The 58808-nt window shown below is 26.8% G+C and overlaps 5 protein-coding genes across 14 annotated transcripts; 3 read left to right on the plus strand and 2 right to left on the minus strand.

The window, feature by feature from the left end:
* Positions 1–1746: 1746 nt before the first annotated feature.
* Positions 1747–17524, plus strand: LOC129609633 (laminin subunit beta-1). 4 transcript variants are annotated; one of them, XM_055521684.1, is made up of 15 exons: positions 1747–2026; positions 8221–8323; positions 8879–8950; positions 10460–10703; positions 10775–12176; positions 12236–12646; positions 12716–12908; positions 12991–13134; positions 13201–13821; positions 13880–14079; positions 14143–14239; positions 14302–15776; positions 15832–16020; positions 16851–16995; positions 17060–17524. In XM_055521684.1, exons 2-15 carry the CDS (start codon positions 8260–8262, stop codon positions 17197–17199), a joined length of 5397 nt encoding a protein of 1798 aa, XP_055377659.1. In that variant the 5' UTR covers positions 1747–2026; positions 8221–8259; the 3' UTR covers positions 17200–17524. The 4 variants fall into 4 exon arrangements, with proteins under 4 accessions (XP_055377659.1, XP_055377660.1, XP_055377656.1 ...); XM_055521685.1 differs by having other exon boundaries at positions 8888–8950; XM_055521681.1 differs by lacking the exon at positions 1747–2026 and adding an exon at positions 2437–2475.
* Positions 17525–19784: 2260 nt separating this feature from the next.
* LOC129609728 (eukaryotic translation initiation factor 6) lies at positions 19785–20773 on the plus strand. The gene is made up of 3 exons (XM_055521838.1): positions 19785–20004; positions 20092–20353; positions 20411–20773. The coding sequence occupies exons 1-3, from the start codon at positions 19898–19900 to the stop codon at positions 20771–20773; spliced, it is 732 nt and encodes a 243-aa protein (XP_055377813.1). The 5' UTR covers positions 19785–19897.
* Positions 20774–21783: 1010 nt separating this feature from the next.
* LOC129609691 (phospholipase A2 inhibitor) lies at positions 21784–33665 on the minus strand. Of its 5 annotated transcripts, XM_055521794.1 has the most exons (4): positions 32782–33665; positions 23215–23376; positions 22322–23149; positions 21784–22267 (listed from the first exon to the last, which is right to left on the minus strand). In XM_055521794.1, the coding sequence occupies exons 2-4, from the start codon at positions 23357–23359 to the stop codon at positions 22113–22115; spliced, it is 1128 nt and encodes a 375-aa protein (XP_055377769.1). In that variant the 5' UTR covers positions 23360–23376; positions 32782–33665; the 3' UTR covers positions 21784–22112. The 5 variants fall into 5 exon arrangements, with proteins under 5 accessions (XP_055377769.1, XP_055377766.1, XP_055377764.1 ...); XM_055521791.1 differs by having other exon boundaries at positions 21784–23149; positions 33482–33661; XM_055521789.1 differs by having other exon boundaries at positions 21784–23149; positions 32782–33660.
* A 9920-nt stretch (positions 33666–43585) lies between these two features.
* On the minus strand, positions 43586–53758 carry LOC129609677 (polycomb protein Scm). Of its 2 annotated transcripts, none has more exons than XM_055521770.1 (5): positions 52994–53758; positions 51906–52799; positions 51578–51851; positions 51123–51520; positions 43586–44802 (listed from the first exon to the last, which is right to left on the minus strand). In XM_055521770.1, exons 1-5 carry the CDS (start codon positions 53459–53461, stop codon positions 44665–44667), a joined length of 2172 nt encoding a protein of 723 aa, XP_055377745.1. In that variant the 5' UTR covers positions 53462–53758; the 3' UTR covers positions 43586–44664. The 2 variants fall into 2 exon arrangements, with proteins under 2 accessions (XP_055377745.1, XP_055377744.1); XM_055521769.1 differs by having other exon boundaries at positions 51123–51523.
* LOC129609678 (alkyldihydroxyacetonephosphate synthase) lies at positions 46449–50987 on the plus strand. 2 transcript variants are annotated; one of them, XM_055521772.1, is made up of 5 exons: positions 46449–46539; positions 48830–48916; positions 49023–50208; positions 50269–50373; positions 50429–50987. In XM_055521772.1, exons 1-5 carry the CDS (start codon positions 46532–46534, stop codon positions 50786–50788), a joined length of 1746 nt encoding a protein of 581 aa, XP_055377747.1. In that variant the 5' UTR covers positions 46449–46531; the 3' UTR covers positions 50789–50987. The 2 variants fall into 2 exon arrangements, with proteins under 2 accessions (XP_055377747.1, XP_055377746.1); XM_055521771.1 differs by lacking the exon at positions 46449–46539 and adding an exon at positions 47119–47819.
* Positions 53759–58808: the final 5050 nt, after the last annotated feature.

Genomic DNA, 58808 nt, shown 5'->3' on the forward strand with positions numbered 1-58808 from the left:
GTACGTTTACTAAAAGCTTTTCAGCGTTCTTAAAATTTAAAAGAAGTGTTTAAAAGACGTTTTCATAATCTTCTGTAATACTTTCGTTAAACTAGACATAAGACATTGCTGTTTGTTATGTACTGATCACATCAGATTTTTTCGAAAGGAAATTCAAGATTCACATTATATTGACAATGTGTACATAATTCACTTTAAGGTAATTTTTCATTTTTTTTAAAACAAATGTGCTCAACAATATTCACATATACATATGTAATCATAATGACATCATAGAAAATTTGTTCAATTTGTTCTACCAGAGTATTTTTAATTTTTTATGTCTAATAACTGTTTTCTTGCTACCACATTTGATACACTATACATTATGCAATTATGGTGAAAATTTCACTCATACTCTCTTATATAAAATTTATCGTAAACCATTTATATGTATGTCCTAAACTATTTTACGATATTGTAATATTTTTATTAATTTGTCTGTACTTGTAGAATTCTTTTAACTAATTTTTTTTCAAAAACAAAAAAGTGTACATAGCCGGTATGAATAATATTGTTTGATTTGTTAATTTAAATTGAAATGCTCAACTATTTTCGGTTTTTTTAATAATTTTTCATTAAACTACAGATTTAACCGATTTTGTAAATGTGGCATTATTTTTCAATAAAAGCATTTTTTATATTTTTTTATAAATGTAAATTTTTTTCCTACTAGGAAGATCATCTAGTTTCCTACAAAAGCCAAAAATTTCACAATTTAGATTTAGTTATTTCAGTGAATTCAATTTCTTGAACGTGCCTTTATTATCATTATTATCAGTATCTTAATAGAAAAACACTTTTTTACGCTCATCTTTTAGTCTCAATTGTTATACGTATATATAATATACACACATATATAAAGTAAGTATCCGCGAGAGAAAACAATCTATGAATTTATGAACATTTTTATGTTTTTCTTACAATACTACTTAAGATTTCAGTTATATACATACATACATGCACATTGATTTTATTATATTTTGTTACTGAAAAGCATTAAAATCACTCAGTTAAAACGTAAATTTTTGAGAACTACAGATACCACTACAGAAAATTGAGCATAATGTGATATCTTTTCTTTATCATTATTTTTCAATTAACTCATAAAAATTGTTCTACTCTTTCGTAGTTGTATATTGCATGCTGTTTGCTGTGTATAAATTAAAAAAATCTCTTCAGAAATACTTAAAATCAAAAATTACAAAAACTAATAGTACAAGGCATATAATATTGGTAAAGCACAATAGTTATTCTACTAATATTTTCAATAATAGTAATGCGATCCGTTCTAATCTGTATCGTAAATGTATCGTAAATGTACTTTTTACTTTCGTAACAGGACAGGATTTTACAACTTTCTATGAAGAGTGTTATAGATGAGAGATATTGAGTGAATAGCAAATAATATTGCACATTTTTTAAAAACATATGTACATATGTATATTTCCTTATCATCGGTACTTTATGAGTGAAACTGATGCATGATAATACGAGTATGTAAAGATTGATATACATTGCAAACATAATCATAGATTTTAGAGTGCAATGCTCAGTTTTTCTCCACATATACATACAAAAATTAAACTACTACATGCAAATTTTGAGTGAAAACTGAAAAAGGAAAGGAGTTCTTTTTTAAACTTCTTCTCAAATACTTGTTCGCCCTACGTACGATCGATGAGTGATCAGTAGAGTGGAAGATCTTGGAGCTGTTGAGAGTTACTTTCGGATAATCAAAACGGGACTTGATTTTAAAAGAATTATCAAATTAATTTTTTTTTTTTGTGCTTCTTTTTAAATTTTATATAAAACATAATATAGTGTAAATAAGTTTATATATGTATGTAACTATATTAATATACAGATAGATAATATTTATATATAAGCATATTTATACATGGGTGGTACATTTCCCTGTGGAAGAAATTTATATGTAAAATAATATATATAGTTTGAATTATTAAAACAAGAAAGCAATTATTTGGTATGAAATATTGGAAATTTTTTTTATATCCATTAATAAGTTTATTAATAAAAAGAAATTAAATCATTTTGAGTGAAATTCTTAATTTAATATGTTTTAAAGAATAATTGTATGTAATTATAAATATATGTATGTATATATAAATATTTAACATATATATGCAATAAAAAAGTGCCTGCATAAATCAACCAAAAATTTAAAATTATTGACGAAAGTTATTGAGTTGAAATAAATTGCCTATTAAATGCAAAACAATAATTTTTGAAAATGAAAAGTAGTTGAAGAATACTCAAGATAAATTTAGTTTTGACAAATAAGAAAAGTGCGGAAATTGTTCAGAATTTTAAAGGTTTTGTATGTATATACGTACATACATACATTAATTTTATCTCTAAACATAAGATGGTGTTTAATAGAATCCAAAAATGTTTTTTTTTCTGTGCTCGAAAGTCTGTTTTTCATTAAGATTTTGTTTTTTAAGTTTATATTTTACTAAATATGAAAAATTCAGTTTTGCTTTGAAATTATTTTTAGTTTTATAATGGCGTACAGAAGAAAGAAATACATATGGTTATATTTGTACATATGTATGTGCATGTTCATGTACCAACTCAAATTTGTTGTTTTTTATAATTTTTATAATAAAATATATAAAGGAAATAACAAGAGAAAAATGTGATAAAGAATAAAAGAATCGGAAATTTATATAGAATAATGTGTTTATTGTAAAGTGTCTTAATTACAAAGAAATGATCTCATAATTAAGAATATTTTCATGGGTCTCCAATATGTGCGATTGATATAATAAATGTATAAGAATATCAGGACATCTTTAATTCAAACACTACTTGTGGATTATATTTGTCTATACATACTTTATATTTTGGGATTATATTTTGCAGAATAAAGATAATTTTCCTTAGTGGATTAATTTATATATTTAAAATACAACAAGACTTGTGAGTAAAATTTGTTCAAATTATTTTTATTCAAGAAGAGCGTGGACAAAACCATTAACTTTATACGTGTATATTTATAAAGATATTTAGTTTTGAAACGAGGAAATTCGTTCCAACCTACTTTGTTAATATTAAGAAATCTTTTCAATTTTATTGATTAGATCCAATTTCCATTAAAAATAGAAAAATTGCATACTGCTCTTACGTAGGTACCTACGTTGGATCAAAACAAAATTTCTAATTTATAACATTATTATCGCTATAACATCTCAACTTTTAAATATCTAAACTGATATTATTACTATAAATCAGTATAAGTAATCAGCGTTTAAAAATGTCTATTTTATTTGATGTAATTGTATATTATGAACTAATATCTTGAGGTGCTGCAGAGCAACAAAAGTATTACGTTTACCGAATGATGTTTTCAAATATTTTTTCAATATAAGTTTAAAACTAAAATGAAATATTGTTGGAAACGAATTGTCTACCATTTCTGAAATTTTTCAGGCTTTTGCAATACGAGAGTACTGGCAGATAATCAATTAATAAAGACATTGAGAATTTTCTTTCCTAGCGTCTTTAACGACGCATACTACATGAAGGATGAAAAGGCAGTTTTAAACTAAAAATCTCTAATTTTTAAAAACTTATTCAGATTTCTCAAAAACTTAAAGCTATGTTAACTATAGATGGAAGGAAGGATTTTGCTGTTAGCAAGCTTTAATACGAATTGTTGTACAGTTCTCCTTATTACGAAAATCAAAAATCTTAAACGCTGTTATTTTCGTATTATAGTAGCGAATTAAGAAAGAAAAAACGAACATTCTTTTGATTTCATTAATAAAAATTTTAAACACGTGTTTCTAGTTTAAGAAAGACAAAAATTAATCGCCCATTTTTGTATTTTTTTTCATTCGTAATATAAATAAAATACATTCGAATACTATACATTTGAACATAAGTATGTATAGAGTTGGATTCGGTCTATATATGATCCATAAAAATGTATTTAGTTTTCAAAAAGTTTATGAAAAATAAAAAGAAATCGGATACTTACGTATGAAATTGAATTTGTAAGGTCGTTTCTGAAGATTTTTCATTCTAATTTTCTTTTGAATTTTGTTTTTTGTTGAACTCAGTTTTTTTAAACATATGCATGAGAACTGCTTAAACTGCAATTGAGAAATATGAACCGTTCTTTTAAAACCCACCATACATTAAAAAAAAACTAATTTAAATACGAAAATACACAGCAACACATTTTGTACAGCAAAAAAAACTAATGTTTATATGTACATACAAATTTACTTACTTATATACAATACTTACTTCAAAAAACAATAAAACAAAAAAACAATTATCAAAAAGGAAGGGAATATCAAAAGAAATAATTTTTGTGAAATCATTCATAAGAATTCAATTGCAAAAAATTTTCATTCGTGATTACAAAAACTACCCAAAGCTAAATTTTCTAAAATTATGTTGAATTTTAAATTATGAAAATCTGACGTGGTCAGCACATAACCGATCGCAACGGATACTTTTTGGGTAACGTTATAAGAAATCCCTATTGATTGATCCTTATTCATTGGACGAATTCTTAAGAGTTGCATAAGATTGTGCAAATGCCCTTTGAACACTTATTTTAAATTTTACACAAATTAATGTTTTTCCAAAAAGGCAAATTCAGTTTTTAGTAGAGGCTCACTTTCTCTGATTCAGTTACCATTAAAATTTTTTCATTTAATTTTACTAATTAACACAACTCAAATATTAATATTAAAGGATAATGCTAATTTATTCCGTAGATATGGTCAAAACTGCAAAGTCGGCTCATACTAAAAGTACCAACTACTTTTTGTTTTACTTTAAACAAAGATTTTGAAGAATTTTTAACGTGTTTGCTTTAAATCAACTAATTAATTACTTTGCAAAGTTTCTGTTGCACCAGGGATCAAAACACAAGAAAGCTATATAAGCTTAATAAAAATAAAAAAAAATACTTCTTCAAAAAGTTACTCAATGTGTTTAATACTTGCTAATATTTTGGTTTGTTCTGAGTCAATGATATTTTCGTGGATAAATCATTATTAAGCTTCAAAATTAAGCTGACAAAAAAAATTGCAAAAAAAAATTTTTATTTTAAAAAATGAATGCGTTTTTGATTTATTAACACTTATTAAACACACTTGGTAATTTAACTTAAATTTCAATCCATTCCTGACATGTGATAAAACATGTAAGATCACCCTTTATTAGCATTGTTGCTTCCGAGCACTGATGTTCCCAAAAATAATACTGGCTCATTGCTTTAACCAGATAAGTGAAGCTTCAAGAAAATTGGTTGATTATTGCTCGGTGCATGAGCAAAAGTATAATGTTTTATTTCTCTGTGTAAGTCTGACTCAATGACCTGATTTTCTTAAAAATTTAGATGACTTGTTGTATTATTGTCTGTTAGAGTTGATCAGACTGTCCCATTTTTAAGATAAATTCAGATAAGTATGAATTTTCATGAAAATCGGTTTGGCGGAACTTGAGATTCAGAAGTGCAGAGACAAACTGACATACATCTCTCTAAATATGGTATTTTTACACTTCCTCGCAAGGGGCAGAATCTTTTCAAAAACTTTTCCAATTTATTTAAGATCTTAACTATAAACGCCACTGTGTTGATTACTGTTAAAAGCCACAATAGTTAATTCAATTAATCAAAACGCATTCAAGCGTTGATTAATCTCAAAACTTTTTAACATTTAAAAGCTTTGTTTCTTTAAACTTATCAAATACTCAAAAATTGCTAGATTATTTATGATTCCTCTGTAACAGTCAAGGAGTTCTCAATATACTAGTGAAGTAAAAAATATTATACTAGTATGTACTAATATAGTATTGTACTTCAGTATTATTTTTACGAAAGTTTTATATCTTATTGTGTGATATAAAAATACAAAATAGAAAAGTCCGGAAATATTCGCACTCCAAAAGTTAATATGAGAAAATAGAGAATTAAGCGTTTGCTTCACGACATAAAAAAACAGAAGATTAACATTATAAAGATTATAAGATATAAGCAGAAGATTTACATTATTAGGAAATACAATTGCCTGGGGTCCTCTACTTCTGGTTTCAATTGTACACTAAAAACCCATTCTTAAAATTTTGTTTTTGATTTTTTTTTTATAAGTAATAGAAAATGTTTGGAAAATTTTATTAATAAAAAATTTTTTCGTGCCTGTAATGTTTTAAGGTTTTAAAACTATAAGTTCTTTGGATTTAACATGTGGGAGAAAGATTGCGCCAAAAATTTTCTATAAAAAGGTTAATTCCGTAATTAAAGACCTTGAAATTTTTTTTAATACGCAGGAGACGTTTCTCCACACTCAGGCATTTCCCAGACTCCCAAATTAGAGGAAAAAGTTCTCCAATCTTCAAAAGTTATGCTCCAAAAATAAAGTAATATTTTGTGATAGAAAAATAATTTTTTAATTATAAGACCTATTTGCAAGAAAAGTGAAATTATAAGGGATATCAGATCCTCAAAAAGTAATGAAGAGATTAAAATTTATCTTGAAAAGCAAGAGTGGAAATTGATCTTGAAAACAAAACAAATGAATAAACAAAAACAACACTTTAGGAGGAATAAAATAAAATTTTCCATTAAAAATTAAAAAATTCAGTGTTAAACAAAGTGTCCTTTATACGTAAAGGCTGAAATTTTTTTATCTTAAATATTTGTCCATAATAAATTCCTACAACTTGTTCAGACGGTAACGAATAAGACAATGATAAAGGCGATATTATTTGGAAACGCATGCTGTAATAAAATTTCTTAAGAATACGAAAATGTATAATTAATATAAACTTACACATGAAGTTACTTACTCATTCAGTGAATTGTTCGATATCCAGTCGCAATTGGTTTCATAACAGTGTTTAGTATTTTACAAGATAATTTAGTCTATTTAAAAGTCCTTGTATATTGTTGACTTGGCTGTTTAACTAATCCGAAGTAATTGATATTCGATGGATGATCGAAAGATAATCATAAAATATAACTTATTAAGATCAATCTTATCAACGCAATTTAAATAACAACAAATTAAGCCAATACTGCTAAAAAAAAATTACCAATTTTCAATGGCAAGAAAAGTAAGAAAAAAAATTCTAATTTTTGTTGTTCTTTTTTTTTTTGTTTTTGTAAGACCAAGACCGATTTTTTTTTATTATTTTGTAATTAATATTTCAGAAATTCAAAATTTTCCTTCCTTAAAAGTGAAAAATCCATATTGAGCCTAGACTAAAAAAAACTATATATATGTACATATATAAGTACATTATGTAGTGACTATACACACACATAGACACTAAAATTTTACAAAAATTTTGGGTTTTGATTTTGAATTGTTTGAAATGAGATTTACGAATTTTAATCTTTTTTAGCGACTTAAAAAATTTTTAATATAATCACTGCTGCTTAAATGCAATTTTGACCGACAAATTGAAATTTTTGTAGTTAATTAATGTTCAATTTTAGTAGTACAACAAACTAGAGGGTATAAATACGTAGAAAGTGTACTAAAATAAACGCGGTCTAATGCATATGAAATTTTAAAAGTTATCATTAGGTTTCTTTAAATATTTGCATATGACTAGGACGGCTCTGAAATTTTTGTTCACTATATTTAGACTAACGAGATGATAAATTGTGAGAGTTGTTTAGTTTGAATAAAATTAGGATCAGTACAGCAATGTTTGGTTTTTAAGTCAAAAACTATATGGAGAAGTTTAAAAAATTTGTATTGTTTGTTGTTAAGAGACAGCAAATATGTTAAGAGACAGTTCTGTGCTCCGACAAAACCTTAAAACTTAAATATATGTTAACTGGAATTGCATATGGATATATAAATTTGGGAAGGTTCTGAGAATTCTAGGGAAGGCTTTCAGAAATTTATAAAGCCGATTTGTTAAAAAGTAAATTATTTTCTTCATTAGCATAGGATAAATTGTGATAAATATTCTGTCATCTAACTTTAAAACCATTAGCATAGATTCTCAACTCATCTTATAGTTTAAATAATTAAACAAAACTAGAAAACAACAAATTTATACAATTAAAGCATTTTATAAAAGTGAATGCTAAAGTTTTCACTCAAAATTTGATTTAATAATATGAACCTGTAGAACCATACCAATTTATATTTTTTTTTACTCTTGTTTACATTTTTGCAGGTGTGCGGACGTTTTTATATAACGTCCATAAAACACACAATGTTTAGCTTACGAATATCAGTATATGGCATTTCAATATGCGTTTTAGTTTTTCTGCTTGCAGGTAAGATAAGTTTTTTGTAAATAATTTAAAAAAAATAAAAAAGATGTTATTTAACAAGTGAAAGCTAAATGTGAACTTTTATTGAAATATTTTTAAAGTACTACAATTTTTTTTTTTTGTATCGCCTACCGAAAGAAAAGTGCTCTTTACTTTTTACATGACTGAACGAAAGGGTTAGAATAATACAGGTACATTTACATACATATACATTTTTTGAAATAAAATATTAACATAGAACATTTGACATAACAATTAACGTAGAATTAAATCTGATTTACGGTTCCAGTTTCACATTTCATTAGTTGAAGTGTAATCGCGCTTTAGGTTTTTGTATAAGATAATTTCAATTACCAGACCAAATGTTGTTTGCTAGTTAAAACTGTCTATTTTTAAGAATTTAATTTTGAATACTTTTTACTTGAGTTTTAGGTGAGTTTAAAGTACGATATATTAAAAAATAACATTGACATGTTAAATAACAACTTTATGTTCATCAATACTAAATAGCTTTTGCAAACGTAAAATATATTATATTTTCTAAATAAAAATTCTAAGTTTTTACAGAAATTAACTTAACGTATGCACAGAATAGACGACGTCCACCTCCACAGCGGCCTCTTGCTAGAAGTAAGTTTTTTATTATGTTATAGAAATAAGTTAATTTTAAATAAAAACTGTATAAATGATATTATATACGAATAGCTAGTAAGTGAATACGTTATAGTATATTTACAGTACGCACATACATGATAACACAATAACAATTATTTTTGCATTTTCGTAATATATCACTTTTATTTTACTTTTTTTCTGATTTTAAAGCTTTTAAATATGGTAAAAGTTTGTTAATGCCCACTATTAAGTCAAGTAGTAATATGAGCACTAATATCAAATATTATTCTCCTAAAAATTATTATCATCACCATCATTATAATAATAATGACAATATTTATGATGACTTTCAACAATTATACATTCAAACTACTGATGTACAACGAGGCGATCAAACCCCGCCGGCTGACGAAGATGAATATGATTATGATTTTTACGAAATTCAAAATCGTAAAAGTATTTTCGAACAAAATAAATTAAGCTCTCATGAAGAGCCACATTATGATAAAATGTTTGCTTTCAAACGGCAAAATAATTTATATTTTCATCATCCATCATTCAAAAAGAAGTCTGAGTTTAGGATAGTAAAAGAACGTCGTAAGAAAATTTATTGAATAAAAAAATTCAAATGTGGACATAAAATTCTTCAACTTTGATTTTAAACCCTTCCTTTTTATGTATTAAAAAACAGATCTTGCTCTTTGTACTTAACTTTGAAATTTTTCAGTTTTCATAACTAATAAGTCTTTAAAAAAAGGTCAAAAATTTTCTAAATGTTCCATGTATTACCACATCTTAGTTTCATAAGAAATATATCTCATCAAAAAGATAACTTTTTGAATACTGTGTGTTGTGAGTCTTATTCCTTTTAACATTAACAAAATCAATTAATTGAAATTTACCTAATAATTGTAAGGGTGATAATGATCTTGAAAAAAACATCTAAAAATCTTTTGGAGTTACATGAAACTTTTTTGCAATAACTGAATTGTAAAACTAGGGTGTATCGTCATGTATTCAAGGATGGACTTTGAATAATTAATTTCGGTATTTTTATTTTGAGATTTGATTTTTGAAATCTTAACATTAAAAAAAAATTAAGTTTATAATTATTTTATTAAAAACAGCTTGCCACACTGTCTACAAGTTTTTAGCTTTTACCACTAATACTCTCCTTTCCTGTAAGATTTTTCATAAATTACCTTAACAAATCCCTTATATTTCATTGTATGCTTCAAATATTTTTTTTACTGACACTGTTTTATATTTAATGTTCAATATAATAATTTATATTGAATATTTTGTAAAATTGTACTAATAATCAATTATTTGAAATTATTTATTAACATACGTCAATCAAATTATTTTAGAAAAATTAAAGAAAAATTAAAACTGCTGCAAGAAATTTTCGTATGTGTTAAAATAACATTATTCCTAAAACCCCTAAAAATTTACAATATTCAAAATAAATATTACAATATTTTTGCTTTCAAATTTAGAATTAATTATTTTTTTATGATTTAGCGTATCCTAGAGTGCATCCCTGTGAGCATAGTTCATGTTATCCAGCTACTGGAAATTTATTAATTGGTAGGGAAAATCGCTTGTATGCCTCATCAACGTGTGGTCTGCGAGGAGCTGAAAGATTCTGTATTGTGTCACATTTGGAAGAAAAAAAATGTTTTCTGTGTGATACACGTGAAGAAACTAAAGATAATCCATTAAGAAATCATCGTATTGGCAATATTATTTACGCAACGAAAGCAGGGTAAGATTAATTTACAAGTGTTTATAAATTAAAGTGTAATTGTCTATTTATATTGTATTGTATGATTCAAGAACTCTGAACAATACATGGTGGCAATCAGAAAATGGAAAAGAAAATGTCACAATCCAATTGGATCTTGAAGCTGAATTTCACTTTACGCATGTTATTATCGTTTTTGCCACTTTTCGTCCAGCAGCAATGTTAATAGAACGTTCATACGATTTTGGAAAAACATGGCATGTCTATCGTTATTTTGCACATAATTGTGAAACGTCGTTTCCAGGAGTACCAACAGTTTTAAGAAACATTACAGATGTAATATGTGAGGAACGTTATTCCAACGTCGAACCATCAAGAGACGGTGAAGTAATTTTCCGAGTATTACCACCTAATGTAAAAGTAGAAAATCCATATGCTTTACACGTACAAAATATGCTTAAAATGACAAATTTCCGTATTAATTTCACAAAATTACATAATCTTGGTGATACTTTATTAGACGATCGTCAAGAAATACAAGAAAAATATTATTATGCCATTAGAAATATGGTGGTTCGTGGATCATGTTCTTGTTATGGACATGCATCTCGGTGTCTACCCCTAGATGGTAGTACAAGTGATGTTTATGATATGGTACATGGTCGATGTGAATGTACACATAACACTACAGGATTAAATTGTGAACAATGCAAAGATTTTTATAATGATTTACCATGGAAGCCAGCTTTAGGAAAACAGAAAAATGCTTGTAAACAATGTAATTGTAATAACCATGCGACCAGTTGTCATTTTGATGAAGCAGTATATGAACACTCCGGTCGAGTTAGTGGAGGTGTATGTGACAACTGCCAACATAATACCCAGGGCCAACATTGTGAAGAATGTATTCCATTCTTTTACAAAGATCCAAATGTACCACTAACCAGTGAGCACGTGTGTAAGCAATGCAACTGCAATCCAGATGGTTCAAAAGATGAAGGAATTTGTGATTCGACTAGTGATCCTGAAAATGGTATAGAGGCCGGAGCGTGTCACTGTAAGGAAAACGTGAAAGGACGTCGTTGCGACATCTGTAAGGAGGGTACTTGGAATCTTAATGCTGATAACATATTGGGTTGCCAAAACTGCACATGCAACACCGATGGTACTGTCGATAATACTGGCTGCAATATGTATACGGGTGAATGTACTTGCAAACGTTTTGTTACCGGAAGGGATTGCAACCAATGTTTATTGGAAACATACGGATTATCTGCACAAAATACTGATGGATGTAAACCGTGCAACTGCGATCCAGGTGGCTCTTATGACAATTATTGTGATGTTATATCGGGTCAATGTCGTTGCAGACCACATATGACGGGATTAACTTGTGATACACCCATACAGTTACATTATGTTCCATCACTACATGTTGTTTATGATGCAGAAATTAAGGAAATAACTGAATGTATTTCTTATTCGCCTTATGGTGTAAGTTTCATTGAATTACTTAAAAAATATTTACTAATACTTTTAAATAAACATTGTAGAACTGTACCTTAGTGCCTTACCAAAAGCCTGATGACAGAGAACCAGAGTGGACAGGACCTGGTTATCAAAGATTGCCTGAAAAAAGTGAATTGGAAATAACTGCTGATAACATCCCAAGAACAATGACATACGATGTAGTCGTTCGATATATGACAACTTCAAGAAACGATTGGGAAGATGCTAAAATTACCATTGTAAGACCTGACGAATATGATCCAAATAACGAATGTGCCAACTCCCACCCATCATTAGAACAAGACGTACCATTTTATCTTCCTGAAGATCAAAGATATGTTGTATCACTTAAAGATATTTGTTTAGAAAAAGGAAAAGTTTACAAATTTAGACTTTATTTTGAACGACAGCGCCGTGGAGAAGATAATCCAGCTGCGCAAATTATGATTGATTCAGTAATATTAAATTTAATGAATAATTTAAAAGAAACATGATTCTAATAAATTTTTATACAAAACCTGCAGCTCACACTCGTCCCTCGTATTGAAGTAACGCCCGTATTTCATGGTGATGCTCCAGCAGAAAATAGGAGAAGAGAATACGACCATTACAATTGCAACCAAACTTACTACGACGTTAACTTTGAAGGTCATAGCTACGAGCAATGCAAGGATTTATTCAACACCGTTAGTACATACGTTTACGATGGTGCAACATGTAAGCTAAATGCAAATTCAATACGATATTCATAGAAAATATACATGTATACATAATATTCATAAAAATTATAATTTTGAAGCATGCGAATGTCACCCAACGGGATCAAAAAGTAAGCATTGTGAACTTTTCGGGGGCCATTGTCCATGTAAACCAAATGTGGTTGGAAGAAAATGTGATATGTGCGCGCCATCCACGTACGGTTTTGGGCCCGAAGGTTGTACAGGTAACCTTTACAAGTTCTTTTCTTGTTTACCACATTTATAATTATAATTTTTGATTTCTCTTAAAGCTTGCGATTGCAATAGCATTGGATCTAAAGATAATGCATGTGATTTAATAACTGGTCAATGCAAATGTCATCCCAACACATATGGCCGAGAGTGTGACCAATGTCAACCAGGATTTTGGAATTTCCCTAATTGTCAAATGTGCCAATGTAATGGACATGCCCAACTGTGTGATTCTAAAACAGGACAATGCTTGAATTGCATGGACTTCACAACAGGCTATAACTGTGAGCTTTGTCTCAAAGGTTATTATGGGAATCCACTGCTTGGAAACGAAATTGGTTGTCGGCCATGTAGATGTCCAGATACTGTTATGTCTGGTCACTCTCATGCTGAAATATGTGAATTAGATCGGAGAAACAATGATATGATATGTCACTGCAAGCAAGGATATTCTGGGGCACGATGTGATGTTTGTGATGATAACTATTTTGGTAATCCAGAAACACCTGGAGGTTCATGTGAAGAATGTAACTGCAACAACAACGTCAATCCTAGCGACACTGGAAATTGTGATGGCAAAACTGGTAAATGTTTGAAATGTTTATATGATACTACTGGAGATAATTGCGAACATTGCCGCGATGGATATTATGGAGATGCTTTGTTGCAAAACTGTCGAAGTAAACCCTTATTTATTTATCTAAACTCTATATTTTAACTGTATGTTAATTTTTTCAGTTTGTGAATGTAATATTTTGGGAACAAATGGAACAATCCAACACTGCGACCGAGTTACTGGTCAATGCCCTTGTTTAATGAATGTTCGTGGAATTCGTTGCGATGAATGTATTCCCAACCACTGGAAAATAGCAAGTGGTGAAGGCTGTGAACCTTGTGATTGTGATCCTATAGGTTCAGAATCCGAACAATGCCATCCAGTAATTTGTGGAAAATTGAAAATTCAGTATTTAAAATTTTGTTTCAAATATTTAATTTTATAGTATGAAGGTCAATGTCAATGTAAACCTGGTTTTGGTGGTAGAAAATGTGATCAATGTCAAGCCTTTTATTGGGGTGATCCAAATATTAAATGCCATGGTGAAATTTTATTTTTAGGTTTTTATTCTAATTGTCTTAAACTACTATTTGTTGTTATACAGAATGTAACTGCGATGTATATGGCTCTGCAAATGCACAATGTAATCGTGAAACAGGAGAATGTGTTTGTCATCCAGGAATAGGAGGATATAAATGCGACGTCTGTGCACGCGGCTACTTAGGAGAAGCACCGTATTGTAAACCTTGTGGAGAATGTTTTGACAATTGGGATGACATCCTAAGATCATTGGAAGATGAAACAAAAACAACAATAGAAAGGGCTAAACAAATAAAAACAATTGGTGCAACAGGCGCTTATTCTGCTGATTTTACTTCAATGGACAATAAACTGAAAACTGTTCAACAACTTCTCGACAATACAACTGTCAGTCTAACAGACATTGAGAAATTAGATAACAGAATAACTACACTTCGAGATCGATTACAAAAGTCAAAGGAAGAACTCCAGGAAAGTGAACAAAATTTAAGCCGTGTTTATGTTGAATTGCCACAACAAATTGAATTAAAATTGGAAAAATTACGTAATCAAAGAGAAGAAATCAAAGCAAAATCGAGTGAGCTCAAAGAAAATGGTATTCAATTACAGGAAACTAATATTGAAGGCGCACTTAATTTAACACAAAATGCGATGCGTAGAGTAACAGAATTAGGCCCAATACGAGTTCAAGCGCAAGAAGAAAGTGAAAATGCTGAGCGCCAATGTAAACGTACAGAGACTTGGGTCAATCGCAACAAAGATGAGTTTGAAGCAATGTTACAAAAAAATAATGATGCCATTGATGAATATCAAGTTCAGTTGGTTGGACTTAATGAAGCCATTCCAGATTTAAATAGTAATGTGTGTGATAAACGCGGCAACCCTTGTGATTCTGTTTGTGGTGGAGCAGGTTGTAATCAGTGTGGTGGAATATCGTGTGAAAATGGTGCCCTAACTCGCGCAGATAAAGCTTTAAAAATTGCTAAAGATGTTGAGCAGAACATAATGAAAAAAAAAGAGGATGCCGAAATCATAATTCGTTCTCTAGCGCAAGCTAAACAAAATGCATCCGAAGCTTATATAAAAGCCAGTGAAGCTTTTGAAGAAGCTGAACGTTATTTAAATCGAACAAATAAAATGATAGCTACTGGAGATGAATTAGTCAACGATTTAAATAACATTATAAATAATCAAACAGCATCACCGGAATCAATTGAAGAATTAGCGGAAAAAACAATTAATCTTGATTTACAACTAGAACCTGAAGAAATTAGTAAATTAGGGAAAAAAATTAATGAAGCTGTAGCATCTTTAAAAGATGTTGAAACAATAATCGAAAATACTCGTCATGATTTATATAAAGTTGAACGTTTAAAAGAGAAAGCCAATAATACAAAGACCAAAGCAGATGAAATTTTGAATACAGCAAATTCAGTTGTTAAAGCACTTGAAGATGCAGATACAGCGCAAGAAAAAGCTCAGGCTGCCATAAAAAAGGCGAATAGCGATATTCTTTCAGCTAAAGAAGATTTGGAAAAGGTAATTGCAACTAAGTATAAAAAAAATTATAATACTAAAGTGTTGATGCTTTTAGATCGATAGCGAAACGAATGCTGCTCATGAACCTGCTCGAATAACCGCAGAAAAAGTGGAGAGCCTTGCAGACTTAGTCGATCGATTAAGAAAACGTGCCACTGAAAATGAAATTCTTGCATTGGAGATTAAAAGACAAGCTGATAAAGTAAAACAATTAGCGACTGATGCACATGAATCCGCATCTCAAGTAAGTGTTAAAATATGAAACAAAACTATAAAATAAAATACGAGTATTAAACAAAAATTATAAATAATAATTTCATTGGTATATAAGTTATTTACTTCAATATATAAATAGCTTATATATAGTAATTTGCTTGTATAGAAATTAAAAATTTTTAATCTTACAATCTTTATAGATTGTAAGATTAAAAATTTTTCTTAGTAAATTTTCAATTTACATACATATTTAAGTAAATTTTCTTATTTGTATTCCCAAAAAATATTGTACTGTAAAATATTGGAAAATTTATTACTACGTTAAAACTTTTAAATTTGTTATTTAAAAAAAATGTTTCCAAATCCATATTGGTATTTACGTAGATATATTGAAATTCATCAAACCATGAGATACCACAGAAAAAGTGGAACGCGCGACGATAAAAATTAAAAAAAAACTTAATTATCTTTTAAGTTGACTATATAAGTGCAAATAATTTAAAAATCCGATACATTTTTTAGCCTAGCATTAATTTGGCTTAGGAAATCTTTATTCTTTCGTTTTATTACATTATTTCACTACAATAATTTTCAATGTCTAGTTAATAAAAAAAATTCGAAGATTGCATAATATCTTAATTTTTAAATTTTATTTTTTTTTCTTTTATAGTACTTATTTTCAAAAATACTAAACCTACATTACTAAAACTATAATAGCTCTCGCGTTATACAATAATTCACTCAATTTTTAAGGATATAGCTAGCTATAAGTTTATTTAAATTTTATATGATGTTATAACTTTTGCTTACCAATGTATTATTTTTTAATCAAATTTAAACATTAAAAATTGTTTTTAGTTAAAAAACAAATTTCAATCAGCAAGCTCTTCTCTATCGGAAAGAGCTAATTCCTCAGAAGTGGCCCGAGAACGAGCGCAAAATTTACTCCAGCGTGCGTCAAAATTGACTGTTGATACAAATGAAAAAATCAAAGAATTAGAAGGTAATATGAAAGATTATAAGTACATAAACCACAAAAATAAATAAATGTAATTACTAATATTCAGGAATGAACAGCACATATGTAAATAAGGAGAAACAATTACAATTACTCAAAGAGGCAATTCAGATTCTCAATGAACAGATGAAAGGATATTTTGAAACTGTTAGTAGAAGAGCTGAAAAATATCGAACATGTACTGCTTAGTTGTCTTCTTTAGTTTAACTATTATAGTTTTGAATATAGTATATAAAAATTATTTTAATATTAAAATAACATTAAATTTAAGAAAACGCTCTAATCTACATTATTAAAATAACAATATTTGTTCATTTTTTAATTATATTATTAATGATGTTGTAATATTATTCCAGTGCCAAATCTGTTGTATTTATACAATTAATTAATTTTTTATGTGTTTTCCTATTGAATATAAATAATTTTTATTTGCAACAACTTTTATATATAAAATTAAGGATTTTTGTAACGAAAGAATGCAATAAATTTCTACTTTCTCTGATCAACCTGTATTACATAACATGTATGTTTAATTTACTAAAATTATTTACAAATACACATATCATGAATTCAACTCATAGAATTCTACGAATTAAGAACCTAGCATAGCTATTTTTGAATATTTTTGAAAAGTGAAAAAATTTTTTTCGCAAATATAAAATTACTTCTTAGTTGCTGTGTTAGAGGAACACTAACTCAAAAAAAAATTCAAAACTTAAAAATTTAAAATTACCGTCCTCTTTATATTGCCTGTTACGTTTGATAACTGTATTTGTGTGATTAATACTGATTATTCATGATTACTCTATTAGGAACATTCGGAGCTAAATTTTAGTAATTCGGAACTGATAATATGACATTTGAGATTTTCCAAATTTCGGCACTACGAACGGAACTCATGGTAGGACTCATAGTTAGGAAGTTATAAGAATTAATAATATTTAAATACATATCTGATAAATTAAAAATTGATAATATTTAAAACTCCACTGTAAAATACAATACCAAGTCTAGAAGAAAATAAAAATTTGAAAAGAAGGGATTGTAACAAAAAGGTTTATTCAAATATTGGCTTTCTATTTTGTAACGTCATAGACTGTGGTAAGGTAAGACACTTTTCTTTTCTCACTTTTAAGGAAGCTGATGCATTAAACCGCTTAATTTTTTTATTTTATTTTATTTTTATTTTATTTTAGGTGTATACAAATGTTTTGCAACAGTCAACAAAATTTTTTACGCCAAACAAGATTACTGAAAATTATAGATTATTGCCATATTCAAATATTAATATATTTTCTTCCTGTCATTGTAGAACAAGTGAAGCTCATCCGACTATAGAATACGCCTCTTAAATATTATCCAACGAATTTCTAATGTTTGAAATAACTATCAATTTTATATATATATATGTCTATGTATAAAGCAATTTATGATATAATATTAAATTACGTAATTGCTAAATAAATATGTAAAAAACTTACTTTTTGTGTTTTAATTTGCCTCGCTTCATCGATTTCAAACTTATAATAAAAAGCATAGTTACTTGTAAATAAAATTTATGTCAAAGTTACAATTAAATATGACATTTAAAATAACGGTAAACTATACTAATATTCAGAGATAGGGTAATGTACATGATATAATGTTGATATAAGATACAATTGAAACATATTGCTACTTTAAATTTGAAGAGATTTAACCGTTAACTGAATGATATCTGGGGTAAAAATAGCCCTTTTTAAAAATTGCTTATGGTTTTTTTTTCAAACTATTTCAAAAGAATTTTAAAATTAATTATTATAAAACTTGAGTACCCTAACATACAAAAAGTATATGTTTTATAATATATTATTTCTAATTAAAAACAAGGAAAAAAGAAATTTTTTTTAAAATTTTATTAAGAAGAAGAGGAGAACATTTTTCTTTTTTTGCAAGAGTTACCCATTTTAAATTTGAGGTTAAAAATTACCGTGATGACAGTTACTACCTAATACTTACGTGACAAGAAAAAAAATGTTATTTGATAAAACTAAGTGGACAATTCATACGATACCATCGTATGAAGCTTAGAAGAATTTGAATTTTAAAGTTGTACTTCCTACTAAAACAAAAATAAAAAAGCAGATAAAAAATTTGTTACACTTTCATAGTTAAAAATGAAATAAAAGAACAGAATTTGTTGTTAGATACTTTTAAAAAAATAATTAGCTTCGAGACTAGATTTAAAATAACAAAATTAAAAAATAACTGTATTATTTTTGACAACGTCAAAAATTCTGTCATTTCTTAAAGAAAGAATGAGCAGGTAGAAAAATTGAGTCAGATGGAAATCCTACACCAATGGAAATTAAATTAGATCATATATTTGTAGTTTACAAATGCAATCTTTAGCCAAAAAAGACAGCGAGCATAAATGTTTATTACCCAAAGCCATTGACCACTAATACTCATGTATGTGTCACATATTTCTATTTATAAAAAATAAGAATGATCGTTTTTTTTGACAACAAATACTCTTTGGTTATAAATACCTACATATCTTTACAGGACTACTTTGCAAAAATGGCTGGCATTCATTTCATTCCCCTTGCCGACCAAATTTATTATTGCTACTTTTTTTATAATAACTAAATACATATAATGCTTCTCTATTCACAATCTTAGCCCAAACTATTCACCATACTCTAATATGTAATTCAAAATTTAAATCTTGTGGCATTGCTTTAAAATATTAAAAATTACTTTGACATTAGAAAAATGTGACATGACGAACTGAAAGTTTGTGATAAAAAGCAATTGTTCATTCTTGATTCTTCATTCATTTAACAAAACTTGTGAAATTTGATTGTTATTGATTAATTATTTGAAAGTTAAATTTGACTCTATAATGGCTTTAAGAGTGCAATTTGAAAACAACGATGATATTGGAGTTTTTAGTAAGCTAACAAATTCGTATTGTTTGGTTGCAATTGGTGGATCAGAAGCATTTTATAGGTACGTGAATTTTGATATGCATATATATACATATACATATAATCGCACGTGTTAAATTTTTAAAAAATTGTTTCTGAAATTTTTTAGTGTTTTTGAAGCGGAATTAGCAGAAACTATTCCAGTGGTGCATGCTAGTATTGCTGGCTGCCGTATAATAGGCCGCTTATCGGTAGGAAACAGGCATGGGCTTTTAGTTCCAAATTCTACAACCGACGTAGAATTACAACATATTCGTAATAGTTTACCGGATGAAGTAAAGGTCCAAAGAGTGGAAGAACGCTTGTCAGCTCTTGGAAACGTTATTGCTACTAATGATTATGTTGCTCTAGTTCATCCAGATTTAGATAAGGCAAGGATTAAAATTAAATTATTTATATAAATTTTTCATTTATCCATCTAATTACAGGAGACAGAAGAAATAATTGGGGACACTTTAAATGTGGAAGTTTTTAGACAAACAATAGCAGGAAATGCTTTAATTGGTTCATATACTGTTTTGAGTAATCAAGGAGGATTAGTTCATCCCAATACGACGATACAAGATCAAGACGAGCTTGCAACGCTCTTACAAGTTCCATTAGTTGCTGGAACTGTAAACCGTGGAAGTGAGGTTTTGGCAGCTGGAATGGTGGTAAATGATTGGACATCATTTGTCGGAATGAGTACAACAGCCACAGAAATCTCAGTAATAGAAAATATTTTCAAACTAAATCAAGGTCAACCAACTAATATATCAACAAAATTAAGAGCAACATTAATTGAATCGTAAGAGATATTATCTTTTTAAATTGAACAAAAAATACTCAATTTCAAATATTTTTCAGAATGTCATAAGTGTGAAGGGTGAATGTTTTGTGATCATCCAAGTTAATTTAAAACATGCTAACGTATTAGCAAAATCAATTACAATTTATATTTTTTAAATAAAAAGAATAATTTTTTACTGTTTCCTTAAAGAGCCTTTTTATATATTTATTTTAAAGATAAAATATAAAGATTCTGATTTATGTGCTTAAAGTATTAATAAAAAAATTAGAAAAAATGTGCTAATTTTTATAAAAAAGCAAATTTTACACTAATATGAAATAACTTGATCGAAGATGAACGGTAGTGAAAGTCCAGTTTGGCTTGCAGTACCTTCATAAGAATTTGTGGTTTAACAGTAAAATGTCATTTTATAACTTAAAACATCGCGGATAACAAAAATATAAACTCAAAAGACATATTTCGATAAAAACGTTTGCAGTTTAATATTCAATCAGTTTAGCTTCATACATTCTAGAAAAAAAGTAGGTGGATGACTTGAATGATTATCTTATGTACTTTCTGAAAACAAAACAAAAAGGAATAACACATCTATATAATAGTATGTACATAATTGAAGTTGTACTTTCTTAATTAAAAAGAAAGAGTGGAAATTAAATTGCATAACACATCCATGGTTTCAATCAATGTGGAGGGTAAATATATACATAAATTTCTCAATTATTGCTTTTTTAGAGTCTACGCTTTTGCTATTGCCTCTATAGTGGCTTTAAACGGAACTATATTTGATTCCTCAGCTAGGATCTCCAGTGAGTACTTCTACGTGGATTTTCTGTATTTGATTAATTTGAAATAGAAACAATTTTTGAATGTTAAAATTACACATAATGTATGTATGTACATGATTAGTACACGCGTGCTAACCATTTTTATGTAAATAACACAAATTTTTAAAAGAAAGTTCTTTACTTTATTCAAAATTATGAAATCTTAGGAAATTAATGAATAGCTTATAATCTAATAAATATTTAAAAAGCGTTAATAACAAAAATTTTATTTAAAAAAATGTACAAATTACTTTTTTAAAATGTAGATCACAGATATTTACATTACATAACATACATAACTTCCTTAAACTTATGTTTTGTTAGTAATTAATTTAAAAATTTTATTAAAATAACATAATGGGCGGTTCAATTTTTTTTTGTTTAAGCGAAAAAATATTTGATATAACACTTAATTTTGAGTTGTTAAAAAAATATTTCTGATTATTGTTTATATAACATAAACTTTTTATGCTTTGAATTTATATTGACTTAATATTTTAGACCAATCCATGAAACCTACACATGAACCTCTGGACAATCATCATCTTTAATAGTGGTATACTGTACTTTTTTTGACATAGTATCTAGAACTGGAAACATCGCATGACGAATTTTATCACGGCTTAGATATGCAAGTGCTGAAAGTAATCCTACCAAAATTATACTAAGAGCTGTTAATAGAAAAATTAATAAAATTGTGTGGTCGGATTTTGTTTTAGTTATACATTTATCGTATTGAATTTGACTTATTCGTTCTAAATTTCGACCATCTTTCAGGCACACCAATTTTTCTTTTTCTCTTACATTCACTTTTGTTAAATTTAGCCATTTGTGAAATTGATGAATCTTACAGTCACATACAAATGGATTAAGTTTAAAATCAACAATTAAATCGATTGACCTTTCCATTCTTGAATTTTCTTCTAGCTCGTCAAGTAATTTTAAATCTTTTGGTTTTAAGTACTCAAATTTATTTCGTTCTAAATCTAAAAAGCGCAATTTTTTTAAACATTTTACATCAAAATTAATTTCTTGTAACCAATTATCGCCTAAATATAAATCATTTAAGTTAATCAAGTCACAAAATACTTTACGATCCTTAAATGTTGATATTTCATTTTGTTCTAAATGAAGTTTCCTCAACTTCGTTAAATTACTTTGAAAAAATATATCATGAAGGTCTTCACTTAATTCTGGCGGGCTATTGTCAGCAAAGGCGTCAGTTAAATGTAATGCTTCTAAATTAATAAAATTTGAGAAAACCCTTGGATGGTGGTGGTTAACATCATCGTCATCTCTTGATATACTTAAATTATTATGATCTAAAATTAAACGTTTTACGTTTTGAACATGATGATACGCTTTTCCTCTGATTTCCCTTATATGATTATTACTCATATCAACAACTGTTAGTTTATAATATTTATTAATTGTTCCGAAAACATTCCATGGTAACTCATCTATTCGATTTCCAGAAAAAATTAAAATTTGGGTTTCATTCGGCATAGATTCTAAAATATTTGTATTCGTGAATCCAGCATTGGTGCAATTAACTGAAAGTATTAATAAAAATGAAATTAAAAAAAGGGAAACATTAAAATAATAATAAATTTTTTACCGACATACTGAAGAATTCCATCATATGGCATTTCCCCACATGTGCACTTAGCTTTAAAATTTGAACCACAATCACCAGCAAAAGCTGTTGGGAAAATATAACTGGTTAACAATGTGACAAGAATATTTATGGCTACTTCATTCATAATGATGGCTTATTTAACTGTAACGAAAAATGTATATGTATGTACATATATAAATTAAATTATTTTAAGAAATTTTCATATGTGGAACTGCAAGAAAAAATGTATAAAAAGTTCAAAAGAGGTACGTGGAGTTCTGAACATTTCAAAATTATTTACTTAAATAATATTTATGTATTAGGTATTAGCTAGATACATATGTATATGTAGGTATGCATTAAAGATAATGTAAAAGACTAAATAAATATTTATTTTATTTTTAATTTCACATTGTATCTACTTTGATACCTAATGTTAATACATCTACTTTCATAGCCAATACCAATTTTTTAGTATGTTATAAGTACATAAAATACAATTTATAGAACAAAACAGCGTTGTAAAGTAAATTATAAAAACTATACCTCATGAGATATAATAACGACATATGTATGTATATGAATGGAAACAACAGACCTACATATACATGTACATAATGTATAAATTCTTTTTGGGCCTTTATTTTGCGAACTGTAAATTTGTCAAAATTTATAGTCATAATTTGATGTTGAAATACAGAAACTGTTAATTAAGATACTCAAACCCACTATATCGTTTTATTACTAGTTTTACAGCATATTTTTCGTAAATTGGAACAATTTTTGTTTTTGCAAGTCCTTCAAATCTGGCTCTTTTTAAAATTGTTTACTTTTTAAAATTTTTAGTTTAGGATACTCGTAAAACGATAAAAAATGTATTTGTTTTTCAAAATTCAAGTTTTCTCAATTTAAAAGTTTTTTTGGAGGGTGAAGGTTTTCCTGCGATTTACTCGCAGTTACTGAATAATTTTAAGAGGTATTATGAGACGTTAAATATGTGATCGTCTCATGAGGTAGCTCGGGAAATTGGAACATTTCGTGACCACATGAGGAGTAAGTGGAACTACCAGCAGAGAAAGAGAGAGTCGAACTATAATTTTTTTTCTCCCTCAAGTTCTTTCAATTGTTGTTCCATATGTTATTAAATCTGTAAAAACACTTCAAAATAATTAGATATCAGTTCATCCGTCTAGTATCGGAAGCATTCCAATAATTTTAAGTAATGTTTCAATTTACTATCAAAATGTTCGAGGCCTTAGTATTGAAACCAGTGTTGTGCTGTTCAATTCTTCTATAATGGATAGTGACGTCTTTGCTCTAATGGAAAAATGGTTCACTCCTTCTGTTAATAAACATGAGTTATTTGGGCCAACTTTTTCCATATTTAGAGGAGGCCGTTACGAGACCGTCTCTCGGAAACATACTCCCAAAATCGGTAGTGTACTTATTGTAGTTAAAAACTCTTTGTTCGTTCGTACTCTTCTATTTGAAGTAAATTTGAATTATATTCGACATACAATAACTGTTAAAGTTATATTTATATACATAATACCTGTTGGAAGTTATTGTATCTTCTCTAGTTTTACAGATGATGTACTTTCAAATTTTAGTTTGGGAAGGAAGGTTTAATTAGACCAATTCACAAGAAAGACAATAAAAGTGATGTGGTAAACTATTATTCGTTTGCTAAACATTCGGCCCTATTTCAAAGGTTTTTGATCTAATGCTGTATGATAGCATTTACTTGCATTGCATTCCGTTTATCGGTAAGTTTCAGCACGGTATATTTTGAAATAACATAGGAGATGAGTGTCAGACGGGTGCGATTTATACTGATTTTAGCAAAGCCTTTGTCGTTTTACCAAATGACGTAATTCTTTTGATAAGTTACGTTTGCTTTTGTCTCTCTGGAAGCTCATCAGTATCATCACTTGTGTTCTGGGGTTTCCCATGGCGGCCCATCTGGGTTCAATGTTCTTCATCTTCGCTGTTAATGACGTTGTACAAGGTCATCTTAATAGTTTTACAGATGGTGCACTAGTAATAATTTGAAAATGCACGTCAGTAAGTGAGCACTCGTGTGTTATGCCAGAAAAAGACAGCCAATGATTTGGGATTATACATACATACATTAAATGCACAAAATATTAGTAGGGTTGATTCACTTAAGGTCCTGGGGGTTTGCTTTGATAACATGTTATCATTCGTCAATCACTTCAACTATGTGATTGGCTCTATGTGAGGATTTACCATAATTTTTCCGAATTCGCCACCATAAAGCTACTAATTTTTCTTTGTAAAATTTTCTGTTGTCGATCCAAGCGACCGCAATCTATTTGTATAAATAAATCCTCTGTCAATCGTGACTTCGGATTAGTGATAACATTTAGCTCAACAATTTACAAAAAAGCGCAAAAAATCAAAAACGATATAAAATATGACGCAATACATATTATGAAATAACTACATATATGCATACATCTATTTTCGTATATAAGTACATAAGAAGAAGGTATTATGTAAAATTTATATCTTTATAATATGATAAATAAAAATAAGTACATTCAAATTTATTAAAAATTTTAATTATTTTCACACGTTCAATGAACGTTTTTAAATAATTTCTAACAAATTTAAAAAAATATTGAAATCATTTAAGTATCTAGTTTAATTTTCTAGTTTAATGGTATTTAAAAACAGTGTTTGAAAGAGCAGAAACTGATTTCTTATTAGTGATCTAAAGCAATATTTGTACGTAATTGTTCCTGATAATTTTCAATTTTTTTTTGTGGAAGGTGACATCATAGCTTCTTTTATGTTAAGAACATAATGAAGTACATATATTTAAATATGTATTAAATAAAGTATTCGTTCCGAACCAAAGGATTATACATACTTATAATATGTGTATTATACATATATGTACATACATAATGTGAATTCGGAAGAATAATAAAATAAGGAAATAAAATTGTCATTTATATTTACTTTATACATGGATGTGTACATATTTCATTCATTTTTGAAAATTCAATTGGAAAAAATCCTCATACTTTAAAAATTACATTAGTTCTTATTTTATATTACATTAGTTTTCAAACAGATTTAAAAAAAGTTTCTATGCACATTTTCAACCATATTTCTTTGGCGGCTCTTGCATTAAATATAATTACAAAACGAAATTACAAATCTTAATACCTACGATCTTAAATGAATTATTCAAAAAAAAAAAAAACAGACTCCACTTGTTATATCCAAAGAAATTTCAAATTTTTTTTTTTGCTTACTCTATAACTCCACATTTTTAAACGCTTGAGTCATCAAAATTATTAGTAAGTACACAATATTAAATTGAACTTTTATTAACTATTATTAAAGAATACATGCTATGAATATTTATTAGTTTTCACATTTTGTATCAATACTTTATAATATTTTTTGTATAGGTTTATCATAAATGTTTTATCTGTAACTATATTATGTAGCTAGCAATATACTACAGTTCGCACGATCACATTCATATTTTATTATGTTTATTTATTTTCAATAGGGCTATGGTACAATAGTATGTAAGTACACAAACGAATGTAAGTATTATAAATATTAACAACACATCCCATTATACCAAATATTAAGAAAATCAGTCATCTAATACGCATTAAAATTATAAAACATTCAATATCATTTGTGCACTCATATCATCAATTAATTTTTTCAAGTAAATCATGTTCAAAATTTTATAATCTAAGTAACTCACAGATATAGTATATACATATTTCAACTGGTTTAGAACATAATTATGCCTAGTTACCTTTTTTAAAAATAATTTGGTGTATTGGACGTTTTTGCGACGTAGCACTGGAACGAAGTTCTTGAAAATAAAAGGTGGTCTATAAAAATTATTCTCATTTTCATATTTTTATTAGTTGTTCATTAGTCGAAAATTTAAATTACAAAAGTTATTTAAGTATGTCTTTTTTACAATTGACAAGTACATTTGTGTTATTTAAGTAAATACAACAATTAAAATTCCAATGAAAAATTAAATTCTTTAATAGCAAAGTGGTGAGCTATATAAGAATTACGGTGGTTTGAAGCTGCGTAACGTAATCAATAAATTTTGGCACATACAAAAAAAAAAGTATGTGTGATGATATTAAATGTTTTGATTCTCGAATTCAAGATATCGACAAAAATATAAAACTAACGATTATACAAATATTCTTTTAATTCTATTTCTGCTTCAAAGGCTTAGTAATATACGAATACATTAATAACAGTTCATATAACGCTAAGCGTTAGAAATTGTAGCGTATACCAACATCTCTCAAAATTAAGATTTTAAGTTTTAATGGCTTTTATGTTGGTTGTGTTCTTTAATCAACTCAAATAAACTAAAAACTTATTAAATTTTAATTTTTTATTATCGCACGATCATTTTCATACTGTCCCCGACCTCACTTGTGGTTGCGATACTTTGTTTGATAATCGCTGGTGTATACTATTTTTTAACCATTAAGTACTACAGTACATCGAAAATTTAATTAAAATTTTGTTTTGTTAATTATAATGTTCTTATAAATTTAACAGCCATGCAATTTTTTCTATTGCTTATTATTAATATAATATTTATTACTATATACACAAGTAAGTACTGATTTTTCCATTAAAAGTTTTAAAAAATTCAAGCATGCTCTACACTTGTTTACTTCACCTTTTATTGTAATATAAACATTTATTTATATTTCTAAATCTTCCTAATGTTAAATTAAGTTTTAAATTAAAAAAATAAAACACCTTAAGTATATTATATTTTGTTTGGAATTCTTTTAACTTTACAGCTTTGTCACAAATTTAAAATATGTATGTACATCCTATAGGTGAGTTACCCGGAAAACAAAATTAGCTGCAACTGAAATGTAACTACAAATAGTTATGGTGAAGAAATGATACTGAAAGTTCTTAATCATATGGTGTGTTACAATTATCAAACGAAACCAGGATCATTTGGCCTTTGTACGGCCATTGTGCCCAAGTTGAACAAATAAAACAGCTGTAATACGCTTGAAATATAACCGAAATATCGTTTCAACTGTCACCATGTTTGTCGATTTTTCCGAATGTCACTTTTATTTTGAGATGTCATTTTCTTACTGCGCTAGGATACCAGTAACTTTTAATTAAACATGATATAAGTAGCTAAAATAACAAAAAATTTTTATATATGTATGACTGAAAACGAAACTTTTTATTTAAGAGCCTTTTATATAAAACGGAAGAGTGTAGGTAGAAAAAAAAATTAATAGCGTGAATTGCTAAATAAAAGCGAAATTAGTTTTTAAGAAACTTTTGAAACAAAATGAAAAAATTTTAGAATTTTGAATTACAAAATTGAAAATAATTATCAAAACAAACATTGATAAAATCATCGTAAAATCATCTGACTCGGTACTCAGCGCCGGCTCTAGCGGTACTAGAACCCCGATGCAAGTTTCTATTTAGCGCCCTTTATCAAAAAATATATCAAAAAAATCAAATGCAAATTAAACAGTATATTGATTATTGTATAATATTTAATATTAAACATTTATTTGTAACTGATATCAATTACACATAAAATCAATTGCACGATAGTGAGCTTAAAAATTTATTTCTCTTGCTTTTATCGCAGCAAATTCATCCAAAATATTATTAATTTTTAGTTCATCGCAGATATCGCTTTCAATAGCAATCATTGATAACCCAACTAATCTCTCTTGAGAAATATTTGATCGCAAATATGTCTTAATTAATTTAAGTTTAGAAAATGACCTTTCGCCACTTGCTACAGAAACTGGTAGAGTTAATAGTATCCGCAAACCTATTGTTAAATTTGGAAATATCCCAAATAAATCATTTGTATACATAGTTTAAAATCATAATTGTTTAGTTGCGGCGTTATGGTATCTTTAAATATAAAAAGTTCATTATATAACTCAGAAGAGTTTATGTCTATTTCTTCACCATCAGTTAATGCAGTTTGTAAATCGGTACATTTATTTTTCATTATTTCGTCACCCAAATTATAAATTTCATTAAAATTTATAAGAAAGTGAAACTTTTCGGCATGACTACTTAGAAGTTCGAATCTCTCTATTAGGGAGTTGATTGCACTGTCGACAATTGGAAGAAAGAATGAAATTTTATAGTTCTATTCCGGGTCTCTTGGTCTCTCATCACGACGTTCGTAATCAAACATACGTTTTTTACGCCGTCGTAATGGGTTTTCTTTAAATTGAGGATTAATATCTACATCTGAAAATTTTGATAATTTGAAATCTATATAAAATTGATAAAAATCACAATACTCACAAAAATGGTATTATCCAACAAATTACACTTTTTTCTTACACTTTAATGTCTAATTAAAATTAAATATTTCACAAAACAAATTATATTTTATTTAAATTAAATAAAATACTATTTTTTCTTACTGAAAATATCGCAACGAAAATGAAAAATGTCTGTATTTTATAAACCAAAAAGAAAAAAAAATTCTTTAAAGAAAAGCCTACTACGACTACATTTTTTTTTGTGTGTTTTTTTAATTTGAGCGAAGCAAAAATTTTTTCAAAAAAAATTTGGATTGGAAACTTGATTTAAAAAAAAAAAAAATTACAAAAAACAATTAAGTGGAAAATCACTTTTCGATTTTAGCGCCCTTTCAGACCCTTTCAGAATGGCGCCCCGATGCCGTGCATCTTCTGCATCCACGGTCGAGACGGGCCTGTCGGTACTTTATGTGTTTATGTATGCTTATTAAGTTATGAAAACAGAAAACTTTTAAGAATAAATAAAGTTTCAACTACAATTGAAGAAAGATATCAAAAGTATTCACTTATTGTACTACGAATTTTTGTATTGAAAAGAAAAAATCGTCAAAAAATCTCTTAAGATTAAGATTATAATTACTATGGAATTTGTACAAAACTCCGTGTTCGACACATTTCCGACAAAAAAGTGTGCCTAATAATTTTACTTTATCGGTTAGCCTGCACATCCGTTTAGCAAATCATTAACTACATATGTATATAATTCAAAATAGAAATAATAAAATTCATTTTACGAATAGATTTAATGAAGCATTATTGTTCTTGAGAATCCAAAATTCTTCAAACGCAGGGAAATCAAAAATTACTTCTTCTATCATAAAGAATTCGCCTAAAACTTTAGGCGAATTCGCTAATTAAATTAATATTCGACAAAAATTTCATTCTCATAATAAGGGCCTAAGCGTCAAAACATTGAAACCTTATAATCATGCACCGATAATGTTTCTTTGTTTTTTTTTTTTTTCAAAACCGTGCAAAAAACTACTTTAGTGTCTTCTTTTCAAGCTGGGTATTCGCTGTTAGGCATACAAACATTACTACTTATAAAACCTTTTTTTATTATATCTAAATACATATTATATTTTTATATACCTATCTATGGAAATCAAACTGCGAATAGAACAGATAACATACATATGCATAAATATAGATGTATATATGTATATGTACATCCATGTATACATGTGTGTCCATGCACACAATTCATATTAATCCTCAATTCACATTTGTTACATTTTTCAAACGCACACACATAAATGTTTTGTGTAGGTACTTTAAACTTATTATGTATGTATGTATGAATGTGCTTAATAAGCGAAAAATAACTTGCTAAACATTGTTTTTTTCATGGGATTAAAGTCTAGCGCTTTAATATATGTATACATTAGATTGTTGGCAAGCAAGACACTTAATAAAAGTATGAAAAGAAAAAAGGTACTATTACAGCATATAGCATACATGGAATAAAAACCTGGCTTAAAGTTATTAAAAAATTTAGTTTTTTTTAATTCTCACACATGCTTTTTAATACAAACATATGTACATATCTATGTGCATCGCGAAATACATACTGCCTTTATATGTTTGCACATAATTTGCTATATGTAATGAATACGTACTATATCGTTAATAAATTTATACATAACAGCTATTTAATTTTGTTATATTACAAATATTACATTAACAACATGTTATAAAAGAATCGCTATTAGTTGAAGTAAAAACCGAAAGATTTCGTTGCTCATCTATAAAATCCGTCATACCCATCGGGTTTCACAAAAAACCAATATAATGTGAATGAAGGTCGTTAAAAGTCTACGAGATGAAAAAAATTCAATTTTTGAAACCCATCACATTCACGTTTTTAATTTTAAAGCAGATTCTTGCTTATATTTTTTGGCCTTGCTTTATTACAATTCTTAAAAAATTAATTTATAATATTTTATTGGACAATCAATCATAAATTTTTAGGTTCTTTAGGTGGTTCAGACTTTGCTCTTAAAAAGTAACCCAAAGCAGATCAGCATATTTCGCGCAAACATAACAATTGACGTCAACCTAAAACATACATATGCATACAAGAAACCTTCAGTTCGTTTTTGCAGCAAATATGTACATACATATGTATCCGATGTATGTATGTATTGTTAAATACATTTTTCAACATATTTTTAGCGTTTTGATTACGCCGCAAATAGGAAACGCATAAACTACCACAAAAAATATTTTATTTTTTTGTTCTCTCTGACTTAACAATTGTTCCACGACATTTTTTGAGTAAAATTTGCTTGACTTACATTTTTATGACGAAGCAGAATTGAATTTAACATAACTACTAAGCTACTAATCTGTTTTTACAGTTTGTTTTACAAATTTACTACTTATAAGTTGAAAACCATCTAAAAATTTAATAAAGTTTAACATATAACAGGTTTGTCTGGTATTAAAGAGTTTTAAAAAACTTTTAAAAACTTTATAAAGTTTCTGCAAGCAAAGCGTCTGGAACAGCGTTCCCACTTGGATGCAATTCTATCCATTTGGATACTTTTTTTGCTTTAAATTTAGCTTGGATACAATGTTTTTTTTTAAGTTTCACACTTTTGTAATCCAAATCAAAATTTTCGGTTTTTGGTTTAACAAAAAATTTTTTGTTTATACATATTTGATAAATACTTTGAAATTTGACGTTTATCATATATTTATAAAGTTTTTAAAAGATTTTTTCAAGTTTTTCGTTTTAAATGAGATTGTTTTTTTTTTTTAAATGAGAATTTTTTTCTTTTTGCGAGAAATTACGTCATTGTTTATCTTTTTAAAGTTTTTTCAATTTTTATCCCAGACAAACCTATAGTCTTTATTTATCACTAAAAAGAAAAGTCATATACCTTTCAAAAAATTTTTTTAACGTTAAATCTAAAATATTAAAAACGTATATATATACATACATATATGTATATATGTATGTACATACTTACTTATGTAAGTATATATGGAGATATCACTTCACCCATATTGTGTATGTGTATAAAATGTGAACGTAGGTACAAAATATAACAAGGTAGGAAGGAATGTATGATCATAATAAATATGTACATATGTATGTATATTATATTAATAAGTTAGCAATTTATGGATATATAATATTTACATACATAAGTATATGTTTTGTATATAAAATAAAGATTTTTTTACTCACGTTTTTAAATATTTGCATAAAAATCAACAAAACAAAAAAAACAAGATATTTTTTGAAACAAAAAAAGGTTAAACAGGAATTTTTTGTTTTTTCTTTTTTGTCTAGAAAACTTTTTTTCTCTTTCTTCTCGAAATCATTTAGATTGATAATGAATTATTTATTGAAGTAATTTTCATTAATTTATATTTTATTAATTAAAAATTTTCAATCACAAATTGATTTTCTCTTAAAAAAAACATTAAACTTATTTTTCCAGTCTGAGCACCACATACAAAAAATTTCTATGTACGAGCAACTTAGATACAATTTCATTAAGCGTTACAACACTTTATACATATAAAACGATCGCGCAATATTTATTTGACAATTTTTTTTTTCATATAAAATATGGGTGCTGCCGCTAATTGATGTACGTACGTATGTACATATGTTCATATGCATTAATCGTCGATATTCTGATTGTCCCACAACTTTTTTTTTTAACTTTTCATTCACATTAACATTTTTTTATATACAAATAAATACATTAATTCATTATGTATGTTTGTAAGTACGTGCAAATGAACAAAGGTAAGAATTATGAAGGTGGTGATGATATTGTTAATAGGTACTCGGCGAACGGTAAAATTTTTATTTTTCTTTTTTATAAAATAATGAAAACAAAATATAAGATATAAAATAAAAGTAAAATAATATCCACTCGTTTTTTTATACTGTAAGCGAATTGAATTTAACGCGTTACCACATCGAAATACGGTTTATTACTGACAGATCAAAAACTGAGTTTCACCATTCAATGCTGTTATTTTGTTATTTTTTGTTTCTTATATGAATTAGAGAATTAATAAATAAAATTTTTCGTTGAAGAACATTAAAAATTGAGCAGAGCACAGTACACCACACTTAACTTATTATTATAATTTTTTCGAAAAGAATAAAAAGCGAGGTGTTCAATTTTTTTTACGTTAGAGAAAAGTGAATAAAATATTTTAACTTAAACATTGATTAGTTGACACAAAATATAGCATATAATTCATTATTTAAAATTTACAGTATGCGCTATACACGTATATGTGTATCCATTTATCTATCTACAGTATTTATACATACCAGGGATGCAACAACCTTTTGTTCAAATGTTATGTGAAAAATTTTTGATTTTACCTATGTACGTATAACATATAAAACAACGTACGTTTGTTCAATCTCATATAGTACATAATTCTGTATACGTGTAGAAAAAAATTATTTATAAAATAAATCTTATCTAATTTAATATTGTAGTTACGTATGTATGTAGGTACCTATCACTTTTTTATCAAGTTTAATAAATGTATTATACCCTCTAAGATTAAAAATATATGGAGAGGAAATAACAATATTGTAAAACGAAGTTTAGAAAACGCAGTGCCAGCCTAAGGTATTTTCGCTTGTTTTACTAATTCTCAACACAAAATACAAAAAATAATTTATGTATGTATGAATATCATTATTAAATTTTTATGAATTGTTATTTTTTACTATTTTACGCATATTTTTATATACATACATACATATATTTTACATCTTGCATTCCTTTTAAATGTATTAGCTTTAGTTTCTTTAACTTGGTCCTGATTGAATTTTTCTGAGTACCTAGTATTCTTTGATAAAAAGAAATATCTGACACTCAAATAACCCTATTTGAGCAATGCCTATTTCTATTTATCTATAATAAAATATCTATTCATATTATATACGATATATTTTCCTTTATGTATATCCCTACTTTTATACTCCCATAGTTTTATATTTAAGTGCGCACACATGCAAGTGTATGTTTATAAACTGAAATGTTTACAAACTGAATACAGTTTTTAGTTAACGCACTTGATTTAAATCGAACCACTAGTTTAATTGCTAGATTACACCGATGTGAAATATAAACAAGGTAAGTATGTTTGTATGTATTCACATATTCACAAGGTGCCTGATTTCTCAGGTATTTGCACTGCTATACTCCATTATACAGAGTCTCATGGATAGGTATAACTTGTGTATGGAAACAGTGTAAGTTCAACACTCCCCGAGATACGGACGTTTTATGCCAATCTTAATGGCTTTTTTTTACTTTTTAAAATTTTGATTCAATTCCGTTCCTTTACACCACTTAGGACCTTCCATTCAACTTTTTTTTTGAAATCTAATACAAGCTTCAGTTTCACAAGCCATTGAGCTAACTAGATGTTAACCAGCCTGCCGTAGCTTTTTTTCCAACCCCTTTCCTGCAACATTTCGCTGGTAAAACCTCCTTCGAGACCCAGCATTAATGGGGTAGATATTTTTAAACAAGCTCCAGAATAAGATGTTTTAAGCTTTTCAAGACTTTTTGCAAAGTGCAACACAACCACATTATTTTGATAATTTTTTTCCGTTTTTCGGCATCTATTTCGAAACCAGTGCCTTTGATGGATTTTCTGAAGGATCTTTAAACAAAAATTGTACAACTCTCAAAAGCAATTGAAAATTTGAACTATGCTCTTATGATATACAATAAAGATTTTGCAAGCTTTTTGTAGGATAGGAATTAAATAATCCTAGCAATAATATTAATAATCGAAACAAAAAATATTATAAATATGTATGTATGTGTGGCTTTATGTATAGAAAATTTTGTTCTATACACGTACATATTATATGCAAAAATAATTTACCTACCCCAAAAAAATTTGATTATTTTGAAAACACTTATTTCGAAAGAAATTTTATTCATTCTGCTAAAAATTTAAAGAAATTTCATCAGTTGTGTTGCATCCCTGGTACTTTATCCCTACATATGTGCATATGTATTTACTTATTTAAAATACTTCTCTTTACATGTTTGTTCATCTTTTATGTGTAAAACTGTACTGTACTGTAATATTATATCACAGAGAGTCGGTTTCATCATTTTGCATTTATTCCTCAATACATGTAACAAATCCACCTCAAGCTTTTTTGATAAACTGCTTTACTAAGTTAAACTTTATCTTTCAACCATAATATTTTTTATCTCTCAGTTAAGTTTTAAGATTTGACAAAGCTTCGAAGTAAAGATAAAATTATATTTCAAACAATTTATTTGTACTCGTACCTATAGATCATGTATGATCACGTAAAAAATTGTGCTAAAATTTTTGTAGTGCTTACATTATATTATATTAATGTGCAAGGTATGGTTTTTAGAAAATTTCACGTTTTGGAAACACTTAAAAATTTAAAAAAAAAAGAAGTTTTGCATTAAAATACTTTTTTTGTTTTAATTTTTAACTAGATTAAAATAATTATTAATATTACCATTTTGAAACAAAAAGCCCCATATCTTAAGTACATACATACATATACATACGTATAGGATTAATGAAGCTTTTGGGGTACTACAAATTTCCGTTTTACGAAAGTCTGTGACATAAGAAAATCATTGTCTTCATTAATTATTTCAAATGAAAGTTCGAAATTATTTTCTCAGATTGGTTTAAAATAATTACAATAAGTAAGTTAAATTCTTATCTACGGAAAATCTCTGAAATAAGGTGCTTTTGTTATAGATTATAAGTATGTATGCATGTAGATAACGTCACAAAATGTGAATCGATTTCCCTATATAATCTCTAAGACGAACCATGAAATGTTATGCAAAATTAAATACACACATACGTATGTATGTATATGTTGAGTTTTTCATTGCATGTAGAATCTGAAAATTTCAAAATTATTTTCATTAAAAAAAAATTCTTTAAAGTCCTTGAATGTTCGCTATTCTTTGTTGGAGAATCGCAGACATTACTACAGTATAAATTGTTATACTTTATTAATTAATACTAATACAATAAAATAATATGTAAAAACATATTATTAATGAAGTATTTTAATATCTTTCACATGAAAGGCTAATTTTAATTTTTTACGGTGCAACAACATTTTGTAGCGTGACAAAACATGATTTTGTAACATTTGTATGCCTTGAGGCCTTTGTTGAGGTGTACCAGATTCTGAAATTTTAAATTTTCTAATTTAAGGTTAAGTTAAATATTAAAATCGTTAAAAATAATTTTTTTTTATTATTCTCGTTTTTTGTTTGTGTTTTAAACAAAATACCTTTAGAAAACGGCTTTTTAAAATACATACAAAGTTTTATTTTTATCTACTAGAAATACAAATTGTACATATACATATGTACATATGTATGTTACCAAGTAAGAAGAGAAAATTTAGGTCTGGAGCAGATTCATACCAATTAATAAAAATCATCTGCACAAACTGCAATATTACTACGGTACGTTGACATTATTGAATACATAATATGCTATAGTAGCTTATAAGTCTTTTGCAGTACGTTACCGAAAACTTATCACATTGTTGAAATACCGCATTTTTGCTTTAATGAAGACAGCAATACTTAGTACTACTTGCATGTAGCATGCATGTAAATAAGTATTTGTAGCCGCAGAAAATTAAGTTGCATTAAAATAATGTTTTATGACTTTATTCTATAAACTTACACACATGTTGCATATACGCCTCGTGTATTAATTTTTATAAAATATGAGAACATGCATAACTACTTACATTTATGACGTTGTAGCAGTAAAATAGCATAACTCAAAAATGTTGATATGGAGAAATTTTAGCTTGATTTTTTTGTTTTTTTTTATTGTAAGAAATCATCTAAATTTTGTAGACTTAAAAGGTTTTTGCAACATAAAATTTTGTCGATTCATTTTAAAATAACACAAGTTTAGTGTAAAAAAATTAACAAAGGATTAAAAATTCTTCGACTTATGTACATTAGGTATATTATATTATTATCTTCATGATCAAAATATTTATTTTGCACGATGGAACTTCGACTCTTTTAACTCAAGTAACCTCGGAGGGATGGAGGAGCTTTTAGCACCAAAAATGATAAAAAAACACTTCTACACAAAATCTAAGGCTACAAGGCTTTTAGATGCAACATGAGACGTTCCTTACGAGAATTTATATTTTTCAAATCAAATAAATTAAGATTTTGAACAGTCTTAATTCAAAATACTTTCTGTAGCAGAAGTATTATGTACTTAAAATATACATATGTACACGAGTATATACATATGTAAAAGATTTTCTGAAATTCACATTTGGCCCTAGAAAAGTTCATATACGAATCTATTTTCGTCAAGTTACATAAATTTATTTATATATTTAATATTGTGATATTAATTCCTTATTTTACAAACTACTTAAGTTTCTTTTATAATTTATTAGAAAAGAATTTTGGAATATCCCACACATTTGTTCTCAAAACCAAATTCAATTGTCCCATATATTCCATTATGTTGTAAAGAATTGAATTTACATTAGTGAAAAAATATAAAATTATGTTTGCATTGATATGAAGACATATTTTGAATATAAAATTAAGGAAGAAATCTATTTTAAAAAGATTTAATTGTAGAAAATTTTCGGAAAACTGTTTTTTTGATCTCCATGATCTTTTGAATTAGTAAAATATATTTTGGGATTTGAAACATGATAAAAATTTATTGAATTTAAGCGAATACAGATGTATGTAATTCTTTTCTGAAGGGATTTTTGATAATCAAGACATGCATTGAAAGTTATAAATTAAATCTTAAAAGCTTTTCACACATACGTACATATGTAGATATCTGCCGAAACTGAACTCGAGTAATTTTTCAATATTCAACATTTTATTATTATGCTTTTCTAATTTATAATAAGTACGTATTGTGGCAATAGATGTACAAAATCTCAAAAATTCCTTTAGAACTTAAGGACACCTGCAATTTTCGAACATACTATTTTTGCAGTTTCTGCAGTTTAGATTTATCGAACGAGCTTTATATTAAGACCTAAGTTAGAACTGAATTGTCGGAAATACTTTATATTATTTATGCTCAAAAGGTATGCTTAGCTGCAGAAAAATTGATTGCATTCGAAAAACCTTTTATTATAAGTCTTAAAAAAAATCTTGATGTTGAATAATATTGATAACATTTTTTAGAATATAGAGCTTGTGAAAATGTTTTCATTTATTTAGTTATTGCTTATTATTAATACATACATACCGACGGCTCCAAATACAAAGTACACTTACAATAAAAGTTTTCCATGCTTCTGTGAATGATCTATAACCATGCTCATGTACCTACAAATTTTTGTAAACCTAGCTTTAATAGAAATTCCACAAATATAAAAAAAAATTTATGTTGTAAGTTGTTCAAGAGGCTTTCAAATATTGTATTTGCTAAGTTTCTGGAACATTTCTAAAGTAACTTACATTAATTAGATATCGTAAAACCTTTATTATTTGTTGACTTACTATATTAATATAAATTTTAACTAAAGTCGCAAAATATTAAGTTTTTGTAAAAATAGTTACAATATTGTCATACAAAATGCATTTGTGTAAACTCTTCTTACATTTGAAAACATAGCTCCTCATGATATTCTATTTATACATACAATAAAAAGCATACTACATTTATGTTATAATAAATATTGCAAATCGACATAAACTAATATTGCACAGAGTTTGTGGAATGTTTTTGATTGTAAGTATAAATTACAAATGTTATTAACTTCGCTTTGCTTCATTTTGAGAAAAGTTTAATTTTTAATAGTTTAATTAAACTAAAAAATAATAAATTTTTAGCAGAACCTATTAAGAAACCTATGTTTTTGAGATACAATGATTGTATCCGGAACCGTTGATACTTACTTTTTAGTACATACACGCATATAATGGAATACACATTTCTAGCAATTATCCTAGGAAAACCAAATATGATAAAAGTTCACTTTTCATAAATATAGCTATTAAATGAAAATTGTATAAATGATGGAAGTAGTATGATAGACTTCTAGATCGCACAATTACAAAGTCGAAAGAAATTTTTGATAATTCAAAGTGCATTTCAATTTCTTTCAAATTTGATATTTGTAGAAGAAAAAAGTTCATGCAGTAATAAATATTAAAACTACAGATTTTTTTTTATTTCTTAATTATCTGTTTAAAAAAAAATTGTTCTAATTAACTTTCCATCAATAATTATTGTAGGTAAAGTTTCGCTTCCAAATAAAAAACTGAACTAGCCTAACTTTATAAGGGTACAAATGGGGTTTTCTCATTGTTTTTATTATTTATATCTTAAACCAATCATACAAAATAAATTAGGAAAAGGATTAAAAAATCATTACATAAAAAACGTTTTTTTTCTATTTCTTTATTTTATTTTTCCTTAAAATTATTTAAATTTTAATCATAACAAGCTTAACATAGGCTTTGTGTTTCTTTTTTTTTCGTTTTTTTTTTATTTTTTACACATTTGTTTTTCTTTTTAAAATATTATAATTAAACAGCTTAAAACTCTCTAAAATCATGTGCTGCTTCATTGCAATTTCACTTTTTTCTCTTTTTATTTTTGAACTCATAAACAAAAAAAACTTCATCTTTGCTAATGTTAGAGAAATTGAAAATGTGCATTACATAATTGTATTGTAAAATAAATAATAACTTTTTATACAAAAAAAAAAATTAAATAAAATTTGTTTTTTAACAAAAAATATTTTAGAAGAAACAAAGGAAACTTGCTATGAATTCTTTTTTTAATCTATTGCAATTCGATATAAAAATTGAGGGTTCGGTTTTGTCATCTACTTTAATTATTTTTATAGTATTTATATATGTATTATAATAACTTGTTTATTATCTTAAAATAAGATTACATTTCAATAAAATCAAATAATTCTTACTCTTCTTTAAAAAACATAATTCTAGTTTTATAACCATATTCCAGTTATTTTAAATTCTTTCATAGGCCCTTATTATGATCGGCGAAGCGAACGTAATTTTTGGCGAATATGAATTTTTGGTATTATGATTAGCGAATTCGTCTAAAGCTTAGGCGAATGAGCCGTTAAATCTATCGAATGAAAATTGACAAGCTTCGTGAATAAAACCAAAAATCAAGATAATACATTAGTGTTTTTTTATTGGATATTATAGCAGTTATAGTGATATGTTATTGGAAAAATCTAAACTATCTGTAAAGTAATTGCTAAAGGATAGAAAAATTCAAACATTTTTGCAAAAAATCAAAAACAATGTACACATGTGTGGTGTTAACCTTATTATTTTTGGTAGGTTTTCTGACGTCTTACGGTTGCAACATTTTGGATTTGGCGAATGAAAACATTTATATGCCGATCATAATTTAAAATATCATTCAATTGGCCTAGTCCATTCGACTCGCGTAGCCATGCGCTTCACCGATCCTAATGAGGGTAATATTGGTAAATTTTATTATTGTGTTTGAAAATTTTACTCCAAAAAGTAATTTTTTTCTACAGGTAAAAATATTTTTTGTGATTTAAATTAATTAAAACATTAATTTTCAAAATTCAACTTAAAGTAAATTTTTCAATCTGTAATTGGTTTTTTTTGTTATCAAAATTTTAAAAGTAAAAAGTTAATTTGATTTTACTATAAATGTGGCATTTTTACTATAAAATGTATGTAATACTACAAATTTTCCTTTATTATTTTTTTTCCTTTTTAATTTCATAAATTCTGATTCTCTATAATATATTATATCCTTTAAATAAATATATGTACTTATAAAATAAAAAAAAGAATATCATACAATAACATGTTGAAAATATTATGTAATATTATGTATTATGTATTTAAGGATGTTTATATACTGTATAAAATTATTAAATATTTTGATATACATCATGTACATATACATTATACATATAACTTTTCAAAAATAATATTAATTTTGAATTTTGTGTTTTGACGAATCACTACTACTTTATATGTTATAAAATGCATGATTTAGCTATTTTTGAATATTTTAAAGTTCTTCTAAGTTCATTATTTAATTTTCCAATTCTAATTCTAGTTTGTCTTAAATAAAACAATAAAATTTTTTTTTATTTTCATTTCATAATTTGTTCTTTTATAATTATTTTTATATATTTAATAAAATGGTTTTTGATTTTTCAAAAGAAATTACAACATGTGATTGAGGTTATTACAAATCCGAATTTTACTAATTTGGAATATTTTATTTCAAAACATGAGCATTTTTAAGAAACGAAATTTTAATAAATTAATATGTGCAATTTATAGAAATGAGTAAAAAATCGAAATATGTAATTTTTAAATACTCTAAAGTTAAAAGTAAAGAAATATAATGTGATTTTCACTTTTGTAATTTCTTAAAAAAAAAATAGTTGAATCATGAAAATAAATCTATTTTTGATTTAAATTTTTTAAACCTGATTTTCTCCTATTTTGTTTTTCTATATATTAAATACATTTGTAGTTAACATCTTGTTACATTATAATTTTCTTGCATACATTGTATATTTGTTAAAAAAATTAAATATACAATTAATAATTAATAGTTTGTGTTCATATACATATTGATATATTAAAAATTAAAAAAAAAATCAGTTCATTAATTACATTTAAAACTAAAATTATATAACTCTGATTTCACTAAATATAAAAGCTTAGAATTCTAAAAATGGAAATATAATTTTTGTTTGCAAAGGTTTTTTCGGGATATATCTGTTCTCAAAGACAAAGAAGCAGTGATATAGAGCTCAGATACTTTTTGATTAAATAAAATTATAATAATTTTGTTGAATGAGATAAAATTTGGGAAGAAATCATAAAATAATTTCTAAAACGAATAAAATAAACTGCATATTATGATTATTAAACATGACAATTTAACAAAAATTGTAAATATGAGTTTGAAAATTGCTTGAAATGTTATATCACTGCTTATATAATTTATTAACGTATATTTTTCTGATTATTTTTGAAACAATTTAGATGAATACTTGGAAATTGAAAAAAAACTTATTATAGTCCTTATTGAATGTTTTCTTTTTAAATATTTATATTAAATTTATACACAATACAATACAGGGCGACAATTTATCACAACAATAACAAATTAAAATAAAAAGGAAATTAAAATAGTTATAGCTTTCTTCGAAACGTTATCCTTTTTCATTTTAAACATGATCAAGAAAATTATAAGAGAAAAAAAAATTATTCGTTTCTAAAAAACGAAAAATAAAAAAAATTCAACATTTTTTAAAAAAAAGTTTTATCAAATATATTTTTTTTAATATTATTTTAAGAGGATTTTTATTTTACAAAGGAATTCAATTTTAAAATTTAATTTATATTTTGCATGAAATATACAATTTAATTTCAATTTATAATTTACAATTTTTAATTTCTTAAATTTTTTAGCTTTCATCAAAATTTCTTTGTTTTTTGTTTTTAAATAATAATTTTCGGAATTTTTTGTAAATCACATATTTTGTAACTTAAATGCATAATAAATATAAGTAATACGGAAAATATTATATTATAAGAAACGGAATTGTTCAAACTGACTTTAAAAAATTTTATATTTAATATTTATATATGCGGTGTGATGAAATGGATTTTGTTAAGCTTCAACGTTAAAAAATCTAAGTTAAATAATTTTCTACAATTAGAAGGTACTTTTCGAAAATTTAATGAGTATGCTGCAAAAGTCAAAAAATTAAAAACTTCTTTTGCAAGCAATAAAAATTTGGACACAAGTTTACAATGATATTTTTTGGTCATTTTATATAATTGCATTTATGTTAATGTTTTTATGAAGAAGGTTTGTTACATTCTTGAATTTACATGAAAACTTAGACTTTGAAAATTTTTGAAACTTATAACGTATGTAAATATCTTGAAAATATGAATATTGGACCTTGTTTATTAAAAATTTAAAAGACTACTCGTAGTTTTACTAAAAAAGAATAATTTCGATCAGGATTTTTTATCTTTAAAATTTAAGACAAACTTCATTAAATTTGCATTTGAATATAATTACGCAAATAATGCATGCAATGCAAACCTCTTCTGTAAATAATTTTTTGACGATATTTGATTGCAAGAATTGTAAACACAACAATCATATGGTTAAAATGTTTTGTCAAATCATAAGATCATTGAAATTTCAAGAAGTATGTTGCTGCTTCGAAATTGTAAATATATTTATAGAAATAAATTATAATTTTATGCAAAATATGGTCATACCCAAATCTTAAGGTAAAAAATAGTTAAAAAAAACCATTAATATTATGATGTTCAATGATATTCAAAAATATCATACAATTCAAAATTGTTTGCTAATGTGTACAAACACTTGTCAAATTTAAAATTTAACGTTCTAGTACTGAACAATATGGATTTGAAAAAAATTTTAATCACAAAAAAATAACTTGCATAATAATTCAAGTAAAACCGAAACAAATTTTGCAAAACAAATATTTCAAATCTTTATTGAGGTTTAGATGTAATTAGTAACTTTAATTTCATGCCTTAGTACAATTGCAGACAAATTAAATTGTATAACACTTTTAAACGTTTTTAAACTGGATTTTCGTGGCCTTAATCAATTGAGCACAACTGTATAAATTAAAGTGTCTCTCAAAAAGGGTTTATTAAGGATTTAAAAATTCCCTAACAATTTTTTTATAAGTCTATCTTATGTAGCCTTTTTTGGTTATATTTTTTTTTCTTTTTTTTTTGTAATCCAATTTTTTTATAACCTATTTGTTAAGTTTTTTTTTTTAAATTAATTAAACCTGATTTCATTACATGTATTTTATATAACTCATAGATACTTAAATATTTGCTTATATACATACTTTTATATAACATAAATGTATATATTTCGTATATATATATATATATATATGTATATATATTGAGATATATATATTTATATATATATAACTTGTATATATATTAATATACACATATTTTTTTTGTTTTTTATTTGTTATTTACAGAGATAAATTATTACGTCGTCCTTTTATCTTATTTACTAAATTGCAAATTTTTAAGGCTGGCCCCAATTTAAGACCCATATATTTCATCATCATATCTGAATTAAGTAACAGTAACGCTTTGCCATCAATTTCCTGAAATTAAAAATGTTAAATCGATTAAAATTAATCAAAAATGAGAGACAATTTACTTTATAAAATTTTAATTAAAATTCTAGACTTTGTAAAATCTAATTCTATATCTTCTTTTTGTTTTTAATTTCTTCTGCTTTTTAATTAAATTAGAAATTAAACAACAAAAAAATTAAAACTAATTTTTCAAAGAAAAATTAATAGATCAATTACGTAGTAATTCACAATATTCCACAATCGCTTGGAGAGTGTTAAATTTTAAACATTAAATTTCTGTATAACTCAAAAAAAGTCAGATAAATTTAAATTGAGTAATAAAAAGGTTGGTTCACTTTTATCTAGTTTTGTTCAAAAGAAGTAAAAACAAAATAACATTGTTATTTAAATTTCGATATGTAATTTATTAGCAATGGATTAAAACACTACCAACCGGAACTACTTTTCAAACAGGCTCCATGCAAGAAGATAAGGCATTTAAATGTAATGAAGAAACTAAAATATGAATTAACTTCTTGAATTCAAATAATTTTGAATAGTTTTTAAATGACCGTTTACTAAACTTTTACAATAATTTTTCCAACTTTAGAAACGAAAATTCTTGCTCCAGCTATGACTTAAGCATTGAATAATCAAATGTAATAATTAAATAATAATTATTAATTAACTTAACGAGATGTTTTAAATGATATTTAAAATAAAAGATTAAGTACTTAAACAGAATGTAGACAGCAAAATGATGAAATTTTCAGATGAAGAAAATTAAGATCAAAAAGCAAATTCAAAGAAAAAATCTATCTTCCGCCGCTTTCGATGCCAATCCGCTTCTATAAACAAATGTTTCAAATTTTAAATTACTCTTATTTTCATTCATTAAAAACATACACATACATGCTAATATAATTGTTCTATTTTAAATACACTTAAATCATAAAAAAGTAAATTAATTGTTTAAAAAAAAAAAAAAACCATTTAACTCTCTAAAAAAGTATGTATAATCTACAAATAAATTTATTTATATACATAGATATTGTGCATGTATGTAAAAATTACATACGTACACAAATATTTTATGAGTTTTTGTAAAATGTTATCAAATCTACCCCTAAAGTAAATATCTAGATTTTGATGTTAACAAGCGTTTATCAGAGTCAATAGATATATAGATAGGTAGGTAAGTAAGTATATTTCAATGCAATGGTAAAAATGTTTTTAATATTATTCTGAACCCCAGCGGCAGCAACAAAACAAAAAGCAAAAAAATATATCTACAATAGATTCAATATGAAATAGTTGTTCTATAATAGAAAATTTACCTTTAAAAAAATCAAAAACAGAATTAATAAAAAAATTATGTTAAAAACGTGCTGCTTCTCTATTCATTTACAGTCTAGTCGAAATGGTTATCACCACATTTTCCACATTTTGTTTTATTTTTTTTTGTTCTGTTTTATACCGGGCGGTTAAAGCGCATGAGTATGTTTTCCCCTTTTTATAAATCTACATTCTTAAATATTCTGTACTATATATAGTTTATTAATCGTTTATAATATACGCTAAAATCGATGCACTGAACTTGTATTTGCATTTAGTTTAAAAAGAGTTATGAATTTATTTAACAGTATAAAAGTTAGAAAAATTTTAATTTTTTGTTAAAAAAGAATTTTTTTTTAATTTTCCTTTTGGTACGCAGACTTTTGTGACTGATTCATTTTCACAAATTTCATCATATTTAATGTTATGGTAGGTATTAAGCTATCCGTATCTTTCAGGATTTCAAAGGTTTGTTTTTTTTTTCCACCAAATTTTAAATAAAGAATAACATGCTTGCAAATTAATTGCATCATAAATTCGTACCGTTTTCTTAGACTAAATTAAAATTTGTTGTATCTAATTTCTGAGGATGGGGAAAAAATGTACGTAACCATAACAACTATTTTTTTTTAGATAGACATAAAATGCACTCACTTTTTTCTCATCCAGTGAGTAAACAGGCGAATTTTAGGAAAATTTAAAAGTTTTCATACCCTATGCTTTTGACCTATTCTATTGGTATATCATTTTATCTTATGATAAATTTGATCAAACTAAAAATAAAATTTTTCTAATTTTTATTTTGGTTTTTTCTTTCTGGCCGTTATCAGAAACGAAAATTCTCATAAAATTTAGAAGAGCAAAAAAAGGAAATATTGAGAGAAAATCCATTTTTTTTTATTTTTTCTCTTTTATTTTAAAAACTGTCATTCAAATTTATATCGTACTAATTCAGTTTGTAGATTGCTGCTGTTACCATTATTCAAAATATTAGTCAGTCAATTTTTAGATCAAAATATTCGCGCCGCATATTTCACTCTTTATAACCGTGTCATAATAAAAATTGTTTTCTCCTCTTTCTTCAAAATTTTAATAAGCTAAGAATTTTTTAAATTTTATAACAAAATATAAAAATTTTATATGTTTCAACCTGAGTTTTTATTTTATATTAATTATAAACGATAAAATTGGGAAAAACTCTGCAAATTTACGTAAATAAAATAGAATAGAATATAAAAAACTAAAACAATTGAAAAAGAACAAAAGTAAATTTTGAAATAAAAAAATCGATTTGTACAAAAAAAAAAGAAAAATATGAAAGAAAACTAAGAGAAGAATAGCAAATGACAATTCACTGGTATCCGTAGAAAGCGTCATAACGAAAGCAAATAGAAGAGAAAAACTGTGAATATATTTAATTCTTAAAAAATTATATATGTTATAAATTTTATAAAGCGAATAAATATTAATAAACTCCCAATAAAACATTAAGGAAGTATTCTAAGCCTTATAAGATACAAGTTTCGCTCCTTCGCACATTTAGTACATTCTATTAAAATTGAACTTCAATAGAATATAAATAGATATTATAATAGTACAAGTATGTCACTGTTGCAACAATTTCCTATACAAAATCAATGTTCAAATTCTACTTCAATCTTAGATCAGAGAATGTCAAAGAATATTGAAAGTGTAATTCCAAAGAAGAGGTAAATTATAATTTGTAATGAAATAGAATTAAAATTAAAAAACATTTAATATCAAAATGAAATAAAATTCATGAATTTTTAAATACAATGAGATATTCGTCGATTTATTATTCATTATAAAGCTGAAGGTATTTAATTTAATGGCTCATAAATTTACATTTTCCGGTTTGAAAAAAATTTAACTGGAAAAAATTAATGAAAAATATTTATACATATACTAAAGTTTGGGCAAAATGTATAATATAAATATATAATATATTAATGCATAAAAACCCATAACAATTATTGTATACACATTTTTGCTTTGTCTTTTTTAAGGATAAACGCACGGCAAATGTATGGGTGACCCAATTCTAATTATGAGAACTTTCCGTTCTGTTTTATAATTTCTAAACTACACTGAATATTTAATTATTACTTTAAAAATGCTATCGTGTTTCCTTATTTCTTTTTTTTTTGTTTTCTTTCCTTTTGTTACTTTTAAAAATTTTAATGAGAAACTTGTTTTTCATTTTAAATCAAGGGTAAAAAAAATACCAAATCAGTTGTACTATAACAATAAACTCACAATTATCAATACATAATCATTTATTTTAATAATTATTAACCAATATTGTAATTAGATTTAAGTCAAATAGTAAAATTTTTTATTGTAAATAAAACAACTAAAGTTTAAGAAATGTTATATATAATATAATAACCATATTTTTATTCTTTTTTAATTTATGTATATGCACACGTTAGAGCTTTAAAAAGTTTTTGCAATTTCATACAATTTCATTTTCTCGGAACGTGAAAATAAAACGAAACAAAAATTTCGCTCTACTAAATCAATATTAATTTTAAAGACGGTTTCAATAATTTGAAGAACTTCATATTTAATATAAGAAGTTTTAAAAAACACAGTTCTAATCTTGCTAATGTATTTAAAGTCTTTATCTCTAGTTGCATCAAAAAAATAACAATTAAATTTTATATTTGTAAGAACATTAATATTTTCTTAATTGCAGGCAAGATGCACTTAAATGGTATGGCTGGGGCTACAATGACTCAATGTTTTATGCCAAAAACAATTTAATATGTTTTCGAGGTGATAAGTAAGTTTAAAAGTCTTTAAAAATCTAATACAAATTCTTTTTTAAAACAAGGGTGTTTTGCTTTTAAGTTTTCCTAAAATATGTTTTTATTTTCCATTTTTTTTAGGTATGAATTAAATGGATCATCGCTACCTTATTTTACAGAATGGGTTTTTAAAACATTTAATATCAAAATTGAAAATAATTTAAAATTACCAAATTTACCAACAGTATTCCCTGAACCTATCATTAATGAACAATTTTTAGCCGAAATTAAGAAATGCAACTTCTCATATTCCATTGATGGGCTGGATCGTTTAATTCGATGTCACGGACAAACTTTACAAGACATTTATATGTTATGGAATAACGAATATAAAAGAATTCCAGATTTAATAGTATGGCCCACATGCCATGATAATGTCAAAAAAATTGTAGATTGCGCGCAAAATTATAATGTAGTAATTATCCCGTTTGGGGGTGGTACATCTGTTTCAGGATCAGTTACATGCCCACAAAATGAAAAACGAATGATTTGTGTTGTGGATACATCGCAAATGAATAAAATGCTGTGGTTAAATCGCAAAAATTTAACTGTATGTTTTGAAGCAGGTATTGTTGGACAAGATTTAGAAAAAGAATTACAAAAAAATGGATTAACTGTTGGTCACGAACCTGATAGCTATGAATTTTCTACTTTGGGTGGTTGGGTTGCAACCAGGGCATCGGGTATGAAAAAAAATATTTATGGGAATATCGAAGATCTTTTAGTAAAAGTTACGCTAGTAACTCCAGTTGGTGTGTTAGACAAAGAAACTTCAGCGCCAAGGATTTCTTGCGGTCCAGATTTTAACCATATAGTTTTAGGTTCTGAAGGTACCTTAGGTGTTGTTACAAAGGTGATATTGAAAGTTAGACCATTACCACCGGTTAAACGATATGGTTCTTTGGTATTCCCAAATTTTGAAGATGGAATTAAGTTTATGAGAGAGGTAGCTGAAAGACGTTGTCAGCCAGCTAGTGTACGATTAATGGATAATGAGCAATTTATACTAGGACAAAGCTTAAAAGAAGCTAAGGGATGGGTTGGTAGTTTTTTTGATAGTGTAAAGAAAACATACATTACACGAGTAAAAGGTTTAGATTTAACTCAAATATGTGCTGCGACACTTTTATTTGAAGGTGAAAGCGAGGATGTTAAACGCCAAGAAACTCTTATATATGAAATTGCCAAAAAATATAACGGATTCGCTGCTGGAGGACAAAATGGTGAACGTGGATATATCTTAACTTTTGTTATAGCATATATCAGAGTAAAAAAATTGCACGAAATTTTAGGAATGTAATATTTCTAACTTTTATTTAATTCACAGGATTTTGCTCTTAGTAATGATATTGTTGCTGAATCATTTGAGACATCAGTTCCGTGGGATCGATGTAGCACTTTATGTCGAAATGTTAAAGCAAGAATAGCTTTCGTAAGTAATCATAAAATTCTTTTTCACGTTGTTAAAAATTAAAAATTTCTTTTAGGATTGTGAGAAACAAAAGATTTCTCACTATTTGGTTTCATGTCGCGTGACACAAACTTATGATACTGGATGTTGTATTTATTTTTATTTTGCATTTAGATTTTCAGACATTCCAAACCCAGTAGAAATAACTGAACAAATTGAAAATAATGCTCGTGATGAAATTCTTGCTTGTGGTGGATCGATATCACACCACCATGGTGTTGGTAAATTGCGTAGTAAATGGTATAAGGAAACTGTATCAGAAACCGGAATTGAATTGTATAAAGCAGCAAAAAGAAAATTAGATCCAAAAAATATTTTTGCTGCCGGAAATTTACTTACATCAAATGAATGGTCACAATTTAAAGCTAAGTTGTAATTATCATAAATTTATAAGAAAAGATTCAAGCATCCCTAGGCAAATTTCATGTTTTTGTCCCTTCACGTTTTAGTTGTTTTGCTTATAAAATTGCATTTGGAAATTTACAAAGTTATATTGAATTAAAAATAGGATGTGTATCTGATTAGTTATCCGTAATATTGTAATGAATTTGCATTAAAATTAAAAACAGAATAAATCTGTATACAAACATTGAATAAATTTTTGATTTTCTTTTGAATATAAATTATTTCATAGCTTTCAATTAAGTGATTCGCTCTTTTAAGAGTTTCCCCATAGTGAAAATACAAATACTTGAAAATAAACTACTTACATGTTTCCTAAACAAATCTGCATGGACAGCCAGTAAAGGATCATTTATTGCTATAAATTGAATAACTTCTTCTATACTCCAATCATTTGGAGTTGATTTTAAGAAAGGTACTGAATTGTTAGAAGATGTGGCTACATTGTTTACTGTCACAGTTGATGATAATGTTGATACAGATGCTGATGAGGAAGAAGATGTAGATGACGACGACGATGATGATGATGTAGAAGAAGATGTGGATTCCGATGATGCTGTTACAATTGTGGAACTACATGGCATTGAAGCAGCTGCATTAGCTGCAGATGATATATGAGGTGTCGTTGAATTCGGAACTTCGCTTAAATTATTAATTGGAGGCGAAACATCTGTTGTTGAAAATTCATTTGATGAAGGCAACTCGTCTTCTAAAAATTTATTTTCTATTTATTTCGAATACTATAAAAATAAAAATAACTTACCTTTTAAATTAACGTCCTCAACATTATTTTGCGTCGTAGAAGTAGCTGGTTCATCACGATCAACAGATGGCGATTTACATTTCTTGATTTGTACAGGTGGTGGAGTTTCTGATTTAATAGATCTTTTCATAGCCGATTTTAAACACTTTTCACATTGATCTGGTTCTGGTTCTAAGGATATTAAATTAGGACATGATCGACATGATGTGCATAAATTTTCCAAAAATGTCGAAAATCCTTTGTCATCTTTCATTTGATGAGGGGGAATTTTTACCTAAAAATATATTTAGTTAAAACCTTAAAAATTTAACGAAAGAACAAACATTACAGTAAAATTTTTGCCAGCAGCTGTCACTATATGAACTTCACCTTCTAATGCATACAGCAAAGGCGAAACTTGCGACGTATCTGTGCTTGCAGCTAAAATTTCTTGTATACATAATTTTGCTAAAGTTTGATGTGTTGGTCCGGTAACCTTTGAGGGTAAACGTGACGTATTTACTAAAGGTCCACCATTACATTTCATATGAAAATGAGCTGTTACTGGATTTGCTGGTTTCATATCACACTCTTCTATAAGAGCGTATGATTGACGCGATGACCGATGTGGTTGCATAGATCTAGGTGGTTGCATTGGGTGACAGCTTCTAGCGCACCAACCACAAGGAAATATATCTCTAGAATGGTATTCACACCAATAATCAAAAGCCCCTCGCCAACCATCAAATGTAACATGTATCATATTATCTTTCACAGCATCGACAGTCGCACAACAAATCAGCTGAGGATTCTTTTTGTCAACTGCTTCCAATTTTTGTCCAACTTTGAATAAATTTTTATCAGGACCTTCCGGTTCTTTCATAAATATTTCCTCTGGTGCAATTTTTGCTCCTGATAATGTTTTTACTAGAAATGTTGGCCAACTACTTGCATTCATTCTAAAGCCTAACGGAGGTTGAAGCATTCCATTATTTTTTTCACAATGCCCAATTGGATGAATTTCATTAGAATCAACTAAGCGCCAAAAATCATTTTGACTATCACTACCATCTAAACGTAACCTTAATCTAGACCCTAAAACCCCAACAACAGTTGCTATGCAAGTTGATGTAAAATTTCGTGGGTCTAGCGCTTCTAATTTCATACCAATTTTGAAATCATTTTGCGGGGGATTGGATGCTTGTTTAAAACATTCCGAAGGAGCAGCAACACTTTGAGTTTTCTGCAAAGGAATCAAAAGCTTAATACAAATTTTTCTTTTACATTAAAATTTCTATCTGTATCAATTATGTGTAGGTATGTACATAAATAATACATTTGAATATTTTTTTTTACTTTTTTGTACATACTTATACATTTTCTTCTATTAATTCTACTTTGTAATTTAGTTTTTTTATAGTTATTGCATTGATTTACCTTCAGATATGCATCCCAATCAAAAACATGAAAACTTTCATATTGAAATGGTCCAGTTGGCGTTGTTGCGGGGCTGTTTCGATTTCTTTCCTGTTCTTTGGAATTATTATTATTCATTGATTGTCGATTCGAGTGTGTTCCGTTTCGTTTTTGATATTTATTTTGGCAAAATGTTGAACAAAACTCTTTACACGGGGCATCACCACGTATTACATTATCGCATTGGGTACATGCACCTTTACTGTAAGCCTTTCTGAATTCGGCAATACAATTTTCTGAACAAAATTCCTTTTTACCATTTTGTGTTGGAAATACGTATATTAAAGGAGTTTTCCCTTCTCCACACCATGTGCAAGTGGCAGGCTTCTTAGCCGGCCTTCCTCTTGATTTAATAGAATTATTGTTGCTATTATGATTATTTATACCATTGGAATTATTCGTAACACTTGATTCTCTTCCACCCGACATTCTTATAAAAGGGATGTACTGCGAGTCAGGTAAAAGCAAGAAACCTCATTACAAATTTCAATTTAATCTATATTTAAAATAATTGCCAAAAATATTCAAAACAAACACCAATTTGTAACTACGACACCTTTGGCTTTGACACAGAAATTCTCACACTTGCCAGCAGTGCGAATTATTTAACAATTTATACTTTTTATTAATTCAAATGCTTTATTTCAAAATTTTTATAAAATCCTTATTAGATTTACGTATGTATTCAAAAAAAAAAAACTATTTAAAGTATTTTGAAGTTTTCAGAATTTGCAATAAATTTTTTTTTATTTTATAGAGAATGACAATTTTATGGTGAACACACACGCAAAATTTTGGCGTTGTTTAGCGCTTATTAGTGTCAGATATGAGAACTAAATTTCAAAAAGTTCTAGTTCGTATATAGCTAGCGCTAAAAACGGCAATTATTCAAACTACTTTTGTAATGAAATTTCTGGAGTTTTTGGAAATATTTTTCGATGAATTTGAAGCAACTTTTTTCTAAATGAAATAAAGGTGAATATATGTATTTTATAAAAAAATGATGTGATAAATGATGTAATAAAAAATCTTACAAATTAATAAAAAATTAGCCCAAAATTTCAAAATATACCAAAATTAAAATATCACGATAACTTTACTTTTTTTAATTTTAGCACAGTTTGGAGAAAGTAAAATTGAATTCCTTAAGTATTTTAGAAGTTAATGCAAGATATTAAAGCAGGATATGGGTATCACAAATTTTTGACATAAACATTTTTTTAAAATTTTAATCGTTTTAAATTTACAATATATTTGAAAATATTTTTCTGCGTCTCACTATTACCTTTTTATTTTATTTATTATGATTATTAAACAAAAAATAAAAGTTTCATTTTTCCAGAAGTAGTCTATAGTATTAATTAAAACTTAGTTGAATTACATTCATCCAACAACAATAAAATGAAAAATATATAAGTCCAAAAAGCTATTAACACTCATTGATTTCAAAGAGTTATTTACAAAACAATACCCAAAATTAACAATTTTTTAAATATATTAAATTAAATGAGTTTTAAAAAATATGTATAACTTAGTATAGTATAGTACATACTAAATACCATGTATTACAAAATTAGAGAGAAAAAGAAAAATTTTAAATTTTCAAATTGAAAATTTAAAATTTTCAAGAAAAAAAAGATATTTAAAATTTAATTTCAATCTCGTTAAGAAAGTAGGTGAAAACATGATATTATAAGGACATCTAGTATCAATAAAATGTATTTTAATATATTTTCAAATACTGTATTTGACACTTTGCAATAACAATGCATAATTTGATTTCATGTATGATTCATGACCCTGTTTACACTTGCAGAGTATTCACAAACCTCATTTTGATCACATCAAGTTTTTAGCAAGTTTAAGAAAATTTTAATACAAATTTTTTGTAGGTATTTATTTGAAAATTAAATATGAAAATACCAGAGCGAGCGAAAGTGTTTGTTCGAAAGATTTCCTGGTATACAGTAGCCTTGATTTAAAATTTAAAATTTGAAATAATTAATTTTTAAAAATTTTAAACAATTTTAAAATTATTTCAAAATTAAATTTTCGATCAACAAGGTCTAGAATGATGTTTTCTCCGCCTTACATAAATATGATGTTACCCCTTTTATATTTTGAAATGTTTGAATACACAAAGAAAAGTTCAAGTTATTGTAATTCATAACGTAAATCACTTATTAAAAAGTATCACTAAACTTATTAAAAAAGGTCCTCTCCCGAAAACAAAAATTTAAAAGTAACTCAGTTTAATTTTAATAAATAGTAAGTAATCCTTGAGGTTTTTTTTAAAACTAAAAAATAAATGTGATCTTTTTGACAACATCAAAGTATAAGTAAAGCATATTAGTTTTTAATAAAATATGTAAATTAAAATTTAGCACGATGCCGTGAAATGACCTAAAGATTTAAAGTCAATATGAATTTTGGATATTTTAATCTCAGTTTTAAATTTTTGCAATAGAAGATAGTTCGTTTCAGTTAAAAAGCAAAAATTTTACTGTTAATTTAGTTAAAAAGTGGAAACAAAATTAATACATTAAATCTAAATATTCTCAGCTCTTGATACTGCGGCCCGTTATGATTTTTGAAAATTTTGAAATTTAATTCTTATTTTTAATTTGTAAAATTTTGTTACAAATATTAATTTAAATCAGTAAGAAAGTGTTGAAACCAGAGTAAAGATTTTCCGGGGTTCGTCACACATCAAACTAATGATACACAGCCATATGTAAAATGTAGTCGGAACCGAATTTTCACGTTAGTTTGTTTCGAGAAGTGGACAGCGACTGTTTTATAAATCAAATACATACTTATATATTTGAGTCCAAGTACTTTTCAATAATACTCCATCACTCCGGGTGATGCGACTAACAAAATATGAATGCAAATTTGAGTATAATTTAGTGCTTTAAAATTTTTTTAACTTTAAAAGGGCCCGTGACGATAAATGAGTTTGATATGCCTGGTGTACATGTTTACAGAACTTTTACACCGTTAAAGATAGAAAGCTGAAATTTCATATGCACATAGATCTTTACCTAAATTCAAAATAACAATGTGGAATCATGATCCCTTTTTTTTGTTAGAAATGTTGTTGATTTAATATTATAATTTAATATATTTTAATATACAAATAAACCTTTAGTAGAAACTTATTTTTTTAAAAGAAAAATTTCATCCACCTACCCTCTCCCACCACCATCCTCTTCGTCAACCGCAATATAAAAAATTTTTTTTTCTTCTTCTTTATTATAGGACTATGTCCTGTTTTTTTGAAAAAAAATTACAAGATTTGTTTTACAATTATAGTTATAATATTGATGTTAAAAAATTGAACGTTATATATAATTTTAGATAATGATTATGTAAATATTGTAATAGCATTAAAAGATTTAAAGAGTTGACTCCATAGAGCCCGATCTCCAGCATTCATGCCATCTTTTTGGTGGTCGTCCTGGTAGTCTTGTTAAATTGAGCCTTCCCTTCAGAGCTACATGGGCAATTCGTTCTACCGACATTCTTCCTACGCGAGTCTTCTACTCTCTTCTTCCTTTTCTGCTCCAGCTTTTGATGTCTTGAATACTACATATATTTCTCACTTTTTAATTTCGAACATGATCAAGACAGGAGAATGCTGTTATTGACTTCAGAGTATGCATTTCGACGGAGTCAGACATATATTGCGTTTTTGTGGTGTCATCCCTGGTTTCAACCCCGTATTTCAGCACTGGTCTGATGCATGTGTTGTATATGCGAGTTTTACTTTCTATATTCATACCGAAAGAGTAATGGTGCATCCCAGGTATTTGAACTTCATATGACTTGTTCAATATATTTGCCGTAAACTGCCAGCTTGCATTAAAAGGATTTTTTGATATGGCCATAGATTTGGCTTTTCTTTTGATATTTCTATATTAAAATTTGATACCTGTTTTTCGAATGCAAAGAGTAGTCGTTCCAGGTCATCCTCGTTTTTCTGAAATTGGAATTACGTCTTCTGTGTAGCATGCCATCTTAATATCTGAGTTAATAAATTTTTATCCATTTCCCGCTATCTTCACCTTTTCAATTATCTCATCTATAATGTTTTAAAATAGGATAGGCCTTAAAAACCGAATGCGAATAGGTACTTGATTAGAGACTTCCTTATTTACTTTAATGTAGGTGTTGTTATTTGTATTGATGTCCTTAATAATACTTATGATTCGATGGTTAACATTTCTTTTTTCAAGAAGATTCACGAGGTCTTCAAGTAAAACTCTGTCGAATGCTTTCGTGAGGTTAATGAAACAAAAATGCAGGTTTGTTCAACTTAATGTCTTTTTCTACGATTTGTCGACTTATTTTTTCTAAAACCTTGTTGCTCTTCACAAATACCGGTATCTTCTATTATTTTGGCAGTGATCTTAGAAAAAAGTTTCGATATCGCACTTAGTATTTCAGTAAACATACTTTTTATATTAAATATGTTTCTAGGCGCCACCACAGAGAGGTGAAGTAAGCACTTGGCCAGGAATTGAACTGCCTACCCGGTTCGTCCTTGCATAGGCTCCCAATTTATTGTATCGAAACTGTCATCAGGTCTAAGTAGCATAGACTATGTAAACAGTTAAGGACTCTATTAGTCAAGTGACAGAAAACAGTTGACCAATACAAAATCGGAATTTAGGTGCATTATAGAATTATTTTTGTATGGAAAGAGGTTTAGCTCTAGAACGGTGGAAATTTGGTCGGATTGTGGAAATGGTTTCGTCATAGAGGAGAAAATTATGTACTAAGGTTTTGATTTTGAAATTAATAATCAATCGTTATATGTATGTAAATGTAAGTATGTATGTATGTGCATGTTTTTATGATGATTAATTTCAATTATATAGGTACATTAAAATTAAAAAATTATTTTTCATCAGTATAGAGATTTCCCTCAGGATAAAAAAGTTCAGTAAAATTTATTTTTGAAATTTAAAACTTTTGTTTCTAAAGAAAATATTTTCTAGTATTAAAATTAGAGGATCAACGGAAAGAAAATTTATTATTAACGGCGTAAGAAAATTAAAATTAAATTGGAAGAGACTCACTTGCATTGTAGGTAACATTTACATTATATTTAACATTGTCTGTTGAATATTCATATATAGGAAAGAATTGTATACATATATCTGCATATATATCTAACTTACATAAAATGTGTACTTACAATTTGCATCACTTGCACTCCATGTATAAATTTTATATTTATATAAATACTTAGAATTTCAGAACTTTGTATAGTTTAATGGGAAATAGGAATACTATGTATGAATATGGAACAAATCTAATATTAAAATGTATAAAGAAGAAATAATTAAATAACAGGGTGTCGTTAAATATTTTATCTTGTTATATTTCTTTCACATTTATTTGCTCATGTATTTTAAATAAATTTTTTTAATAATATTTGATTAAAAATTTTAAATTTTTTAATTTTACTTTAATTTTCTGTTATATAGGTACTTATTAATTTTTCATTTTTATTACTTATTAGTTTCATAGAAAATTCATATTAAAATTCCATTTTTTAACTTAATATTAGTAAAAGCCTATAATACTTAATTCTATTTCTAACAATCATCCATTTTAAATTATCTATCATCGTACTAATATGCGTTTTTTAATATTTGCAAAGTGTCAAGTTTAGTGTTTTGAAAGTTTAGTGCCCTTAGTTGAAATATGTTCGAAAATATTCAAATGAAATTAAGACATGAAAGTATAAATAACATCTTACATAAAC

The sequence above is a fragment of the Condylostylus longicornis genome, unplaced genomic scaffold (assembly GCF_029603195.1).
Source record: "Condylostylus longicornis isolate FDR11 unplaced genomic scaffold, ASM2960319v2 ptg000040l, whole genome shotgun sequence".
NCBI lineage: Eukaryota > Metazoa > Arthropoda > Insecta > Diptera > Dolichopodidae > Condylostylus > Condylostylus longicornis.

What these genes read in the sequence shown, in the direction of transcription:
- LOC129609633 (XM_055521681.1), top strand. Translation starts at nt 2,452, where the DNA reads ATGTTTTTTTTTCTGTGCTCGAAA. An exon ending in TTTCTTATTCGCCTTATGGT is followed by an intron (nt 12,177 to 12,235) that starts GTAAGTTTCATT and finishes TAAACATTGTAG; the next exon opens with AACTGTACCTTAGTGCCTTA. An exon ending in CGCAAATTATGATTGATTCA is followed by an intron (nt 12,647 to 12,715) that starts GTAATATTAAAT and finishes CAAAACCTGCAG; the next exon opens with CTCACACTCGTCCCTCGTAT.
- LOC129609677 (XM_055521769.1), bottom strand. Translation starts at nt 53,461, where the DNA reads ATGTCGGGTGGAAGAGAATCAAGTGTTACGAATAATTCCAATGGTATA. An exon ending in CTGCTGGCAAAAATTTTACT is followed by an intron (nt 51,852 to 51,905) that starts GTAATGTTTGTT and finishes ATATATTTTTAG; the next exon opens with GTAAAAATTCCCCCTCATCA. An exon ending in CAGATTTGTTTAGGAAACAT is followed by an intron (nt 44,803 to 51,122) that starts GTAAGTAGTTTA and finishes TTTTAATTTCAG; the next exon opens with GAAATTGATGGCAAAGCGTT.
- LOC129609691 (XM_055521791.1), bottom strand. Translation starts at nt 23,359, where the DNA reads ATGAATGAAGTAGCCATAAATATTCTTGTCACATTGTTAACCAGTTAT. An exon ending in TGGAATTCTTCAGTATGTCG is followed by an intron (nt 23,150 to 23,214) that starts GTAAAAAATTTA and finishes TAATACTTTCAG; the next exon opens with TTAATTGCACCAATGCTGGA.
- LOC129609728 (XM_055521838.1), top strand. Translation starts at nt 19,898, where the DNA reads ATGGCTTTAAGAGTGCAATTTGAAAACAACGATGATATTGGAGTTTTT. An exon ending in GGATCAGAAGCATTTTATAG is followed by an intron (nt 20,005 to 20,091) that starts GTACGTGAATTT and finishes GAAATTTTTTAG; the next exon opens with TGTTTTTGAAGCGGAATTAG. An exon ending in TTCATCCAGATTTAGATAAG is followed by an intron (nt 20,354 to 20,410) that starts GCAAGGATTAAA and finishes ATCTAATTACAG; the next exon opens with GAGACAGAAGAAATAATTGG.
- LOC129609678 (XM_055521771.1), top strand. Translation starts at nt 47,713, where the DNA reads ATGTCACTGTTGCAACAATTTCCTATACAAAATCAATGTTCAAATTCT. An exon ending in ATATGTTTTCGAGGTGATAA is followed by an intron (nt 48,917 to 49,022) that starts GTAAGTTTAAAA and finishes CATTTTTTTTAG; the next exon opens with GTATGAATTAAATGGATCAT. An exon ending in TTAAAGCAAGAATAGCTTTC is followed by an intron (nt 50,374 to 50,428) that starts GTAAGTAATCAT and finishes AATTTCTTTTAG; the next exon opens with GATTGTGAGAAACAAAAGAT.